Below are 60,322 nucleotides of genomic sequence, written 5' to 3'. Positions count from 1 at the left end.
CTAATTTCAGGGTTTTTTTTTTTTTAAAGGTGATTACACACAGCTAGAAAATGTAAGTACTAACTATAGTACTGGATTAATTGGATCAAACAGACCCTTTTAATTCATGGCTAAAATCCAAGTTGCATTAAAATAACGAACAATATGCCCATGATTTAACAGCCTAGCCTAATGTGCTGCCTTTCTGCCTTCGTATTTTTCACACAGCTGCCAATAAGGGAAAAACAGTGTGCAGTCCCTAAATTCTGTAGGTTCTGTATGTCAACTTAGAGTATTTGCATTTTATTATTACTGATCTGGTTACGCTACCATACCAAAATGCACTAAGAGAAGAAAGACCACAGTTTGATTAAGCTGCCTCTTATCATTTACTTCAGTATCTAGGTTATCAATAGCCAGTTCAATAAGCAGAGAGAGAAAGGACAGAGAAGCCAATAGGAACAGTAACCTACACATCCTAAGCACTGTACATACTCAAAACTTTAAATTGTTAGGAAAGCTTTAACATATAAATTTCCTCATGAAGCAGCTTAATAGGAATCACAAGAGTTTTGAGCATTTTTTTCTTATACTGTTACCTACTAAATCAAGATTCTGTTATTGACAGTAAACCTTCAAGGAAGAAGAGTATGACTTCCATAAAAAGCACAATTTTGACAAACCAGATCTATTAGAACAGATTTACTTTATAAGAGAAACAGATTTACTTTTCCCAGAGAAAACAGATTAAGGTATTTCAAATACAGACCAGTGAGGAATTCTATGATTTTATGGAAATTTGTGAGTTATTTAAAAAAAATTAGAGAATTTACAAAAAAAAAAAATCAAAGATAACACACAATAAAAATTCAGATGGAGGAAAGAGCCTCTGAGCAAAAATCAGTCGCAGGAAAACTCAACAGAAAAAGTTGAAGAAACACACTGGCACAAGAACAACGTAAAAATCAGAAATTTGGCACTGATGTAGCTGAATTCTTCTTCAGCAGGGTTCACACAGAGCTAATAGCAATTCAGATCAATTTGACATTGTATAATAGTGATGAAAAACCTTTGCTATTTTTGCCAGAGATCCATCATTAGAGTGTACACGAACAAACAGACCCAAGTCACAGAAACAAGCCTGAGGGCAAATTCTCTCTTGGTCTGCCAAGGACTCAGCCACTCACAGCCTCTCTGAAGTCAATGGAAACTAACACAGAATGATCCACTGTACCTTTTCTTCTCAAAAACTGGCATAGGTAGCAATGAACTCCTCTTTACTGCTTCAGATTTTCTAACCTTATACCTTACAGTATCAAGGTATTTGCAAGAATAGAAAACGTATATAAAAACCTGTATGAGGTTTAAGTCATAGGAATGATGGAAAATATTTTAATGGCAGGGTAAAAAGGGAAGAGCTACAAAGAAAGTGGATCAGGATAGAGGGTTTCAAATTCAAATCAGCATTAATAACCAGTTGCTATTACAGAGCTCTGTATGTTCATGCCTCTCCTCCCCATTTCATGATCATAGATGCAGAGAGGCATAAAAAAGCAGGTGCAAGGTGGTGGAAAGAGATTAACCACTCAAAGCAATTAAGTGTTGCATTAATTTAAAGAAATACTCAACTAGGAAAAAATCTTTTCCTCCCTACCACTTATTTAAAAATGAAAAATGTATTAGCTAGTCTTCCACCATCACAAAGCAGTATTCAACAGTTATTACTGTCTAACTTGGGTTCTCACAGATTAAAAAAAAAAAAAAGAAAGAAAGAGAGACAGACAGACCGACTGACCATGCCTCTAGGCAATATGCAAGAACGTCATTTTGAAACTTCCAGTAAACTTAGATGCTTTAAGAAAAATGGGATCAAATCCTAATGAAACAAAGTTGTAGGCAATGAATCATCAGAGTCCCAGTGCTAACACACAAGCGGGGAAAACAACTGATCTCAGACCTGAGCGCTTCTGACCTAGGCAAGGGACACTCCTAGTGAAAGGAGTGGATAACGTAAGGAGAAGAAAACATCCCAACCTAGATGTAAAGATAGATAGACAGAACAGGAAAAACTGTTTTCAAGCCAACGAGCCCTGTACTGCTTTAGATGAGGTAACCGTCACCCAGAACCAGGAAAGGGGAAGAACCAGCACTTGGAAGGAAGGCATGAAAGGAAAGGCACAGCATAAAGGCTGGCATTCAGCTTTGTCTTCTGACAGATAAGCGCGATGCAGGTGACAGAGGTCACCTGCTTCTACGAGGACGCGGGTCTCGAGTTACCAGATACCAGAAGCCTGGTCTAAATTCCCTTCTCCTACTGCCTCTCGGAGGGGCAGCTCAAAGATGTTCCCAGTGCCCCCACCGTTACTATGGGTGGGAGAGGAGAGAAGCTGGCAGCCGGGACAGGCTCTGGGCCGCTCACTGGGATCAGCAGGTGCCTCCGAGAAGGAAGTACGGTGAGAGGAGGTGGGGAACGACGCACCCCTTCCGACTGTGAACTCCAGATTACCGAGACAAGATGCAGGACCGGGATGCCGAATAAAACCCTAGCAAAATTTTAACTCCTGAAGAGCCTCTTTGCACTTTTCAAAGGATTAAAGGGAAGAAAAAGAAGGAGACCCAAGAACAAACGTTTAAGGTGTCTCAATTACACTTATTACACAATTACTGCATGTTTGTTATCCAAAACAGCCCAAGAAGTGCAAGAGCTCTAAAGTAACGTATTTACTACATGTTTTAATTGTGCCCGTATTTGGCATAAAAGAAATATTTTATTTCTTTGTCTCCTTCATTGTTTTAGCCGAACTAATCTAACTTGGAAATATATTTCAAAGTTAGAGGGTGGGGACAGCTTTCTCCCCAGGTAAGAAGACAAACACTCTAAAGTAATTTGTTTCTTGCAAAAAAGGCAGTTGCCACTGAGGCGGACGTACATTGTATTTGCATACACAAATTAACAGGTGAAACGCACGATGTGCTGACGGGCATCTCATCATTCAGACTGCAAGATATTACTCCCTTTAACTCACGCCTTATGTTCCCTGCTGCCCACGTTTTCTGTGTCAGGCGTCCTCCAAATTCTCACGAGAACAACGCCGATTTTGACACCAAAGACCAACCGCAGTATTTGGATGTCTGGGTTTCAACAACAGCTGTACAAAAAGGTAAACGGGGCAACCAGTTGCCAACTGCAGATAAAGACACTGCAAACGCTTTCTCGTACAACCAGTCGCCGATCTCGTCAAAACGCGTGGGCTCCAGCGAAGGCGCAGCCGGCGGTATCACTGCAACTTAGCGCTTGACCACTCAACGCGTCCAACAAAACCCCTCACGACCTCCCTGCCAGCCCGCCCTCGGCGGGTTCACCGCACAAGCCAGACAGGCAGCGGACAGAGGTTCCCCCTCATTTTGTCAGGGGGGCTCGGCTCCGGATAGTTTTCGCTCGGGGTCCCAGCCGCTGCCCCTCACCCCCGCCCTGGGGACGGGGGCGCCAGGGGAGGCCCTCAGCCTTACCGCCTGATTTTCCGTGGGGCAGGCAGCCCGCCTACGGGCCCTGCCGCCGGGACCACCCGGGGAAGAGCTCCTCACGCGTGCTGACTCCCCCCAGCCGACGCCGCAGGCCACGGGGGAGCACCGAGGGCTTTCCAGGGGGAAGCTGGCCCGGCTGGACGCGGGGTACAACCGCGACCCCCTCACCTCCGCCTCCGGCCGGATCCCGGGCGCCCCGCCCCGCCCGCAGGGGGCGCCCTGGCGCCCGCCGGCGGGAGCGGCCCGACCCCCTCCCTTGCAGGGGGTGCGCGGGGGAGAGGGGCCACGCTCGCCCCAACGGCTGCAGCCCCGGCGCACAGAGCGCTCGACCCGGGGTCCCGCGGGGAGGGGAGCCGGTTTCCCCGGGAGCGCTCTGCTCCTCCGCCTTCCCGGGAAAGCGGAGAAGGACCCACACAGGCGGCCGCGCCCCCCCGGCAGCGTGGAGCCCCCGCCCAGCCAGGGGGAGAGCCAGGGGGAGAGCCAGGGGGAGACCCGCGCGGAGCCCCCCGCGCCCCTCCCGCCGCCGCCGCTCACCTCCGCGCCCGCATTCGGGCCCGCTGCCGCCACCGCCTCCTCCTCCCATCGCGCCGCGGCCGCGCCGCCGGAGCGGGCGGGGGCGGGGCAACGCGCAGGCGCGGCGCGGGCGGGGCCGCGGCAGGTGACAGCGGTGGCGGCGGCCTCCGCCCGGCTCCTCCCGTGCTCGCTGCCCCCGGGAGGAGGGCGGCCCGCTCCCCAGCGCCCGGTGCTGCTGGTTAGAAGGAACGGGCTCTCTCCCGCCCCCTGCTCCGGCTCGCATCCCCCTTCCCGCCCAGGCACTGTCCGGCAGCTTTCCGAGCCCCTTGTCTCCGGCAGCAGCAGGCTGGCCCTCAGGCTGCCGTGCGGGCAGGGCGAGAGGGCTTCAGGCAACCCGAAGCTGTGGTCACAGCCCCGGGTGACCTGGCGGCAGACAGCTCTGGTGGCTTGTGGGCACCCAAAAGCCAAATTACCATCCACGGATGATTTTGCCAAGAGATTGAACCCTATTTCAAAAATAAAACCATTTTCCCCCAGAGAGTCAAGGTGAAGAACTTCACTGCAGTAAATAAACTGTCACAGCTGCAAGGAACAAAGAGCCCACACACCCCCTGTGCTACTTTTTACAGGAGGTCAAGGCAGAATCCTTGCCTGAGAAAGGAGAGAGGGAGAAAATAACCTCACCTCCAGGCTTACACAACCAGCTGCCAGACCTTCCCAGCTGAGCACATGAGAGAGAAAAATTACACCTTGGCACGGCCCAGGTGGGAAGGAGGGAGCAGGAGGACAAAAGCGCGTCTCATCCCGGTGCGGAGCGCCCAAGCCAGGGAGCAGGAACCAGAGGAAGAGCGGGAGAGCCAGGCAGCCGCCCCCAGACCCGGCCCTGGAGCTGGGGCCTGTGGTTGCTGAGGTTACACCATCCCGGCTTACAGCTCTGCGGCCAGAGATCGGTCCTGCTGGTCTGGCAAGACAGCCTGTCCGATTCACTGGATTGAAAAAAAAAAAAAAGTATCTATAGTATTAGAACAAAAGGAAAATTTATGGAATGCAATGTCAGAACTTGGTCATTTAAGCTCAAAATTCACAGAGTGAAACCCGTTCAAGCTGCAGTAAATGGCAAATCATCTCATGCCACACATCGCAGCTTGGCAGGGTTAGCGGCAGCTGGGGAGGACACGCTCCGCTTTGAGCCAGCGTGGACATTCCTCGAGAGTGTCAGGTCACCCCTGAGGTCGTCAGCGAGGAAGCGCATTGCTGTTTGGACTGTAGCTGCTTGTGTTGGAACCAAAGAGACTTGTTCTCATTGCTGCCAGCCATGAGCACGAATGTTCAGTCGAGAAAACGGAAAGAGCAAGCCAAACAAGGGACTTGCATAATGCATTGTATTTAAAAAAAAAAAAAAAAACAAAAAAAACCAAACCCAAAACCGAACAGGGCCGCAGAGGACCTGGGAGCCAGTCCGGATGTGAAGTTAAGTTTAACTTTTCCTCACCCTGTGGATGTTTTTTCCCCAGAACTTTTCTGAAGCACAATGTTAGCAAATTAGTTTTAAGTTTTCAGCTGATTGTTTTTTCCCCCCTAAGAGTGTGAACACTCAGCAGGCAAAGATTTTGCCCACATGGCTAAAATTCATCTGAGTTACAAACAACTGAAACCAGGTCTTTACAGTAGGAAGCATTAAGCAACTTTAATAATAGGTAGATTGAGCAGCCCCACCTGTAATAAGCAACAAATGCGCCTCCCTAGAACAGATAGCACTTTGATGGGTTGGTATACTATGAAAACAAATCCTGTTGCTAATATTTTAAGATTTCTTGTTAAAGCTAGTAAATGCTCAAGACAGTTTTCAAGATGACTGCTTCTTTTAAGGCATGCTTTTTTTTTTTTTTCTTTCTTGAGAGAAAAAAAAAATCTTTCATAAACTCTCCTTTTCTTTACAGCACAAAGAGCTTCTAATGCTTTAGGCTGAACACAAATTTAATGACCAAACAGATCTAATGGGAACAAAGCAATTTATACCACCTGAACAAAAGGTGTCGTCATCTTCATTACAAGTCCTCTTTTCTACAATGTTCGGATAAAAGCAGGAGAGAAAGTTTATTGTGACACTTCAGACACATTAAAACCAAGTTCTATTTGGTTTCAACATTAACCTCTCAAAACAAAACCCTGCAATTAATTACCACTATCACGTAAAAATAGCATGATGCATACACGTATATAAGAAAGGCAATTCAAGACTGAACAGGCAACACTAGTTTTCAGCATTATTTAATTCTTAAGCTCTTGAATTTACAGCCTTCAGTATTCTTTAAAAGGCAGCAAGGTGTATAATTATTTTTTTAATTAGCACAGTAGGACATTCCATTTGTTAAGTACCATGTACTAGGAACACATTACCGATAGCTGAACTGTTCCTGACTGAACCAAGGGATTTATGCTGGCATAAACAGTAATTACAGGGCAAACCCGAACTGAAAAATTGTTTCGGGTTTACTCTGTTCTGTATCTCATCTCTGCACTTAATTAAGAAATGTTATCATACAGCCACACTGGTACCCATCTTAAGTTCCACCAACTGATGATGCAAGGGAACTCTGTAAAAATGGTCTTGATCTCTTTTTCTGCTTCTCCTGGTATATAAAATATTTCCATTCTTCCAATAGCTCTTATCTTTAAAATAGGTTTTCATAAAGACTGAGTGTATTTGCTCAGAAAACATTTTTTTTTTCCACCTACAACAATTATAGAAAGTTGAACATACATTTTGCTGAGCATAAGGACTTAACAGAAATACATTACCAATAGCGGACACCACAGAATTGTTGCTGCTCCTGCCCCCTAAACTTTTTTTTTTAGAAAGGCAGCTGAAGTGTAAAGTAATGCTTTTGTGCCAGCACTCTCAGCCATAGGAAATAAAATATTTGCAAACCATTGATTGAGCTTTTATGTTCAAGGCCATTGCTCTGCAAGGTTCATACGCTGCTTCTCTGCATTTCACTATGGGGACTCTGATAAAACAGCAACATATGACTTCTCCTTTCCACTGCTTCTCCATCAATTTAAGCCATCCTTCTCCAAGGCAGGCACAAGCCATCCTACCTGCTACTCTTATGCTACAGGTAAGGTACTTCCTTAATTCAGTACAAACTATTGCCATGGTGGCACACCCATCCACATGGCCACTTGGTTCCCATCCAAGACTGACAAAAATTAAGAGGACTTCAGTGAAAATAGGTGCAGTGAGGTGAACGAGACTGCTGTCAGAGACACAGAAATGTGCTTTCTACAGACCACTAGTTTTAACACTACAACACCTAAAAGAACACAAAGATGTCAAAGAGCTGCTAACAACAAGTAATGAGGAAAACAAAAGAAATATAAATCAAGCAGTAATCAACTCCTCTGTGGATCTTCTAATAAGAAAATAAACCTTCAGTTTGACACAACTTAGCTGCCAGGAGTTGGATAAGTTTGCCCCCAGCCCAATCACAAAATATGAAAAGATTAATGACTAATTAAAAAATTCTGCGACTAGTAAAACCTCCACATCAAGCATATAGCATGGAAAAGATAACCAGACTAAAAAAAAAAAAACAATTAAAAAAAAAACCAAAAAAAACCCCACCCCTAAACATAACTGCAGATGAGGAATGCTAAATCATTATAATACCTTATTATTCTTGTAACACCACAATAAGCAACAAGAGCAGATAAGCAGAGAACACAAGCTGAACATGCCCCCAGTTCAGTTCAAAACAGAGTCGAAGGGAGCATTCAGCTTTCCTTTTATATTACTTTGATCATTTTTTGAAGCAGAGACAGAACAGAGATAAGGTTGCTGGGCAAACCAGTTGACAGAAGATTGAAATCAAGCTGTTTCTTTAATGATACTGGTGTGTTACTGTACTCTGCTTGCATAGATCTCTCTTCAAATGTAACTATAGATACATTTTATAACCAGAAAGGTTCTTTGTAAGGGCTTGACAAAGCATGAAGTATGCCAAAAAGCATTTTTAGAGCAGAGGAGCTGTTTGTAGAATTCATACAGACAAAATAACAGGCACCACAAGCTTCAAACAAGCCTGGAGTGCAGACAACTTACAGTGTAGTCACTGAGAAACGAAACAGCTCCCCGCGTCTCTATTTGGTAGAGCAGCTACAACAGCACATCTGAAACGCTATTAACCGCTTTAAATTATTCTTCCTGAGAAACTTCACAAAACACTAGAAGCACTAACGTGACAACTTGTAACGGAGATGAAATCTTTCAGAGACAAGACTGTACTAGGTGGGTACGGCCCCCTCTTCAAACAAAAACATCCATCATCCAACCTGTCTACCTAGATGAACACGAGCATCACAACATTAAGATATTTATACAGCTTTTTTGTTAGTATCAGAAACCCTGACAACTGTAATTACTTCCCATTAGAAACTTCAGAAACGTCTTCCTCGTATGATCTCCAGAAGCAAAAGTTTCTAGATTTGGTTAGATCTAAAGAGCTAACTTTGATTAAAAGACATGAGCTTGAATCATTTCATAAGCACATGTATCTGAATGGGGGCAAAGAAAGTTGAAGTGCTACAAAAGGCAGTCAGTTTGATATCCTGTCGTTCAGCTGAACACAGAACCCTCCTCACTGAGGCTATCAATGGCTTCTGTGAGCAAAACGGAAGTAGTCTTCCTTCCCCCTGATATTAAACACACAGACAGATTTTAGTGAGTAATCTCTTTTGTCCAACCTTTTCTTCCAGGTGAAGAGACGCTAGCAGTTTTAAGCCATTGCAAAAGTTTGAGGGTTATGCACTGCCACATGGGTCATTGCCACATAAGGTGCTTTCAGATTCAAGTTCACTCTTACCGTTTCTGACAGATTAGTTCCTTCTGGGCAGGACTATCCTCAGCAGGAGAGATGTGTGAATCTGCTACAGAAACCAATAGCACCTGCTCCATATGCATCCTTTTCCTATAGTATTCCGAAAGCTGATATTTCAATTGTAGTCAGTACATTTGCATTCTTCAACCCTGCTAAAATGCTGCTAATTGCCTTTCCTAGCTCAACTGTACAGCCTGTTTCTTGCACTGTTATACCATACGCATTCCAAGATTCAGAGACAGACACAATGGAAATTCCTCTAAAAGTTTAAGTTGAGAATTACATCTACTGAAAGATTTGTTTCACTATGAGTTTACATTCAAGTTGAACTTGCACGCTATTAAATCATCCTGAAATAAAACAGCATCAGTGTTACCACTTCACCAGAAATTCTTGGGCAGGGGTGACAACTCAGAAAAACAGGACTAAGCTTTCACTGCAGAAGCCAAGTTCTACTCTTAACCATCACAAGTCTAGGAAGTTTGACTGCAAACACCTTTAATATGAATACAAAATTCACATAGGATATACATTCTAGGGAACGTAAATGAACTATTACAAGAGATTCTGACAGAACAAAAACATAAAGAAGGCTCTGTCAGGCCAAGAATTTAATGAGGAATGATTAAAAAGTTCGATTTACAGTTACATTACATTTGTGTTAAGCACTGAAAACTTTTAAGAATGTCAGCTGAAAGGCATTTGAACATACAGTACATAAATCATACAATCCACACCGTTGTAAATAACATATTTGAAACATTTCATTTTACTTAATAGAACACAAAGCAACATAACATGTGCAAACGAGGACTCCAATATATTGAATTTAAAATGTCTATGATAAAATTGACATAGAATTTTACATTTAAGGATGACACAATCGATGGAGAAATTAAAAAAAGTGTCCTCCATGTTACTCCCATTACCAAAGTATGCCTTTCAATTAAATAGAAAAAACATGCTGGCCTGATTTCCTCTCAAAATCATACCCGTCCATGAAGGTTAACTAAAGCTTTAAGTTGCTCTAAGAGTACAATGAAACAGCATTTACACACTCTCCTTCCTCTTGCTGGGAACCAACAAACCGTTATGTGAAAGGTTTCTTGGATTATGTACACTGGTGGAAAATATTATAAGAAGGCACATATCTGTGATTTAAGGCTAGTACGGTATTTGTTTCATAGATAAAGTAAAATTTTAAATGAAATTAGTACATTGCATGGTCGGCCTCACTTGGCAAACCACTTGGTGCAAAGCAGAAATGTGTGCTTAGAAGCCTCAGACTGACTGTGATTCTTGCTTGCTTTAGTGTTTTTCTTTTCTTTTTTTTTTTTTTTGAACCTATGACGGAAAAGTACATCTTTTTAAAAGGCATTTGCTGTAATTCCCCTAGGCAGTGAGCCATCTACTACTCTTGCCTTATATGCAGGTACCACATATAGGCCTTATATTATTAATCTGCAAAATAGTCTTTTAACTCTCCCCTTTTTAAAAGTCATACGAAAATTACTAAAGATGCTTTCTATATTCATCTATAAAATACCAGATGTTGGTACAAATCATGTAAACCTTCATTTGGAAATATTTTGACTAGCCACCAAAATGACCAGAAATCACAAACATCATTTGTCAGTGCAAATTTATAATAGTTTTGTTTCCCCTCCCTCCCTCCCTCCCCATCTCAGTTACAGAAATAACTGCCAACCTTTACATACAAAAGGAGTGCTCAGTTTTTGAAATGACAGAAATTATGTTTGGTTACCTTAAAGTCACCCACTTTCCGACCAATCAGTTTTACAGTATTATAAAAGGGGGAAAAAAATTAAAGCTGTCTGTGCAAGAATCACTACAACAGTCCTTCAACCCCAACCCTTAATTATTATCAGATTTAAAGATTTTTAGATTAACATTGGGTCCTCTTCTCTGATCCGATTACTGTTCTTCAAGCCAGGATGGGGCATCTGCTCCAGGAGTTTTCAATTTGATGTGGAACTGTTTGAGTGTCTGTTCAAGCTGCTTTTGATTCCCAGCAAAGTACGCCGCAATGGCATTGTGGAACAGAACAAGCTGATTGTGCAATACCTTAACCTGCAGGCAAGCACAGAGATACATTAAGAACAGGAGGCAGATGTTAACAACATCACAGGTCAGTTATAAAAAAACAAAACAAAACAAGTGTATGAGATGCATAGACTTCATACAGGTTTATTTAACAAAAGTTTAAAACTACAAATACGAAATGCAAATACAAAAGTCTAGCATTCAAGCAATGTAGAGTTTTCCTAAAGTATGCTTAACAGTCAATACCAACTCAGTATGCATGGACCAAAAGCAATTTACTAAACAGCACAATGTTATCAAACATCAAATCCTTGATTACAAGTACTTGATTCCTTGAAATTAGGTGCCAAACCTCTGTTTAAGATACCTACCTGCAGGCCAAATTGACTTCTCTGAGACAGTACATGACAAATGCATATCTAAGTATACAGTTCATTTATTTGCCCCCCCCCTTGCAGAGAGTTGCTGTTTTCCAGCTCACGTATACCTAAGTCAAACTGGTATTTTTTTCCCAGCAATCTTTCTTGCCCATCTCCTGTAACACAGCATTATGTACAGCACTTGGTCAGTATTTGTGCAAAGTAGTCATGAAACACACAGGTCATAGCAGTAATCAAAACTTCGAGAAGAGCACAAGAGCAGCTGGAGGGCATCACTGTTTTTGTCTTCCAGTCTAGTGTATGATGACAAGCTATAGCACTGATGAACTCAAAGCTAAACAAGTGTTACATTTTCATCCTAGCACATCAGTAAACCTCAAGTTGTGAATGATGAACAGTAGTATGCTGAAAAGGCATCTGTCCAGTTTCTCCTGCAGCCAAAACCTGTCCTTTTTGTTCCTGAGTGGCTTTTTTTTTTTCAGCCTCTTGTGTCAGACCCCAGATCCCTAAGGTGGTGGCCTTGTGCCTATATTCAGCTACAAGACCTTGAGCCCAATAGCATTTAGCCAACGTAGAAGAGAATGGACGAACAGAGTGGCTGACTGAGCCCAAGGCAGGATGTGGTGGGTAGCAGATTAAACTTTCTTTACTCAAATTTTGTATCAGCACAATCTACAAGAGACAGTCTACTCCTGTCATGCTGAGAAACAAAACTGTCCTTAGGCCAGGTTTGGCCTATGCTTACAAGTTGGCCATGCCTCTTTTAACAGATTATTTAGCTAACATGCTGTGTAAAATGGTAGGTTATTCCATCAAAAGGCTCTCCAAGAAAAAAGTGTAAGAGTTGCATATGCTTAGAAAGAAAGTCACCCTGCACATCATATCTTGAGATGATATTTTTTTCATTTACAATAGACTTCACAGAATTCATCATGTAGAGATGTTTTTAATATTTAGGAGATCTAGAATTTAGCCAACTACACTTGTCCAACAAACTTAGTTCAGCTTTTCTAAGACATAAGAGATGGCCTCTTTTTCAGTTTGTGTGGGAATATATGTATACAAATACATCTATAAAATTTTTTATCCCAAAACCAAGTGGAAAGAGTCACAGCAACAGAAAGGGTTTGCTTTCAAAAGTTTAGAGAGCCAAAAATTTAGCAGGTGCAGTCTTTTTCTTGAGCAGATTTTTTCATCATTGACACAACCTAAGCTAGGAATTCCACGCAGAACTACACTCACTGTTATAGCATATTATTAAAATGCTTCAAGAGTTTAATTCATACTGTTCGTAGGAATTCAAATAAAATGGAGTAATTAACCCACCCTCCCAGTCCAAGTTCATCAATTTGAGATCAAACTTGGTACTTTTTTTAGTGTAGCTTTTAACACAAAGTTTCTGTGAACTGCCCTAAAGTCTTGTGATAATTTTATAGATTCAGTCAGGCCTAGAGGCAGATGATTTGGACTGAAAAAAAAAATGTTCTGTTCTGGTGGGGTTTTTCCAACTACCACAGCTACCTCATTGTATGAGGTTCTATCCCCAAGTCAGATCACTGTGATGTAAATTTTGATTGTTATCAAACTGGTTGCAGAGGTTCAAGGTGTTACAACTTCTGCTCTCCTCCTTCAGAAGTTGATTGCTAAGTGAATCCCAAAAGCGATGGTGGGATCTTCTTATCCATAGCTTCATTCAGGTAACTTTAAGATGAAGTTTCTAGAAAAAGCCCACTTAAGCTGTCTGAGAAAGAAGCTCTACTACGAAGCAGCAGCCAGCTAAGAGAAAAGAGAAAAAGCTGTAACATCTCAAATCACCTGATGTCCACTGCAAACACACCTGCAATCATAGCTAAGAACTGGATGACAAGTATTCACTTAAAGTCTTCAAACCTAACCAGTTTTCCCATGAAAGAATCTCAGCCTTACCCACTCCCCTATCCAGCCATTGATTCCTACATCCACACTATGTTTCACCTTAGCCCTTTGTTGGCAAAACATCCATGCAGTTATGTAGTCAGTTGGATCAGGGAACAGATCTAGATTAAAACTAACCAGACAACAATGTATTTGCTTTAACCTGGATCAGTTCCCCAATCTGATTCTCTGCACAGCTGCAAAAACACTTTTGTAAACACAAGAGAGAAGGCAAGGTAGGGGAAGGGGGATAGAGAATGAAGGGACCACTTTTTTTTTTGCAGCAGAGCTTTGAAGTGACTGTCAGACTACAGCAGTAAAGGCCAACTCTTGGGCACTAAGCTACAGCACATATTCCACTGAATGAGCATTTGAAGTTTTGCCTGCTGAAATACAGGCTCCAGCATAAGACTAGCGTGCCTGTCAAAAAGCCATCACATTATACAGTTGAACATAATTTAAAGTCATGGATCCTTGTTAATTAACTGAATACACCTATTTGTTCCTAATTACAAGCCGAGTAAGCACTCCATAGTAGACTTGACAAATCTAAGTCTCAAAACAAAAATTAACTTTGTAGATAAGCATAAAAAATGGACATGCCCTAAACAGAAGACTTACATTCCATATACAGAAGATACTCTAGTACTGTAGGTTGGATTTGAGTTTTCACATTTCCTCTGGATGCTCTTAACATTTCCATTCTTTTTAAACATTATCCTCTTCTCCTCACCTCCCTCTGAACACCGTACTTACTTTCCATAGCACAGTAAGTACAGATTTCTTTACATCCTCCTCATTCAGACTGTTTAGGCCATCTCAACGACCAAAAACCCTACCCTCATGCTCATCTTCCTGGCAATTTGTACCTCCTCACATCTATCATAATCCTTTCCCCTCGCTATCTTTATTTGAAGTTATTTGGTCTACACAGTTATGTCATCTGGGTTTCCATTAGATTGCATATTGCTTTCATTTGCAGGAGCAAGTATTTAAACATCCTAAACTCCTAAAGTACAACTCGCAGAAGTGCATTCAATTTCCTTCTGTACACAGCAAGATTTGTCATTTCTCAAGTGCATACATGAATAACAGTTTTTCCGTCCTGAAAAAGACGCCTTTTCAAAAACTTTTCAGTGGCAGAAATCTTTAAGCTAAAAACAGGCCACCATCCTTATTAAAAAATAGATGAACTCTTTGTAAGTTACAGATTTTGATTGCAGCTATTCTTAGGCTCATTACCCAACACCACAAACTTCTACAGAACTCTGCCAGCTGGGGATAGCACTAATATAACTTTACAACAACAATACAATAACAAAAAAAAAGTTTTAACTTCAAGATCAAAAGCTATAATGAAAGTAAATAGAAGTCTTGTATATCTTTGTTTCACAGATAGAAACTTGCAATCCCAGCTTTACTGTAATTCAGTTCTCTGAAACTTTGGGGACTTTTAATTGAAATATTAAGATGTGAACCCAGGAAAACAGGCACAAAGAGACTGCAACAATGTGATGCCTTTTTTTCCCCTAAACGTAGGGCGAGCAACACAGTCCAACCAGAGCCCATCAGCCAGTTAAACTGGCTTTATAGTTCCTTTGCAGTGACAACTTGAATCACTTCCCAGTTTTCCCTGCTCTTCTCATATGTCATGCTTAACCAAATATGGGACAAAACTTTAGAATGGGAATGTGAGTGCATCTAGTGGAGGTACATTTACAAAAGAACATCTACGATTCTGTTTAGACATTAATTTTTCAGGCAAAAATACACATTTTTTTTAATGTTTACTATTGGTCAGACTGTAAAAACATATTTATTAGGAGATAATAATGAACTGATTTATCTAATCTAAAATTAAACCCTAAATTGCTTAATTACTTTGCTACGGCAAGGTTTCATTACACAATTCTGTTTTCAACACAGAAGTGATGATAACCACTAAGCTTGAGACTACACTGTACTACATCCCGTATCAATATATACAAGACTTGCAGCCCAAAGGTTTGCAATCTACAATATACAAGTTATATGGCTACCATACCATTTTCTTACCTAGAAAGGCTTCTCTAATTAGACTTGGAACAAATATTAATTCACATCTGGTTTCAGCACCATGACAATATGTATTAATAAATCTGACAATTAGAGACTTAGATGTTCTAGTACATCGTAACATGAGTTTGGCAAGGCAATGCCTTGATACAGCTGCTCAAATACTAACCCTCATACAACTAACCCTTATATGCAGTAAGTCTGCAACAGCACAGGCTTTCTAAAACAGGCTACAAAAAGGCCCTTTGCGAGAGACTGGGGATAGACACACAAAATGTCAAGTTCCTGTTACTACAGCTATAGTATCAGTATAACCAGGATAATTCCCTCCCTGGGACTACTGTAACAGCTTAATAATATCAAAATTGCCCTTCCACTTGGAAGTTCAACATCATATAGGGTCTTCAGTTTAAGCTATCTCCTAAACTACTCCCACAGCTGAAGCACCTGTGTTACAGACACACTCATACAGCTGTACCCATTGTGCTCTTCCTCCTTTCTTTCTTCTCCTTCATGTTAGGCACCTGCTGTATTTACACATTTAAACTATGATGGATCATAGCAATTGTTATCATGTACCTTTGGAAAAAGTAGAACATCTGAGATTATTAAAATCTAACTGAAATTAAAGTCTAGTTCCTATACATACTGATCCTATAGTTATTGAGTTAATTATCCTTTAAAATATAAAAAGTAATTGACTTGAGAGCAGCCGCATATACTTTGTATGTGGCTAAAAATTAAAAGTAATGTTTAAAATGGTTATATAGTTGTCTGGCAAATCAATTGTGCATTCTAGTTTCTTAATACTAGCTGCAGGACAAGTATGAGGTCTAACAGGAGCTCCGCTCCATTGACATTAATAATTAAAAAAAAAAAAGTTGACACCAGAAAAAGGAATGAAGATGTCAGAATGGTAAGAACATAATCTCTCAGATAACCACTACTTCCCACTACACCCCAGGCAGCAGAAGAACAAATTCTGGGCAACAGAAGAACAAAAAGTATCAGGGACAGATGCCAGATGGAAAAAAGTGCTCCTGAAATTAAAATTTTGGATTAGGATTAAGATTACATATTGTTTACTGTGGAGAATCCTACACAATAAATAGGCAACATCAAAGTAAAGCTTACTTGAGTAAAGCTCTCAGTAGATAATTATATTTAAGCCAATATTTGACTGTAAAGGAAGTCCTTTCTACAGCCTATTTGGGACTAAAATTACATATACCCGTTAGTAAATATTTTGACATCTCTAGTGTCAAAACTGAGAAATGTTAAGCAATGATAAAAAGGCTTAAGCGTGTGAAAGTCCCCTCTGTATTAATCTAAAAGAAAAGGCAGGAAGGAAAAAACAATTTCTTTCAGAAACAAAATTTGTAGGCTGTGACTGCTAACAGGATGCTTGATCTAACTGAAGACTGTCACTAGCAAGACAACTTCACTAGTGTTCACTCAATTATCTAATTTAGTTTTTAAGAAGATCTGGAAACTTTTTTGTACAAGATGGAAGTGAAATGTTTTCACTCTTAAGCTTTCCTATCTGTATAAACATAAATTGATCAGTCTGCTATCTAGTTCACACAAATGAACAGGAAGCAGAGTAAGTACTATTTTCAACCAATTTGAACCTAAGCATCAGAATTCCTATACAGATATGAACTGGAAGGATCAAACAATTTCAACAGAAGTACAGCAAAGCAGAAACTTACAGGACAAAACTCCTACATGTAACATCAGAAGTTGCAGCTTACCTTATTTTCTTCTAAAAATTTCAGTTTGATAGATACATCATTACGCATTTTGTCATATTTCTCTTTATGCACTTGAAACAGTTGTTGTGATTGCTCAATCTTTGGCAGAGTGCTCGCATCACGAGGGCCAAGATTCAGCTCTTCTAGGTCTGTTCGATAGGCATCATATTCAATCCTGAGAAGAAAGGAGGAAAAAAAATCTAAAGGCAAAGTTTTTCAAAACAGACCTCACATATAGGGCCAAGTACAATAGAAGATGAACAAAACAGCCAAGCACAGAAAAAAAAATAAAAAACCCAGGCAAGTTTTTTTCCCCCTCCTGCTATTCATCAAGCAAAAACACCCTTAAGTACATTGTATAAAGCTGCCTCAACAAGTACCCTCCCTCTTCTGTTCCTGTCTCAGTCACATGCTCTCAACCCTCTGTTTTGTGCTGGCTTCAGTGGTCAGAGTCTTTCCTGGCCATCCTAGCTTATTAACCCAGATAAAACTAGTACTTTTTTTTTTTTTTCAGGTTATTCTGCTGTTGAATCAGTTCAGTGCAGAGTTTGAGTTGAGAGAACAAGAAGCACCAAGAGCAGGACATCGTACCCTTTAAGCAATGTTTGAGCAACAGCTCACTTCTACCAAACTCTTTTCAGCATGCTGTAGGCTTCTCTGTATGCATTAACTGGAAGAGTTTTATAGTTCTTCCACAAGTAGTTCTGCAAGAACTGGTCTGCCCTATAGATAAACAGGCTGCAAAAAGGTGATGGATTATTTATGCTCTACTGAGGGCCTATCTTATTTTCCTAGGGAAGTCAGTCTCCGGATCAATACCACCACTGAAGGAGATAAGGGAAGAGAAAGACAAAGGTAAGACTAACAGCCAGGTAAGTATTTAAGCTAACTCTGCACCAAAGGTGTATAACCCACTTCTAGATAAGACAGATGAAAAGTATTTTCTAATTTACTCTTGTTCTCTCCAAATTCTCTCTCCTGGATACTGCTAGCAAAACCAGAACTGATGTTATGCTATAAGCTCTTGCCTGCAGATACCTGACAATGTTTTAATTGAACCAGCCAGTCTTCATATACCACTACTTATTAAAAAGTTATAAATCTCCTTGATATCCTTCCACACTAGACCGTACCCTTTTATTACAGGAATAGAGATGAACCAGTCATACCTTCTTTCTCATTTTAATGAAAAAAAAAATCAAAATGTCTTTAAAGTAGTTTTTAATACAGAAGCCAGTTTGAATATTCAATTTTGTCTTCAAAAATACTAAGTATTTTTTTTCCAAGAAAGTTAGTTTAAATTAAGCTTTCTATTCATCATAGAGCATTTAGAAGTGGGAAAAGCATCTATGGAATGTTAATAGTTTAAAGATTGTATCACTAAATTAATTTTCTGCTTTCCAGTGTTACATAAAAGTCTACCAAACACTGGATCCTTGCCAGATAAACTGTTTTTATATTATAAAACATTACTGCAAGTGGATGAGACAAATCTAGTAATAGCGTCTAACTTTCTTCTTCCTCCTCTTATGCAACATGTGCTCCTTTGTTCACAGCCATCTAGCACTTGATCAGGTAAAGCAACAGACAATAGCCAGAAATCACTCCAAGGTCATGGAGGCAAGTCCTGCCCAAAGCCTTACTCTTCCTTCCGTACTTCTTTGTAGCTTTCAGATAATGGAACCTAGCGTATCAGCATGTGATAGATGCCAATTTTAACGGAACTAACCAACCTATTTCTAGCTTTTCAAATATACTTTCTCACAGACATTTCTAAAACAGAAAACAAATCAGGATTAAAAACTTGTTCTAAACACCAGACTTTCCAATTAGTATAACCACTCCAAAATAAAAACCAACATTTTCAGAAGAAAAAGAAGTAATATTCGCAGGGCTCTTCATGATTCTCATTGCCGCTAAGATTCAGGCTTTATTTAAATATTTCTGACTTACTTTCAAAAAGGAAGCAAACCAATAGAGAGCTGATAGAATAAGGGAACAGATGAACGCTGAAGTGCAACTGAGGCCAGGGAAGATGCGGCACGGAAATAAATGTGACCTATCTTCACATTGCAAAATGGTGGACTGACTATGTTAAGTGAAGAACCTTTGTAACTTCTTTGCCTTACTGAAATAGCAAAATACTTGATTTCTTTAGTGAACAGAAAGGGAAAGTAATGAAGGTATTTCAGGGGGGAAGAACCATACATTGAAAATGACTGGCAGGAACAATTGTAGCAGATATATTTTGTATACATTTTCAAGGGGACACCTGGAAAATGTGTGAAACTTTTTTCCCCACAATACTTTAATGTCAGAAATAAAGCAATATGTCATATTCATATTAATTCTGCCTTTCATACCTTTTGAAAGTTTACCTAAATATCAAAACAATAACTCACTATTTTGCTTGTAAACAAGCATTAGAACAGAACACTTTTTTAAAAAGGGGGAAAGAACTTAAAAACTGAAGCAGTTTGCAGTTTTTGACCTAAGGGAAAAAAAAAAAAAAAATTATGTGCATAAACTACATACTTTGACAAATTAAAAGAAACACACTTTATTCTATTAAGTGAAAGAAAGTCAGAATGGAACCAAGCATCAGAAAGGCCCATAAATCCAAACTCTGGCAGGAGAAGGGAACCCGGCTTTAGAGTACTATGCCACTTCCAAAAGTAACCTTCTCCAGGGCAGGAGACCCGTTATCTACTGCTAGATGTTATTCACTCACTAAGAAATTTATTTTTTATTTTCCCCTTTCTGACGAAGCCTGCAACTTCTGCACAAAAACTGAAGTGTGAATTGCACATACTGTGCATCAACAGAAGCACAAAAGTAAATGTTTTTCAAAGATTATTTTACCTATTACCATGTAGCTGGATAAAAGGGTTAATCTTGCACTGTCACACTGCTTAGAAAGCCACCTTAATCTAGCACAGAGGAAAAAAAAAAAAAAGCTAAAATTACTCCTAGAGCTAACAAGTAAAATTAAGTCTACAACAGAACATTTACAAAACATTGGACGATATGTGCAATGAGGCAGTTAATTGTAAATCCTAATTATATGAGACTTATGTTATAAGGTTTTTATCCAATAGGTTAGTCACTCAAATACAAGGACTAAGCTGATACAAAGTCTGTTTCCTGAAGATTAGTTTGTAATAAAAATAGCTAGACATAGAATAGCTACCTGGCACTTTCATACTGTTTCACAGTCAATAATGTATCCTCAATTGTTTTATTCACCAATGTATTCACACTGGCAATAAAAAAGTTAATAGCCCCGAGAAGAGTTTCTCCATTTTTAGCTAGAAGTTTCTGCGTATCTGCATTGTAGCCAAACTCCTCCTATAAACAAAGAGCAGAGAAAACAAAACTGTAGATCATTTAAAGTCATAACATTCATCAGCAACTATACAAAAAAATACAAACACACAGATGTGGCAGTTCTTTCACTTCTGTTTGGGTATGGCTATGAATAAACAGATAGGCTTTCAATACACTATGCAGTTCACAGTTCTTATGAAAACTCTCTAACATCAGTAAACCATGGTCTACAATTTTGTTACCATGCACAATGTTAAATCCTATTTTATAATGTGATTTTTCTGCACTCGGAAGTCTTGAATATTACTTAAAACTAAGTGCTAATGTAATCTTTACATCGTCATTCAGCAGGTTTTTAATCCAGCATCTCTCATGTGGTTGTCTAGGTCATGCTTTAATACCACCAGAGACACCACTACATTAAATACAGTAATGTAACTAAATTCACAAGGGCAGACAGCATTAATTAGCTATTAAGTTTTATTCTCACATTCTGGAAAAGAGCACTGCAAAAAAACCCCGACATCTATCACAGTTTAATAGGCTGTAAATAATTGAAGAGCAGAGTATTATAACAGAGAGCAAATAAAAATTATAATGTGGCTCAGTCATAAATTTTAAAGGGACAAGGATGAAATTATTTCCAAAGCATTTCTGTCACATTTGGATATATGTTTGTTCATGTCTTTTTGTTAACAGCAGTGTAAGCTCTGACCAAGGCTGCAAAGATTTTCCTAATGCATGGACGCCAAACAAGTCCAATTATTACATATATATGTCATCCATATGGCATCTTCATATTCTGCAGATGGGAGATCCCACAAAAGAGTACAATCTCTGGTTGTAATGGCTGTAAAACACACTACGTTCATACTTGGAACTTGGTCTTTTTAGGCTTGCACACTGCCAAGAACTGATTTAATGCTGTATTCTCCCAGTTTCCTTTCAGCTATCTAGAACACAAACACCAGCGCCAAATGATACGTCTTGTTAACATTAACGACTTCATGAGGGCAAGGGTAATGGGCAATGATAAAGAAAGAAGGTGCAGTGGAAGTGAGCAATTTGAAGGAGAAGAAAAAAGGAAGAGAACTTAGGTCAAGTTTTCATGAGCTAAGCCCTGTAAACACCACTAAAGATCTGTTGCCCTTGCTTTGCACAGCTGCTTGAGTGGCAAAAGCAGTCAGCCAAATCACTATACATACTGCTGAAATTTGAAAAATAGTATTTTTCAGAAGTTGGTTTACTGTAACGTCGCCTGCTACACAGTAACACAAGTGCTAGCACAGGAAAGTAGGAGCATACAGGCAGAGACAATAGCAGTAGGACTGCCCCTTTCAGCAGTGCTTGGTCCCATCTCTTTTCCCTCCTGCAGGCAAGACAGCAATTAGTTTTCATCACAGACCCAAATAAGCAACACCACCAATTCAAAGGAGGGGGGTGAGAAAGATGGGACTGCAGTGGCCTGCAGTGTGAAGAAACATGCTAGCCACCAAAACTGTCCTTCTGGTTCATACAGTTTCATAGAAGAACTTTTGAGTTTTGTCCATGATCTCTGCGGATATCTCTTATGAAACAGAGAGGAAATCCTTTCTGTATCAAGAGTTTACACTCGGTTCATACTCTATGCACAGGTCAATTAAAATTTGAATTCATCTGTCTGTATAATTAGAGGCATATGAGCCTGGAACCAGCAGTTAACTTTGTATCCAAAAGAGAAACAGAAAAACATTCACATTAAGTAATACCTCTGGAGATACCACATTAAGATCTCATTTTGTTAATATGTATGAAATAAGAAATATTACCTTAATAAGTGGTGTGGGTTTTGTTTTTGTTCTTTTAAACTTATATATTGTTATCATGTTAAACATTAAAGGCTAACTGTTCAGAAATTTTACTTTTAGCCTTGCACAAGTTTTAGAGGCAACAATGCTATCCAAGAAGAACAGGCCAGGCTACAGATAGTAATGCAGTACAGATTAAATGAAGGGGAAACACAAAGAGGAAAGAGACAAACATCAGGCAAGTCTCCAAGAGGCAAAGGTTAGATAACTTTTATTACAGCAGCAGAAACCTTTATTTGATTCACATCACCAGCCCCATCCAATAATCTACACAAGAGATGAATGACTGAAACAAATTCCAAGACCAGTACAAGATGTGGAAAGAACCTGGAAGAACAGTATTCCCATTAGAAGTTACAAGCTATTCATGGAAAAAAAACCTTGTTCATGAAACAAGAGCATGATGCCAGATTTAATCCAAGTTTCAGAAGAAACATCCAGCTTCAGCGCATAATTCATAACAATCCCTAAGTTCTGCCACAAACCACATGCTTGTATTTATGTCCAGAGTAAACTAATTATTAAAAACTTCTTTTAGCAAATTATTTAATTTCTTAGCTGCTAGAAGTGCTCTATTTTCACAGATTTTCATCTGACAGACTATAATATTAAAAATTCCTGCACTAGAGTGCAGGAGTCTCAAATTTTTTTCAGGTAGCTATCAGTTAAGGTTCCTCTGTGCAAGCATGAACTCCATCTCTTCTGTTAAAACTCAATGGGAACAGAGAATCTTAAAAAGGGAAAAATAAACACACAGAGATTTTAAGTTGAATAATCACAAAGGTAATCTGGGCTATTTCAGCAGCTATGTTTTAGGGAATCATTTTCCAAAGGACCAGTAGCAGTATCAAACTGCTTTAACTTTGGAAGCACAGAACAATCAGCAGGTCAGCTACTGTTTTGTACATAACATCTACCTTCTCTTTAGTTAGAGCAGACAGTTTTATTAGTGGCAACAAAAAGTGCCAGTGTTACAAAACTTCTATACCAAGGAATCAAAACAACCTACATGCAGATATCTAGAGATTGCCCCTCTTCCTCAAAAACTCCAAACAACATAAGAATACAGATTAGTCCTATTAATAGCAAAATTCTGATTTAAAAAGGACTTTGAGATGAAATCTCAATGCTTGAATATGTTACAGAAAAATAATTTACTCACATCCAGTGTGCAAAAGTGAAGTAATGTGCCCTATTCTACTTACTCCCAGGCATGTTCCTCAAATACATTCTGTAATTGAAATGACGTAACACTCTGAACACTTTGATGACATTTCATTAGAAGCAAAATGAACAGTAAAATGCATTTTCTATACAATGGAAAGTTGTCAGTTCTTAAGTCCAACCATTAACTAAAGCCAAACATTTAAGAAACAATAAAGAACTACAGTAATTTCAATAATTTCCTATAGTTTTAAGTGAATTACATATGCTTTGAACACAAAGGACACATAATATATTATTAACTACAATGTTTAGAAAGATAGCTGCTAACTACTATATGCCCTGCACAAATCAATTAGACTTATCTACACCTCTGTCATTTGATTTTAACACTATAAAAATCTTACATGAAGTTCCAATGATTTCAAACTCAGGTCAGCAAATGCATCTCCAAGTTGCCTTTGGGTATGTACCATCTGGAAGAGTTGTGTGGACAGCGTCTGTGCCAGTTTCAAGATATTTTCATATTTTTTTTTATTATCTCTCAATATATCTATCTGAGCTTCTAGTTCCAGATCTACTGTTCTTGAGCCACGACCCAATTTTTCAGAGATGATCTGACGGGTACACTGCGGAAAAGAAAAAATTAAATTATAAAGAATCAAATATATTCAAGACAAAACAGCATACACCCATTTTCAGCTTCAAGGGACATATAATTACACACAATTCTTTCACAATCACTCCTCCCAATATAAGTTTGCACAACAAACTGAAAAAAAACAACACACTCTTTAGAAGTTTATCAGGACTCAGCAAGAACAGTTGGACAAGTCTCAACTCCTACTAAGATGAATATTCAAGTTAGCAAATCAAGAGCATAACTAATTGTTTCTCAAGTAAAATAACTCTTATCTCTTTTTATGTTGGGTGAATCTCATTAAGTTAAAAGAAGCAATTTAGTCCACTGTATTAAAGTCAGTTAATGGGAGTCTTACTAGTTCTGCGTAAAAATACCTAGTTAACGATCTTTTGGGCTTTGTCTACCAACCATCCAATTCCAGCTCATCCATGTTATGTTTTCCAAAAGTATAATTTGGGGGGGGGGGGTTGGTGCGAGGAGTAAGGAGGTTGTGGCTTTCAGGATATTTTTTAAAGCTGACTGTGAAACTGGCAACTCCTCCTGAGAAACATGTAAAACTATTAAAACACGTTTCTCATTATTTACACATCTATAAAATGGAGCCAGTTGCCTCAGAAAGACTTACTCTTTATTTTCTGTCACAAGTCAAATTCTTAACAGATTTGCAGTTCATTAACACAGTGAGAGGAAATGCGCTCTTACAAAGCTGCAGACACTTTCACCCACCCAATGGCTGTGGCAGCTGAGGCTGCTTCCACATTCTACTTCTCTCTGACACCTTCTCTGCCAGAGTTTTGCGCCCAACGCAGCATTGAGCCTCCCAAAATGTACATTCGGGTTTCCCTTGACTGAGACACAGGAGAAGCCATTTGCAAAGCAGATGTCTAGCAAAGCCTTACAATTTCTCTACGGAAAGTAGGAATTATTCACTGCGATAGTAAGTTTTGTGGTCCCAAGAGGTGAATAGATAACCAAGCTACACATATAAAGAATTACTGCTAGGAACAGAACTACAAGGAAACTAAGTTAGTGGTAAAGGCCACAACTACTCTGAAGGGACTTAACCTAAGTGCAAAGCTGCTATTCTGTTAGGTGAAATAATGCCCAAGCCTATCTTCTATAACATTCCCTAAATACATTACATCACTGGATTTCCCAAGATTTCCAAATTCAAGGACTTATTTTAATCCTGTTCTTACTTATGTCTAAAGGAGATACACATTTAACCTGTGAGAACTTTTATGTCCTTTCTAAATTTAATAGACAAACATAGGAAAGACTCAAGAATGATCAAACAGAATGAGTTGATCATAGATTGGAAAGTACAGACTACTTGGGCTACTTCATTAGATTAAACCAATGAACAAGAAAGAGCACAGCTAACGTAGGAGACATTTGTCTCTCAAGAACAGAAAATCTGGTAGAGCATAACAAATCATATTAACACAGAATACAACCTTACTGCCAAAGTCTGCAACAGAAATTGCAAAATACAGCTTAGCAAAAGTCATTAGAGCATAAATAAGCATTTCAGTAGGAACTATGGAATTCATGGACAAATTTTGACTATTTTGCAGAAACACTGGGACACAAACACACACCTGTGGAAATGCAAGAGAAAAATCTGAGTCATGGAAGGCAAAATTTCTGGAAACAAGAAAAAATTAAAGGAAGGAATTATTTTCAAACAAGGAGTATTTGCTTCAGAAGTTATAGCAAAACATCTAAAAACCCAAACACTGTCAAGTGAGAAAAACTAATAATTTGAAAGACTTATACTGCAACATTTTGTTAAACTGAGACGTAGCTAAAGTTAAACACAGACTGAACAAGAATTATTGAGAAAGAAAATGAACCTATCTATTTTGATTTACTTTGATTCTAAGTGGACTAGTACAGACACAAATTGCTGTATATTCTCACTGGCAAACAGAAAATTCCACGCATTAATTCCATTTTGCTTTATTCTTAAAGAGTACCTATAAAGAACACTGTCCTGAAGAAGACTACACTCTTCAAAAAAAGGTCATGCAAGGTAAAGTTTACAAAAAAACCAACTCTCTCAAAGAAAAAACCCACCAAAAAAAATTTTAAATTACATATGCTAAAAGGTGAACAGAGATATTACTGGACACGTCTCAGAAATAAAATTTCCACTAGTAGCCCAGTATTGAAGAGAGGCTTGTAAAACAGGTATATTTGTGGGGTTTTTTTTCCTTAAAGTTTAAGAAGCTGTATGAAAAACAAGAAAAACTTTTTATTAGAATTGCTGAAAGTCAAGAAGAGTCACAGCTTTCTTGTGCATATGTCTTCTTACTAAACTGAAAATGTTTTATCTAAAGGGGGAGGCAGGGGAAGGGAACGAACAAAAAAGCTTTTGCCACTAGATTATGGAAAGAAGGGCAACTTCCTTTGACACTAACTTACGATTACTGGGGAGCATAAGATTGGAGAGAGTGAAGAGGAACAGTAGTTGCAAAGGCGATGTAGTAGTCTTACTAAGTTATAAGTTACAGGAAAAAGTTAAAATACAGTCTATGAAAGTTCACAGTTAGGCTAGACAGAAGAGCAGCTTTAACCTCCTGTGATATTCAGTTGGAAACAGTTTCTTAAAATAGAAATAAAATGGGGCAATAGCAAAAGCAATTGTCTCTCATTCACAGAAAAGGACACAGGACAAAAAGCAAGGTACTCCAAATATATGAAGGCATACATAATCATCTCTCCACAGATGGGTATGACTTCTGAACGTATCCAGTAGTCTGGATTTCACAACTCTGAGAGCAGAACTACTTATGTCAGATCCCTAAATGACTTCCTAAGAGCAAGTTTCACCACTTGCAGATTAATGTCTGGTACGTTGAATAGCATGGCTTTCAGCTCAGAGGAGTTCGGCTGCTGGCTTCCCTTCACTAAACCTTTACTCCTGCGCTTTATTTCTGCATTTTAGAATCATAGAATCACTTAGGTTGGAAAGGACCTTTAAGATCATTAAGTCCAACTGTTGACTGAACACTGTCAAGTCCACCACTAAACCATGTCCCTAAGCTCCATGTCTTCACAGCATTTAAATACCTCCAGGGACAGTGACTCAACCACTTCCCCAGGCAGCCTGTTCCAGTGCTTGACAACCCTTTTGGTGAAGAAATTTTTCCTAATATCCAATCTAAACCTCCTTTGGCATACCTTGAGGCCATTTCCTCTTTTCCTGTTCCTTGTTACTTGAGAGAAGAGATCAACACTCACCTCACTACAACCTCCTTTCAGGAGTTACAGAGAGCAATAAGGTCTCCCCTCAGCCTCCCTTTCTCCAGACTAAACAACACACAACCCCCATTCCCTCAGTCACTCCTCAAGAGACTTGTTCTCCAGACCCTTCACCAGCTTTGTTGCTCTTCTTTGGACACACTCCAACACCTCAATGTCTTTCTTGTAGTGAGAAGCCCCGAACTGAGCACAGTATTCAAGATGCGGCCTCACCAGTACTGAGCACAGGGGGATGATCACATCCCTACTCCTGTTGGCCACACTATTTCGGATACAAGCTAGGCTGCTGTTGGCCTTCTTGGCCACCTGGGCACACTGCCGGCTCACATTCAGCCGGCTGTCGATCAACACTCCCAGGTCCTTTTCCACTGGGCAGCTTTCCAGACACTCTTACCCAAACCTGTAGCGCTGCATGGGGTTGTTGTGACTCAGGTGCAGGACCCAGCACTTGGCCTTGCTGAAACTCAGACAACTGGTCTCAGCTCGTCGACCCAGCCTGTCCAGATCCCTCTGTAGAGCCTTCTACCCTCAAGCAGATCAACATGCTCACGCAACTTGGTGTCATCTGCAAACTTACTGAGGGTGCACTCAATCCCCTCATCCAGATCATCGATAAAGGTACTTAACAGAACTGACCCCAGTACTGAGCCCTGGAGAACACTGCTTGTGATTGGCCACCAACGGGATTTAACACCATACACCAGTACTCTTTGGGCCCAGCCATCCAGCCAGGTTTTTTTTTATCCAGCAAAGCATACATTTGTCCAAGCTATGAGCAGCCAGTTTCTCTAGGAGAATGCTGTGGGAAATTATGTCAAAGGCTTTAGCAAAGACCTAGGCAGACAGCATCCACAGCCGTTCCCTCATCCACCAAGCACATCACTGTCATAGAAGGAGATCAGGTTAGTCAAGCAGGACCTGTCTTTCATAAACCCATGCTGACTGAGCCTGGTTGTCCCACACATGTCATGAGACAGCACTCAAGATGTTCTGCTCCATAACCTTCCCCAGCACTGAGGTCAGACTGACAGGTCTGTAGCTACCCAGATCCTCCTCCTGGCCCTTCTTGTAGATGGGTGTCACACTTGCTAACCTCCAGTCAACTGGGACCTCCCCGATTAGCCAGGACTGCTGATAAATGATGGGAAGTGGTTTGGCAATCACCTCCGTCAGCTTCCTCAGTACCCTTGGGTAGATCCCATCTGGCCTCATGGACTTGCGTGTGTCTAAATGGTGTAGCAGGTCACTAACCACTTCCCCTTGGATTATGGGGACTTCATTCTGCTCCTCGTCCTCATCTTCTAGCTCAGGGGACTGGGTACCTGGAGAACAACTAGTCTTACTATTAAAGCCTGAGGCAAAGAAGGCATTAAAGTACCTCAGCCTTTTCCTCATCCTTTGTCACTATGTTTCCCCTACATCCAATAAAAGATGCAGATGCTCCTTAGACCTCCTTTTGTTGCTAATGTATTTACAGAAACATTTTTTTTATTGCCTGTTACGGCAGTAGCCAGATTAAGCTCCAATTGGGCTTTGGCCCTTCTAATTTTCTCCCTGCGTAATCTCATGACATCCTTGTAGTCCTCCTGAGTTGCCTGCCACTTCTCTGGGTTTTTTTCCTGAGTTCCAGCCAAAGCTCTCTGCTCAGCCAGGCCCCTCTTCTTCTGCACCAGCTCCTCCTTTGGCACATGGTGACGGCCTACTCCTGTGCCTTTAACATTTCTTTCTTGAAGAATATCCAGCCTTCTGGGACTCCTTTGCCCTTCAGGACTGCCTCCCAAGGGACTCTGTCAACCGTGCCCCTACATGGGCCAAAGTCTGCCCTCCAGAAGTCAAAGGTGGCAGTTCTGCTGATCCCCCTCCTTCCTTCTCCGAGTATTGGAAATTCATTTCATGATCGCTGTGCCCAAGACGGCCTCCAACCATCCCATCATCCCACAAGTCTTTCTCTGTTTGCAAACAACAGGTCCAGCAGAATGCCTTCCCTAGTTGGCTCACTCACCAGCTGTGTCAGGAAGTTGTCTTCCGCACACTCCAGGAACCTCTAGACTGTTTCCCCTCTTCTGACCTATGATCAGTTAGCTATTACGAGATAAGGAAGTGGCTTCTTCCCATGATCTTCCTAAAGGGAACCAAAGCAGGCCAGTATGTCCACAAACCAATACTATCCTTAATCAAACGAAATATGCTTTTTGTATGTAGCCTATATATGAAGTGTTTACAAATGTATGGCATCTCCAGGGACATTTGCATAATGCTCACTCAACTCAAAATAAATTCATAAGCTCTCTCTGAATAATCCTATTCCTCAAAAAAAGCTGTACAAGAAGTCAGTATGGGATTCTAGAAAGATCATAACTGACCCATCTCCCTAGGCATATTTGGGAAATAATTTCAAGCTTATAGATTTCAATAAAACAGATTCGTTTAGTTTTCTGAAACTGCTAGTCTTTGTTTGCTGTGTCATAACTGGTGGGATTCTGGATTTCATGGAGGGGGAGGTTTAAGTCAAGAAAGAAAACTAAAAATCCAGACTTCACGAAGACTGCTGGCAAAGAAAAAAATATTCTAAGCAAGGACCAGAGACCAATTTTCCCAGCATTTTTCACTAGTCCTCTGGCAACTGCTTTACATAAGTGGGTTTACAAGCACTCTGCAATTGAGACATGGGGATTTTTTTTTGTTTTGTTTTCTAAATCAAGGCACCAAAAAGAGAGAATAAGGTCAAGTCCTCTACTATTTTGCCCTAGTATAGCAGATTCAATCTCAAGAGCCAATCTTTCTTAAATAGACAGAGAATGTTAAAGAATGGCTTCAGCTGAATAGCATGTATTCTGACAGACTTCTGCAGTTGATACAAAATTTAGATTACAAGTAGAAATTCTAAAAGCCATTTAATTAGACATTAAAAGATACGAACTTCTGACTCTAACACAAAGAACAGCATAAGATGAACAGAGGGCTGGAGCACCTCTCCTATGAAGACAGGCTAAGGGAGTTGGGGCTGTTCAGCCTGGAGAAGAAAAGGCTCTGGAGAGACCTTACCGCAGCTTTTCAGTACTTAACGGGGGCTTACAAGAAAGCTGGAGGGGGACAAACTTTTCAGCAGAGCCTGTTGCAACAGGACAAGGAGTAATGGTTTTAAACTAAAGGAGGGTGGATTTATACCAGACATAAGGAACAGATTTTTTACAATGAGAGTAACTGGAACAGGTTGCCCAGAGAGGTGGTGGATGCCCCATCCCTGGCAACATTCAAGGCCAGGCTGGATGGGGCACTGAGCAACCAGATCTAGGTCAAGGTGTCCCTGCGTCTTGCAGGGGGGTTGGACTAGATGACTTCTAAAGGTCAAACCCAAACTATGATTCTATAAGCATTTACTAGTGGGTAGAGAATGTCTCCATCCCTGATTCCCATCCTCACTGGGAGGAAGTCCTTGTCTGGACATACACACGTGAATACAGGTCTGCATACCTTGTAAGTGTTTAGGCTCCACTTTCTCACCAATTCCAATTTCTCCATTGCTGGATTCTTTACTTCATCTGCTAACACAACAGGTCCACTCTTCTGCTGAGCTCTGCCCCCTATGTCAGACAAAGCAAATCTTCAAGGCCTTGGGCTTTTTTGTTTTAAGGGATCAATAGCAGATACGGAAGATTTGTGCAATTGCACATGCAAAAGCAGAGCAGGGTGACAATAAGGACTTAAGATGAATACGCAGATTTTCAAAATCAATTCCAGAAAGAAAAAATATTTTTAAACTGATATAAAGCGTGTACATATCTCAATATTTCACATAGTAATATGCTGAATAAAGCTTACCTGAGTGCACAGAGTTTGACTAAGCAACCTTAAAACAGCTTTTGAGACATGTTTATTACTTATTCTATGTTTTAAAATTCCAACAGTTGAACACCCTTGGATTTAGCCAATCTAAAAGTCTGTTTACAACCTGCAGACTATTAAATGAAAATTATCAGCATACAGAAACTGTTGTCACAGAGCACAACTAGTAAATTTCAAGACATTCAATATTTAACTTATTTCAACTTTATTAGCTGATTTTGTTTGGAATAATTAATTCTACAAACTACCAGTATAAAAAAAAAAGCAAGAAAGAAAATATTTAAAGCAACAAATTAAAATATCTAGGGCAAATCACCACACATTAATTGCCAACACGTAGCATTTTCAGGCTAGTATGGGGTATCATGTGGATTCTAAGTTCTAATTTTGCAAAAGTATTTTCTAGTGTCCTAAATAGAGCAAACCGCAAAGCACTACCACTTTTTAAGCAACAGTTTTATTTATTTGTGTACAATTTTGACTACTCCTGCTTCTAATCCCTAGTGCTACTTACAGTCACCTTAGCCTTGTCAGGTTATTTATGTAAATAAGAGTTCGGAAAAAAGTCTGTACAGATGCCTCAAGATACTCATTTAGCATCAAGCTGTACTATGTTCTTTACGTCTTCAAAATGCTGTGCAAACATTAAGTAATTAATCCTCTCAACACTCCTATGAGGTAACTGAATACGTTTTCTCCTATATAGGAGGAAATAGACAGAGATGTTAAGTAATTTGCCCATAGGCACAAAATGAGTCAAGTGGCAAAGCCTAGTTGTGAATTCCTAATGGCCACCTCATACTCTATTCTACTGGAATATGTGACCTTTTTTGGCAAAAAAACACAAAAAAAGTTTCAGCTTTAATCTGAATAAAAGATTTTGGTTACTCCCATTTTAGCTACTGTTTGTTACTATTATTATTTGGTAATTATTTTTTAAATTTCATAGAGCAAAAAGCAGCATACAGAAAGGAAAGCAGAGGTTACTTTGTGAACAGTTAAAAGTCAGAATGAGAGCCACCAAAAAACCCCAGAAGTTTTATTTCCAACTAACAGTAAATCAAATTATTAGAGACATGGAGGAGTTAGTACAGTGTCAGCAGAGACAAGGGCGTTATCCATTCAGTGTTATGATACCTGTGGGAATAATTAAATCACAACCTTGTCCAGCCAGTCTGCTAGCTGCTGCACTGCTAGGAGATATAACAGATGATTTGGGTGATGCTGAGGAACCTGAAAAGTGGACATATTTAACCATGAAAATCCATCGTCTTCTCTTAGAAGGCAACGTACACTTTTACACAGATAGGATTTTTTTTTCAAAACTAAGAAACATTTGCTTCAGCAATGCACTAAATAGAAGCATTCACAGAAAAGTTGCTGGAATTTCTGATGGAAATGCTTTTTAAGAAGTGCAGCTGTTCATGTGAACTACTCCAAGTTTTTATGATTTAATCTTTTTCTCTAGGTCATGATGCCAAACTTTTTTGCTATTTTTCTAAGAGTAATCAAAATATTAACCGACAGCTTCATCAATAAAGTATATACTATCAACAGAAAATTCCATGAAAGATTGCTAGGTACAGCTTCCACAGCTGAAACCTCCTTTTTCAAGTCTAGGTAGATTTCACTCACAGCATTAAGGGGTGAAGCAAGCTCTGAAATCTGTGCCAATTTCAGATATACTTGATTAACATCTGCTCCTAAATCTGTGTAAACATGCAGCAATAAGCTGTCCTGAAGATCATACGAGCCATTAGCTGTTAAGGTGTGTAATCTCTTTCCCAAAAGAAAGATTTTTACAGCACTTGCTTGCTCTTTTTAAAAAACAAAAACCAAAACCGAAACAAAAAAAAAAAACCAACATACCAAACTTTAAATGACCTGCACTGTGTGTATTCTCTAAGTTGTTTTAGGATTATGCTTTTAAGAGATTTGCATATCATTTTCATATCATATAAATCTGAAGTGGCATTCTTATGAAGTTTTCAAGATTTTTAAAACCAAACAAATCAGCTTTTTCTCTGTAGTGATGAGTAATCATCATATTGGGGGCTGAGCTTTTATTGCTTTGCTGAGAAACTGAGGCACGTCAGGGCTGACAGTGTGGTGGAGGAAAAGGAAATCAAACCTAAACTTTAGCAGTTTCAACAAAATTTAGTTATCAGTAACACTGAAAATATTCAGAGTAACTGAATCAACGATCAGCTTTTGCCTTTCAAACACACCATAGAGCTCTACTAACATGTGGTAAAATTAGTCCAATTATTTGGATCCAATTGCACAGAAAAGATGAGACTAAAAGATAGCACACTTGCTGTGTCCTTCTGTAGCGATACATTGCATAAGAGCTGCAACTGGATTCATCCAGGCATAGAAGTTTGACTGCAAGATCCTGCTAAAGGCCTAAAGACTGAATCACTTCAGCAAGCGAGCTAAGACAAGCAGTTTAAAAAAATCTTTATCACTTGACAAGAGTATTAATGCAGCCTTATGCACGCTTCATCATTCAACATCCCCCAAATCCTAAAAGCCCTTCCCCTCCATTATTGTCTACTTCGAATGCCCTTATTAGGGCTTCATTTCTGAATGCAAACAGAATTTTTAGAAACAAGGCAATAACTCTACTTTTGTCCATAGTTTCCTAACAAGCCTTAGTTTCTACCACTTCTCTCTCTCCCATTTACTTAAGAGCATTAGGAAAAACCTGAAGAAAACACTCTTGGAGGAAAATTGTGGTATCTAAAGTGTTAAAAATTATGTGTGCAAAGCACATAATTTGTGTACATAATTTAATACAGAATATTTGGATTTCAAACGTATCAGTGTAGCTTGAAACACATCTCAGACACTTTTTCCCTTACAGGCTAACGCACTTAATAGCTGCAACAGTTATCCTGCTAGCAGAATACAAAAAGGCAAGAATGGTGAGCAGTTTGCCATCTGCCCAGTTTTTAGCTAGATATTTTGCTAATTTCAAAGATTTAAAGAAACCACAGCATTCACTTTGTAATACATGTAAAGTACAGCATGTAAATCACTGTTTTCATAAGCACAACCTTTTACCAAACAGGAAACGAAACAAAATGTAAATTAAACCTATGCCTACAAAGAGAGACTTATTTTCACAGCTGCTCATTTGAGATAATTTCAAAACTTTCAAATTCAGAAATTGTCGAAGCTACATAACTTACTGCAATAGCCCTTTCACATATCATGGCACTCTTGTTTTTAGATAGATAGGAAACACTGACATTACTGGCTTGTTTATCACTTTTTATTTCTCATTGTTCAATACTACCTTAGATTCTCTAAAACATACATTAACACGTGCATAATGAATTAAATATTAATGAACTAAAATCCTCCTGCTATAAACAACCACAACACCGTGCTGAGAAAATATGAGAACAGAGACTCTTTCACTAGGTAGTACCTGGACAAAGAAACCCAAAGCATTATCACTCCTAACAACAATAAAATGAAGTAATACATGCATTATAAAAAAAAAAAAAAAAAAAAAAAGAAAGAAAAAGACACAAGTCTCGGGGGCAACAAAAAAGAATTCCACTCATTAATTTGCTCCAGGTAAGTGAACTGTATATCAAGAATCAAATAACTCTCCAGCTATACTTCAAATCAGAACAATACCTGCAACATTTAAAGGAAATTTCAATGCAATGTAATAGTAAAATTCTTCATTTTGACACGACTTCGAGATGTTTAAGGACTTCCCTTGCTGTAAACAGAAACCAATTTAACACTAAGTAGTTTCCACTAGTTCCTTGACATACTACAAGCGTAGCATATATTCTCTATTTTAACAACCCAGCTACCAGAAAAGATAAACATGCTGTTACTAATGCATTTCTCAATGTGTACATTTACACCAAAATGCTCAAAGCAGCTACAGAACATTGTATTCCTGACCACATGAAAATATGCCTGAAGATTTTACATTCAGAAATAAAAACAAAAAAAGAAATTACCTTTACTTGGAAATGGTCCCGCTTCAACAACTCCCTCTTTGGTGCTATCAAAACCATGAGATGTTATTTTGGTTTCAGAAAGTCCAAGTCCAACTGGTAATGAACGTTTCAAGTCCTTTAAAATAGTTGAATAAAAATGGAAAGTTAATGTTTCAAAAAAGATTAAAGTGACTCTATTATAATTCAATTTCAGCAGCTCTCAGACAGGCAATTCTGCCTTTAGCCTAGGATGTCTTCGCCAGTGTCACAGCATTCTACTGGGATGCACAAATAAAACATAAATGAATGAGAAATATTTTAAGTATAGCCTGTGTATTTATCCTAGAATTTTTATTTTATATTGATGACTAGAACACCATCTCTTAGAACAGCGATTACCAAAAATGTGGCCCACAACATCATGTTACGTGGTCTGCAGTTGGTCCAAACAATCATATCAGTTTCATCGTGTTTCCAGTTAAAAACTCTCAGGGGTACAGAATGAACTAAGAGCAGACAGTATTTTACGAACCAAAAATGTCTAAGTCACTGTAATAAAGATCTTTTAAAAATAAAATTATTTCACACAAAGCAAGAAATAGCTTTAAAATTCACAGTATTCTTAATTTCTACAAATAGCACATGAAGTCTCTCTTTAATATTTGCCATGGGGGAAGTATCCAGAAAGGCGTCACTTCAGCAGCTCCCTTCTGAGCATCCACTCTACATTACAAGTGCTCCCAGCACAAAGCTGCCATTTACTTCTGTTTGCTTTTGAAAATCGTTGACTTAAAATTGCCTGATAACACCTTGTTCAACTTCTGAGAGTTACAACAACCAACTTTCAGGCAACTGAAGTCTTCACAGAAACCCAGTGCAGGCCTATGAACTGAACTATGAATTCCTACACCATAATTCACATACCATCCTACTGCCCATTTTTGCTGTCTTACCCACCTCTACAAATACCTCCCAAAGGTTTCCCGGACTGTATTTCCAGCCACCTGACTGAAGTTCAAGAGTCCGGTGTTATGGAATATACTTAGCAGTTTAAAAAAAGTCTAGATATCCAAAGCAGTTTAAAAACACTAATTTGTAAAAGTAAAAAGTTAGTGAAAAACAACTCTGGAAGTAAATGCAGAAAGGCAAAATACACTTACAAAAACTTAAGCATCAAGAAATCGGAAAACTGGCAGTTTCTGGAGTCCAGTACTCTTTTGCATCCCCTCTGCTTCCATGCAGAAGCAAAAGAGATTAAAAAGTACAGAGGACCAATAGTGAAATATGCAGAGAAAAACTATACATAGGTTTAAGACGTCAGTGCCTGGACATGTGCAGTAACTATTTAAGATATATACAATGCTTCTAATTACAAAGAAAACACAACCTTAAAAATCCAATCCATGTTTGACATGTAACTGTAGTTGCTCGATCCACAAACCAGAAGCAAGCTAGCGCATAGGAATGATACTGCCTAGAGGCTTGCACTGTCAAGAAATGACTTTGGATCACGTCTCCACAGACTTAGTTAGTTGTCTTTAGTTTAAGACATCTCCTGGGACGAGGAAAAAAAAAAAGGAAGAACTACAAACATACGAATTCCAGCAGAAAATAAATCTTGTTGACACTGAAAACCCAGGATGTTATTGCAATAAGAGTAACCAGTTTCTATAGCCATACTTTCACTCACATGAACTGGCTATTTAATAATAGAGTATGCTATATTTGGGTATCTGATGCATTATTAAAAAAAAAAAAAAGGGAAAAATAAGCAGCATGAACAACAAATACTAGTGATTTGCAGAACCTAATCTCACAAATTAAGCATATCACAGCACTGGATATATACCCTTTTCACAACTGACTTAACACTAGTGCTTCCATTTAAGTACTCACAGTTGGTGATATGCTGGAAAGACTTCACTTCAACTTCGTTTAGCTAATAAACAGAGTCCATTTAACTCAAAATGTAACAAGTCACTAGGAACTGAAAAAGCAGAGAGACTTGAAGAAGAATAACGAGACTGAAGATGCACTGATTTAACAAAAAGGACATGGCATCAACTTCTTTTCCTGAAGGCATGTTGTATAGTTTTCAGAAATATCTAAATCTGTAGCCAAAGAAATGTAGACAGCTAACCTGCTTAAGCATGTTTGCAATAGGAATCTAAGCAATAATCTGTATTTAAGGTTAAAATGCAGAACAGTTGCTTTGTAAAGACAAAAGTTTATACCTAAACTTAAGCAATTGTACTACTTCTGTACATTTAACGTAATTCTAATTTGAAGCCAAACATAGGCTGAACAAACTACAGAGTTAAATAAATCAGAATATTACAACACATCTTCCTCTTAAACAAAAACTTCGTATTTGGATCATGAAAAATAGTAAGATCTATGATAGTGTACATATACACATCAGGGTAAAAACCCTGATAAATGTGTGTTTATGGACACAAACATGTATTTGTTTGAAGATATCTACACCTTTTTTCATTGGCAAAAAGTCAATGTTCAATGTAAAGAACTGCATTAAAATCTGTGTTTAAATACCTATATTAACTAGTTGAAATATACCCTACTGAAGAAAGGTATCCTTGCATGTAAATTGAAAAGAAATATTTATTTATTTATTTTATTTATTTGTTGATTTATACATGAACAGAATTGTCATCAAATTGTCATCAAAAAGTTAGTGATCATCAATACACTACCTCTTTGTTGTTTACAAACATGCAAGTTACTGTTCAGTGGAGACATGCTTCTGCATGTAAACTTCAATTTTTAACATGTTATTCTTGGAACTGATTGTGCTTGGCCCCCCTTCCTCCCTAGTGTAGGTAAACCAAAAAGCTACCCAAAAATCTGTACTCATTCTGATAAAGCAACTTATCCCTTCAGTAATTTACGAAGAAGGATAATTTAGAAACAGCCTTAGAGTCAGAAAAGATGTGCATAGAACTTCACATTTAAGAGAAGGTATTACAGTACTTAAGGAGATATTAGAGTAGTAAGAAAGAAATGTAAATAACTTTTATTCCCAAATGTAGGTTTGCTGTAACAACATGGGAAGCAAGGACAGACTTCCCTACTACAGTAAGGTGATTATACTTTGAGTACATATTGCTCTTCTAGCTAAAATAAAGATCGACAATCACAAGATCTGCTTTCAAACTTGCGGCGATTTTCCACCATTTTCCTTTGTAAAAGGGAAATCAAGTCTTTAGAATTCATAAAAATTTGCTGATACATTTCAAAACTATAAATCTGTTACGAGATCATCATCACAAAAAAAAAAAAGATGATTCATTCATAATTTTCAATTGCATCAGGCTGAAAACCATTGCATGTTTATGCAATTATCATCTAGCAGAAATATTTTAATACTGTAACTTCACCGAGACCGAGCTAGAGGTGTAAAACCCCTGCAACTCAGAAGACTCCTAAAAAGTCGAAAGGCTGGATTACCTATCCCATTCTCAGTCATTTAGCATGCTAACTGCTCAAAGAAGCACAAGCATGAAATATAGGTACACGAAACAGTTGCACTAGCTTAATTTGGTCTAGTCAAAACAGTGCAAACCTATATTGTATGGAGCATTTAAACCACTTTATCCCTTTGTTAAAATTCCATTTTAATTAGTTCAAACCACCATATTAAACTATACATATTTTAGTAAGGTTAGCCTTATTTACATGACTAACAGGGAAATTAATCAATTTATTAAATTTATTTAAGATCATCTAGATGAACCAGTATGAGTTTTTGATATATCGAGAGAGTTGAGATAATATGCATAGCAAAGAAGTTGCTCAGAATGCATGTTCATGAAGGAATGCTGGCTGACGTACAAGAATATTTCCAAAAAAACATACTTCCCATCCATACTCTCCATAATAATCTGAAGAGGGGAAAGATACCAGAACTGTATTGTTTCTCCACCAGTAGAAACTTACCTAGTCCCAACTTAGTAGAACTAAGAAGCAAGTACGTAAACAACAAAAAATTTCTTAGTTATGTTAGTCTATTATTAATGCACAACTAAGCATGATCTTTTGCTTAATACCAATAGTAAGTTTAAAAGATATGGTTTTACTTGCCTTTACTATCTTGAATAATGGTATTTTAAAAATCTCACATCATTAGCTAGTTCAAGGAATCTATTAAAAGTGGAGTAATTAAACTGGGGACAATCATATGCTATTTTTTTTTTTATGACGAATGACATTTTAAAAAAACTACTCAAGTTACCTTTAGGAAAAATTTACAACACATCTTACTGTAAAGATCACAGTTTAAAGTTTTCAAGTTTACAAGTCCCATGAAACAAAATGCTATGTAGATAGACATAACATCTATCCCCTAAGATAACTGGCTCTGAACTTTGATTTCTTACCCTAATTTGTGTGCAAGTGGAGCTCCTCGTACATATTCATCATTTTCTTCTTTGCCCTATTATGTCACTCAGTTCCTATTTTACATCAGTTAAGCCACTAGATCCTCACATCGATATAAATCCAAGAAAAAAAAAAAATGGGAGGAGAGCTGAAGGCTTTATTCTAGGCTGAAGTGGCACACAACATCGACTGACATTTCTTCTACTCTCCAATACACAGCTCTTCACTCAGAAGACTTCTTTTTTCTACTACATCCCTTTTGACATAACAAAAGTCAAATAATCCAGTTTTAAATTAGTTTCCCTTCTACTCTCATCATTAGCATTCATATTTTTGGTTTTTAAGACTATGAAGCAGACTACTTGGCAACAAAAAGACTGGGCTCTTTGTTTCATCTCCTAAAACGTGTATTCTGACACACAAAAATTACTTTTTATAAGTCTACATTAATTGAAATACAATTGCTCAAAGCCAAATCTAACTGTGCCAGTCAACATAGCAAAATCTACGAGATGAACTCAGATGTTTCAGGCAGAATGTGAGTGACAAGGATGGCACTTTTTTTCCAGAAGGCAAAAGGCAAAAACGAATTGACCATATCCATTTGTGCAGTCTGGAAATAAAATTACAGAGTAAGATACCAAACACATGCACTCAAGATTCATCAGATCCCAGATCTTATTTTGTAATTCTAATAAGATAAATTGAAGACTCACAACAAAGTTAATTTATGTTTTGCAGCCTAAAGTTTATTAGTGGTATTATACAAATTTAATAACGGTTTTGTCCCCACAAGAGTACAAAAAGAGCCAGGAAAAGAGAGTCTATACTGACAATGAAAGCAAACAATTAGAACAACAATTTCAGAGACTCAGACTGATAAGAACTTCATATAGATTTTGTACAGTAGTTTAAGCATAACAAATAGCTTGCAGGTGCCTGAATACCTTCACAGGCAAACCAAACAGGTTTTTGACTAATTTAATTTATTCCTATGCAGTTTTCACACTCTATGGCATGTTACTCAATTAGGAATATACTTCCACACTCCTTCCCACAGTCCTCAGCTCCTCATCCCATCAGTGACATTAAACACACTCTTCTAATCATATAATTGTACCAGCATGGCAGGAAAACTGTGTCCTCAGAGTCAGGGATAAGCGAAATAAACTAGTGAAGAATATAAACTAACAAGACTTTTTGTTGTTGTTGAGTTTTCTTGTGCAAAGTAGTAAGAAAAACATGTTTGATTAGGCAGTGCTGAAGTCCTCTGTTATTAAGACAAACAAACATCCAAATATTGGCAAATAGTTCTACACACCAAGTTTTTAAAGCTTAAGTGAGTTCCAACAGAGCCTGCAGAGCTGAAAAGCACTGGGTCAAGCTGTTCTGTAATGAGAGGACATGAGACATTTCATCCAGTGACAGGCTTTTTTGAGTTAAAAAAGTTTCCATCTACCATACAGGCAGGACAAAACTTGTCAGAATTCCACAGGCATCTCTTATTATCACAAACAAGAGAGTATTAGAATGTAACAGCGTATTTCTGAATGAGACCCTATAGTCAGGCAAATACTTATTTAAGTTACCTTATAAATATGATTTGATTCTTTTTCTTAAACATAAGGAACCAAGAAGGTGCATCAAGTTGTGTTCTATCACATTCCCACAAGACTGGAACTAATATACTTCCTTCTGAAATGACATTGCAGCAATCTACACTGTCTGATGTTCTGCACAACTAACAGCATTTTTTTTCAAAGTAGGAGCAATTCTTCTGGCCATTTCCAGGTAAATACATTGGCATTGCATTGCCTTGCAAAATGAAATACTTCTCATGCTTGAGTACATACCAATACTGCATTTGGTGGAAAATAAATGTGCATTTTCATGCCTGAGCAGCTTATGGATGAGGTCTGATGGAATTGCTAAATAGAACATGAGTCTAGAGGAAAATTTAGTTTTGTAATTAAATAACCCTGAAGAAAAGGTTGTACAACTACCTCTTTACTCAGTCTATCAAAAACATACAATCAAAGCTGCTTGAGTGTTTGTCGCAAAATAGTTGTAGAAGACCAAATAAAATACAGAATAAATTATGTTTTATTGTTTACATCTGAATTGTATAACATCTAGATGAAGAGCTTCCTGATCATAACAATAAGAAAACAACAAAGTAAAATAACTTTGTTCCCAAGCTTTCCAAGAAGGTGTAATTGAAATCAGTATGTTTGAATTTGACTGCTCTAAACTCTACTGTGGTCACAGTAGAGTTGTAACAGTACAACTTCAAGTGGTAATAGTTTCTTGCTTCTCTCTTAAGTGACCTTCTTAAAAAAAAAAAAAATATCAGTACTCTGCTTATCATTTCCCTAACTTGATAGGAAAAAAGACCCCTGAAAACTCGGCATAGAAATTTTGGGGTGCACTGCATATTGCTTTAGGTTAGAACAAAAAAATTACCTGGCAAGGAAAAAGAGAAAACATAGCATTATGCATTAGAAATAACAAACAAAGCAAGATGAATAGAAGCTAAATATTAGAATTTGATACTAACAGATTAGTAAACAAACCTACATGTTAATTCCAAGAAGTTTGTTTTGTTTTGTTTGTAAGGAGCCCCCATTATTACATATTCCGAGTTTAGGTCACACATGCAGGTCTTAACTTGTACAAGACAGTTAAAAAGAGTACTTGAAGTGCACTTCATCTTCATTGATCTCAGAATAAGCACTATGAAAATAATTACAGCAGCAAATGCAAACATGCTTGCATAGTATACATTTTCTGCAACTCAACCAAATATTTGACCCATTTTTGTGGAAGTTTCAGAATATAGTTAACTCCAAGCCAGCAAAATAACAAGCATGCCGGCAAAAACCTTCACTTTTATATGTGGCCATAGACAAAAACTACCTTTACATTTCAACTTTCCATAGAAAATGGTGATTATATTTTGACTGAACAAAGGCTCTAACCCAGTCAACAAGAGTGCAAGTTCCATTTACTCTAACTAATAAATAAGTATTGGATGCACTACACTGAAGAAGTAATTATTACATAAGGAAAAGATAACTTAGCAGGCAAGTCACAGCAGCATCAAGGTCATCAGACTTAAAAATAGTAAATCTGTTTCTCTACTTACAGGTGAGCCCAAATTAATTACTACTTCAAGGTGTATTTTCTTGCCCCCCCCAACATAAGTACATCTTTATAAAAATTTAGTTTTAACTTTATTTCATTAAACATCATCCTAACTTTTAAATTATGTTACTGGTGGATCTCAGTTGAATGACAAATCCCGAGAAACATAAGCCTTCCCTCATTGCAGTGCTATTCATACAAAAATCATGGCCCATTCAGCAGAAGTAAAAAAATGCCCAGTAATAAGTGCAGTATTTTTTAATAAGAGCGCTAATGTGGATGCATTTCCATCTCATTAAGTTTTATACTTTTTTTACAACCATGCTCACTATGCAGCCACCCTGCAATCACAGTCAAATGGTCTCAGATGTTTTTTTCAAGATGCATGTTATCCTTAAAATGTTTTTTTTTAAATATGTAAAAGTATGTATTTTAAATAACATTTTTATTTCTAAAGATTATATAATAAATACATATTTAAAACTATACTTTTAATATATATTTAAATGCTTGTTTTTTCCTCTGTTACAAATAAAATTGCTGGATCAAAAGATCTGTATCATCAAGGCTTAGAGTCAAAAATTAGAAATGTATGCACTTGGTCGTGCATTACAGATTACCTAATACGCTACTTAACATTCATTAAAATATACTACTAATATATGTTTTATACAAAGAAGTTATTGCAGAGTGCAGTAGCTGCTTTGGTTTTCAAGTCAACTTTAAACATAGTTTATCATATTTGAAGGAGTTTTTCCATTAAAGCTAAAACCAGAAGAAAAAAAAAATTAGGCAGATGCTTATTTTACCAAAATTTAGGATGTATATGTAGTTTGTTTTTAAACTTATGAAGGTCTCTCCTCTAATCAGCATTTTAGTAGGACAGAATAAAATGGTGAAGTTCTGCTCAGTATTTCTTTTAGAAATAATCCTGCACTGCAACTCAGCATGGGACTGCTAAAGCTTAGATATTTCCTTAAGATCTAAGTCTCAACAGATATCAAATAAATGTGGATAATTAACTAGTCTTCATTTTTCCAGCTGAAAAGGAAAATAAGAATAGAAGTAAAGAACACCAACCCCAAATTCCATAAACTATACCGTAGCACCCTCTGCTGGACAGCCAAACAAGCAGGACTGAGCAAAATACATCAAGGCTAAGGGAAAGAACTAAAAATTGCATACAGATGATTATGAAAGTATAACTTTTTTTCAACATACAATGAATCTCGTCTACATAGCATACAGAAATACAGTAGTTTCAGTAGTATTTTTCAGTTTCAACATAAGAAAAGTTACTTCTCTCTTTTTCACAGCATGACTATTTTGACTTTCAGGGATGTTGCCTCCAAACTTAATACCACTTACAAGTAGCTTGCCTTGGACAATTTGATACTTCACAAAAAATTTAGAATTTGGTAGCCTGAATTCACAGAACCTGTTAAGACTCATTTTAAAAGGCGCTTATTTTCCCATTTTATGAATAACATTGTCAGATTACAAATCAGTTATCCTCAAGGATCAGAGACGAGAATGTAGAATATAGTTCACTGCGCATTACAAAGCGCCCAATCTTTACATTATTTCAAGTTCAGAAATATCTGCCACTACTAACATGGCTTTTATACAAAAGGTTATTGCAATTATTGCACATTATGTTATATCAACTTTAACAATAATTTATGAGCTTCAAAGGGTTTTTCCATTCAAATTCTATAAAACTATGTCAAGTGAATCTGCTATGCACTGCACTTCTGACAATGGTACCTTTTTAGAGAGCAAAGAAAATTCTTACCCTGTTAAAGCTGCGCTCGTGAGAATCTTCCAGTTGCCCATTGCTAGTCACAGGAATTTCTGCCGCTGAATTTTTGGGAGACTCTTGAGCCATTGCACCTTCCTACAGTATAAGAAGAAATAGGTTAGCATTTATCTTAAATTCCCAAGGAGTGACCTATATGAAAATATTTGATGTACAGGTTTTGTAACAGTTGCTTTTATTTCAAACTCCTATTGGTAATATTCTGATATACTACGTCTGTACACATGCATTTAATCACATACTCAAATCACATTAATATTCTAGCATAGCTCAGACAGAAGTAATTTAAAGCTTCAAGATCTAAAAGAAAAGAAACACTAAGATTTAATCCATAGATGGGGGAGAGGGGGGTTGTCAGACACAAAAGAGACACGTGGGGCCAGATAAGTATTTTCTATGCACACTTGACACTTAGGAGTAGTTTATGTACGTCAAACTATAAAAAACGTGAGCTTGGCAAAAAAAAAAAAGTAGTATCTAATGATAAGCAAGAAGTACTAGAGAAGTGCAATCATGTTACAAAAAGAAAACTAATGATTTCAAACTTTAAAATAGTTTAAACTTGCTTCTTGTTTTATCATAATACAGTGCCATCTTCTGACTAAACTGTTGGTATGCAACTCTCAGTCAACATCAGTAAATCTAAAGTGAAATGCAGAAATAAGAACTTAAAAGTACCAATGTAATTCAAGAATCAAAACTGATTTCAAAATGCACCTGCATTATGAACAGTAGTAGTAGCCGTGAAATCCCTGCTTTCAAAAATGACCTGTGGTATAACCTAGAAGAGACATTGCCACAAGAAACGCACACTGTTTACAACACCTGAAGAGGGAATGGCACCCTAACACTCTCCAAAACTAAGAGAAACTGAAAATTGCCACCTTCTCAAAAAGCTACCTCTAACTCTGCAAGACAGCTTTATTAGTCAACTAATGTGTAAAGAGTAGAAAAATCAACATACAACTGAAGCAGTGTTTGTTCAGTTACTCACATAAAAGTTGTCTGAAGTCTTCACACCAGCATTTGCACCTGTACAAGGCTGGCAAGACATGGTACACCATCAACGTGTACTTGATAATAGGTGCTTTCTTTCCTTACAGCTCCTAAATTAAAAGGAACCAGGTCTTTCCAGTTAAGGGATCAGGAAGAAGCCCAGGCTGAAATCAGGCTGAAGTACCAGCAGCTTCTCCAACCACATGTGAAGCTTTTACAGGATATCCATACAACACAAGGTTTTTACTGGTACGTACTCAGGATCACCTGCATCATTCTTAATTGGCAACATCTCCTGTCATACCCCATTACCAATATTTCCTCCACTTTCGCCTATCTCCATGTCATTTACATTACTAAGTTTGATTTCCTTAGTAACCTCTGAGGCCTCCTGAGCTTTTTTTTTTTTAAACTAGTCACTGTCTGCAGGCTCCAATAAACATACTTCTCTAACTCCAGATCGCTTTCAAAGATGTGTTACCATAACTTGTTCTGAAGACTGTAAATTACTGAGACTTCACCACTGTTGCTCTTTTGAAGCAGAGCTCACTACTCAAACTTTATTTGGTATCTACAAAATCTGATTTACATTTCTGAAAGTGCAGTGAGCTTCTTCAATTAGCAGCATAAAATACCATCATCACAAAAAAAAAAAACCCCAAACCGACAATAAGGAGACTGAAGTCCATAGAGTTCTGAGTAAATGCTGTCTCTTACCCATACAGAGAAGAGAAAGGACAAGGACAAGCCACTCTAAGAACCATAGATACAAACTACAGTCCATGGATGCACACCCATAAAATACCATGTGAGGTGATACATTTTCCCCTTTTGACAATCAAGACTTTCTCTAGAACTAACTTAGCAAAACTGAATTGAAAGGTACTCTTTCAAAAATAGTGCTTTATGAAACACTTCCCTAAAATGAGAAGCTAAACATTTAGGCACAGCTTTTGAAAAAATTCTAACAACATAGAGAACAGATTTCAAATCATTTAAGAAAAAGTCAGTGTGCTATAAGTTAAAGAAAAAGTAACTTTGTAACACACTAACTTACCCCATCAGTCTCTCTCATTTAGGATCCAGTGCCTTCTTTCAGCACTGGGAAGGAATAGCTTGCATGCTGTATATTCACATTGGCCTACCATACCAAATTCTCCATATAGTCCAGTCTTCACCCACAACTAGAACACAGAACAGCTGGGTTTTGGGTCATTCTCCATACAACAGAACAAACTCAAAACTCATAGAGTTTAAGTAAATGAAAACACTCAAGCACACCAAAAGCTCATGCTTATTTTATGAGTTCTTTTAAAACAGTAATTTGTTTCATTTCATAGACTAGAGAATATCTCAAGTTGGAAGAGACCCATAAGGATCATAGAGTCCAACTCCCTGCTTTTCACAGGGAGTTGCTGTAGAACACGGTTAGATCAAATGTTCTAGTTACTTGACATATTAGATTTTAATTTAGGATATCTGTCCAATAGCTCAAGCTTCTTAAGATCGCTCTAAATCTCACATCTGCTTAAACTCCAGGATTGCTACTTCTACTTGACACGGTAAAGTGAGGTATTTTTCAAAACAATTGTCCTGTCACAGCTACCTGCACAATACTGAAACATTAGCTCTTTTTGTTCCTCTTTCTGCAAATTGTCAGAAAACACAGTGTCAAGGGGAAGTCCTGTACTGTCAGGGGATACATTTCATTTGTCAAGGATCACAAACAAAATTGCATCTCCAAATTTAATTAAAAGCAAAACCAATACTGGCCTTGGGTGCCTGTCATCAAGAGTCTCAAATAATTTTTGCTAATACAGTACATGTTTATGCATTTACTCAGAGATATACACGCTCATGCGTATGCATGCATGTCTCAAATACATACATTAGAAAACAAAAATTCATCAGCTCTTCTGGACAACTTATGAAATCTAAAAAGGCCTAGAAGCAATTCGTAGCTGTTTTTCAGGTGTTTGTACTTGAGGCAAACTTACATATCAACTCCAGAGAAGGCAAATAAATTACTTGCTAACTTCAGTTTCATGTTGTGTCTGAACTAAAACACCATCTTCCATTGCTCACAACTCCCCTTTTCTAGTCCCCACTAATGAGCCACACAGTGCCCCATCTCCCAACCACCACACATGCCTGCCACTCACCTGACTACACAGTAAACAGACTCAACTCACTAGCCTGACAATAGACCTTTTCACCAGGTTCATTTTCTGTAGTTTCAGTGAGTGGAATCAGTTTGCATTGAGGTCAGACAAGCACCAAAGACATAAAGTGCATAGCTGAAAAAGGAGAGTGAGATAAACCATTCATTTGTTTTATGGCTCAGCCATAACCATAAGAAATGGCCATCTGCATTTTAGTCAGTCTATGCTAGCACTGCTGCCAAGAACCGCAAGTCTTTACGCTTTTATTTGTGCCCTTTACCTCTAACTCTTCCCTTCAGCAGCTTTCCCCATTCCCCCACCTCTTCTGTGGCCCAGAACAACATATTTGGACAGCAAACAAGACTGTGGAAACACCGCACATTAAAAGAAGGTGACCTACGCCCAAAAAGGGCATGGGTAATTTTTCCACTCAAATTGGTTCTCCAAAACAGTTCATCACACAGCTCCAACACTTGCACCTACAAAACAGAGGGAGCGATAATGCAATAAAACACTACTAAGAATGAAGGACTGCTCTTGGCCACAGCACCAGCTTACCTCAGCAGTGCAGTATCTCAAAACACTTTAACTGGAGACTACTGCCAAAACCAGAGGCCATTTATCTTTACTTCTGGATGCATGCTCCTCCAACTTCACACAAGTAAGTTGGTAAGCTTACTGATTCGAGAGAAAACTGAACCACCAAATCACAACAGTATTTCTGTTAAAACAGCGAGTATGATTGCTGTATGAAGTGCCCCTTTGGCAACTGCAGCCCACAACTTATTTAAACTAAGTATATAAAGAACCTACATTCTCAGAAGAAAATGTATCACATGTAGGAAGAGTCTGAAGTAAATATCAAGAAGTTTCTAAATTTGCATTGATGTATTAGCCATGAATGAAATAAGCACTATGGAAAATCATTAAGTTTGAGTTGGATATTTTATTTAGAAAAATATATTAATCCTTTAGCAACTTCTTTCTTAGAACATCTCTTTGAAAATATCAGATTTGGAGATATACTAAATATCTGTGTAATCATTATTCTGTTTTTATAAAAAAGTTTTAAAACAATTCACTGGCATTGAAACTCTAACAGTGATAAAGTCAGCATCACCTTTTTTAATTCTCACTCTAGAGCAGCCACGGAAATGTTTACTCTTTACTTTTCTGAGACAGCCTCCCAAACACATCTGCTTGGCTACATATCACTGAGAACTTTAGGAATTTGTTCATTATTCTAAAAAGCCAGACTTCTCCACAATGAAGGTGCAAGCTGTATCTGCTACCAGGAAAAAAAAGATTCACCACTCCAGCAGCTGCCAGAGTGCTTTGTTATAGTGAGGTTACACAAAGATTGCTGTCTTAAGCACCAACCCTTTCTTCCTACAGCACCTACACATTTCAGACTCTACCCCACCTAAATCTATCCAGCTTACAAAACAAATACCGCAGCACAGCAAAAGACTACTGGTTGAAGTAACCCTTTGTTATGAATTAATCAGGTTGTCCTCAATGGTGTCTCAAAACCAAACCCACCCATTCAAGATGATGTGCATGAACTCGTATCCCCATAAGTAACTTCACTGTGTATATCAGCATTTTTGGCAGTCTGAAACTGTTGCTGGGATTGGCTGATTTTACACTAATATAACTATCACCCAATCACCTCAGAGTCAGACTGGACCTCTTCTGCAGCTGGATGAGATTCATCAAGTGTTGTGGATTCATTGCTGTGTTCTGACATACCTGAAAATAAAATAGGTTTGGCATGCATTAATTGATGTGAATGGAGCTGGATGTTGCACCTTACAGAAACCAAAGCAGGCTTTCTGAAAACATTTTTACAGATTCTGGTAAAGCAAAGAGAAACCTCCTCCCTCTTCTCATGACGATCATGTCTTTAGCTCTCCAAAATCTAATGAAGACTAGGAATGTCGTCTAGCATAAGCTCCCATTGCCACAGCAACGTTTCCCACCCAGATGGCTAAGCTTCCAACTTAAAACCCAGAAAGTCAAACAAGGTTCTTCAGCTGATATTGACTGTCATCTGCAACAACACTGACTGTATCCTACCATTGCAAAAATTGCAATTTTCTTAAGACAGGAGATTTATCCAAATGTTGCAAGTTTATATGGATGCTAAGCCATTGGAACATAGTAAGCTGTTCAGTCTGTTACGCCGTACCAGAAACGGAATCCCTTTCATTTTATTAGCAAAAAAAAAAAAAAAGAAAAAAAAAATCTCCTCTGTAGAGGCAAAGAAAGTCGATAACACTGAGCACACACACAAGAAATCAAATCCGTGAGTAAAGTGATCATGAAAGATAAGTTACATACTTTTCTTATTTAAGCTATATTAGGTACCTAAATTTTATTACAGCTGACACTGCAATTCACTCAGCTGTTTGAGAGGAGGAGACAACCAATCATTAAAAATTAAACAGAGTTTGTCAGTATTGAGTATAATCACACATGACTTCAGTTCATCATCTTGCACCATTTTATACATGTTCAGCCACATACCAGATTAATTATAAAGGGATCATTATTTATATTTATATTGTACCTCAATTTCCCAAGCTATAAAACATTTTAATTGAAGAAATAATTAATAAGATAAGCAGCTCGCATAACTGGGAAATAAAATGAGTCAAAGGCTGAGAAACTGAACTATGTAGATTATCCAGATCACATTACACTGGATAACCTATTACTTTATTTTGGAAAACCAAAAACGTAAAGTAAGATATTTTCTTCAGAAAAACAATTCATTCAGGGCTATCACTGAATGAAGTTGGATTTTTTTTCTCCAATTAATAGAAAATTCCTTTCAAAGTAATTAAGTAATAAAATATAACTTCTCTATATATCTTTCTTAATTTTCTATAATTCTTTTGAATATGAAAGACCATACACAGCAGAGGGGCTGCTTTCCCACACAGTTCTGTCCAAACTCTGCTTGTGGTTGAAAACAATCTCCATGCTTAACAGCTTATTTCCGAGTCTGTTATAGACTAGAAAAGTGCAATTTTTGTTGGTTGAGACAAGAAGCTCAATTCACTTTGTAGTGCAGTCTTGGTTAAGACAATCTGTACCTCAGTTTTACCACATTAGCGATCCTGGAGTTATGTTTGTACCTGACACACAAACTTAAATACCATGCTAACGCTAACTAATAGCTAACTATTAAATGCTATAAGCAGCAAAAATATTTTCTTGACAGCCTCAGACGCGCATCAGATTATAACCTCAGTCATTTTAAGTTCTGCTCACCATAAATAAAAACGCACAACTTTTAAGTTCTGGGGATTTATGTACCATTTCTTCAGCTAGCAAAGTAAAAAGCAAAGCAAAAACATACAAACAAAATACTAAGCTTCCACTAGGATGAAGACTTACGAGACATTTAACCAATTATAATTTGTGGTTATAAGAGCACACTTACGGACTTTTAATAGAAAACGCAAATTCCTATTTGTTTATTCATGTAAATATGAATTAAACATCACCAACAATTAATTTGTTTTGAATAAGAGGCTTATTTTTAACATAGTTACATTACTTAAGTAAATGACTTACTGTCTCAGAAACAAGAACCATGGGATTCTCAACAATTACATCTGCTTTTCTAAGCAGGATGCACTGGCTCCTTCACTTAAGTTTTTACCTTAAATTAATTGGCAATAAGGTAAAACTAAGATCTGTTCCGTGCAAATAAAGTTTATTACACGCTTGTGTTTTCTTATTACTCCACTGCATAGACAAGCAAAAGTTTTTGTAACACTACAGAAAATGCAAGTGGTAGGGAAAAAAAATATTTATTTCATACTTTCTTAATTTTAATTTCTGACTAAGAATACCATCACTATTTCCTGCCAAGGTCAAGATCAATTGCTTTTTAAAAAGAATTTAGAGAACTACATTAAACACTTTCTGCTGCAATCACACCATAGTTTCCTCTTTAGGCTCTTTAATTACCCGGTTGCTCTACTTGCAAGATCTAATGATGCTTGAAAGTTACAAGGCACAATGGAGATAAGGACTGGAGAACAGGGCTGCCACTAACTTCCACACTCCCTACTCTAAGTCAACCTGCCCCTAAGCGCTTTAATGCTCTGCTCATCTCCAGATTAGCTAAGGCATGGGCTCTCATTATGGCTTCAACTTCTATCAAAACAGAAAGCAGCAGCTGATCAAGACATCAATGGACCTGTTGGAGCGAGTCCAGAGGAGGGCCACAAAGATGATCTGAGAGCCGAAGCACCTCTCCTATGAAGACAGGCTGAGAGAGTTGAGGCTGTTCAGCCTGGAGAAGAGAATGCTGAGACCTTATAGCAGCCTTCCAGTATCTAAAGGGGGCTTCTAAGAAATATGGGGAAAAACTCTTTAGAAGGGCCTGTTGCAATAGGACAAGGGGTAGTGGTTTTAAACTAGAAGGAGATAGATTTAGACTAGATATAAGGAGGGAATTCTTTACTGTGAGGGTGGTGAGGCACTGGAACAGGTTGCCCAGAGAAGCTGTGGAAGCCCCAGCCCTAGAAACATTCAAGGCCAGGTTGGATGGGGCTTTGAGCAACCTGGTCTAGTGGAAGGTGCAACCGTCCCCCCATGGCAGGGGCGCTGGAGCTAGATTATCTTTAAGGTCCCTTCCAACCAAAACCACTCTATGATTCTAAGATAATACTGCCTCAGCTTCTAATTTTTCCAATCGAATGTTCTTTTGTATTACTTATTCCTTACATTTTAACTGCCTACATACATACATAAATATATATATATATGATTCACACAGCCATGATTTTGGAGTTGCACTGATCAGATGACATCCTTCTCCAGGCCTGCAAAAGAACACTTCCGTTATCTTTTCTAGAGAATAAACACTTAGATAACAAAGCCACTGACTGCAAGTCCTAACTCCTTGTGCTACCAGTTCCAGTACACATAAACAGCATATGTTCATTACTGAAACTACATCCGCTTCAGGGGATGCAAGACGAAAGAAAGGCTATGAATGGGTTTCAGTTAAAATGACATATCAGAGAGGTACTATAAGCAACGCTAAAGAATTGCTTATAGTTTGCAAACAATACCAGATGCAACACCTGCTTGTCACACAACAGGACAGTGTTTCCATGTTTTAAGAACAGTAAGCCAGCTGCAAAAAATAAATTGAAACACTTAAAACAATAATTGTCAGGGTGTGTGGAATAAGGCCCAGGGGCATGAAATTTATGCAGCATCTAGTTTTCTTCCTCCACCAACAATCAGGTTCCCTTTCTCCCTCGTGAAACCCACCTTCTACCGGCTCAGGCTCTGCCCGCCCTCTCCGGCTGCCCCCAACCCCAGGAGCGGGGACCCCGCCGACAGGCGAGGAGACCCCAAGCAGCACCGCACTCCCGACCCCTACGACAAGGGCACCTGCCCAGCCGCCGGCACCCGGGGCGGCGGGCAAGATGAAGCGGGCGCTGGCAGGGGCAGCCCCCGGGTGGGCCTCGTCAGGGGTTGCGGGGCCCCCCCACGCCGCCGCTACACCCAGCCGCCCGCACCCACGGGCTACCAGGGAGGCCGAGGAAGCGGAGAGCGATCCCGCCGTGCGACATGAAGGACGGGACAGAAGGGGAGGGCAGGTAGGGTGCGGCCCTTCCCGCCCCGCTGCAGTGACCCCCGCGCCGGGCTGGGCCGGGCCGGGCCGGGCCCGACCCAACCCGGGGCCCAATGGGCCGCCCTGGCCTCACCTGGGCCCGTCCCTCACCTGCCGGCGGCGCTGCTGCCGTCCCGGCGGCGTCGTGCTGAGTGGGGAGGGAGAACGGGACGGAGGAAAGGGAGGGGGGAAGGAGGAAGCCGGGCGACGCAGCGCCGGTGCCCCCTCTCCAGTTTTATTTTCTTCCTCCTCCGGTACCCGCAGGAGCCGGAAGCGCCTGGCCGGAAAGGCGGCTGACGGCGGCCTCGCCGGGGAAGCGAGGCGGGCGGCGGCCTCTCTAGGCTGCGGCGCGCGTCTCTATGGTCGCTGCCCGGCTGAGCCGTTGCCATAGCAACCAGAGCCGGGGCCGCCGCTCCTCATCCGCCCGCATCGGTACTGGCGCCCGGCGCTGCCCGGCCCGGCCTGCCCGGCCCGCTCCTCCTCTCCTGCCGGCCCTTGTATTTTACTATTGCCGGGCGGAGGCCTCTGGAAGGGCGGCCCGGCTCTGAGGATGGCGAGGGGGTGCCTGGAGGCGGGGAGGCGGCGGCTCCTCAGAGGGGAGGCCTCGGTGAGGGTGGGGTGTGGGCACCCACGGGTGACTGCGGCGCTGGCGGCCGCCTCCAGCCCTCAGCCTGCGCCTGTGTGCGTGCGGGCCCTCTCCTGGCCAGGCCTGCGGTGCGGGCCTGCTGCCCGGCGCTGGGCCTGCTCCCCAGCCCAGGGCGTTCGCAGAATTAAACCGAGCGGCGCGGGGCTTGTGCCTGTGTGCCAACTGGGAGGGCGAGGCTGCTCCCGCCTCTGCCGAGTGCCATGCCCCTGAGATCAGAGCCCCGTCTTGAAAACCGCCCAGCTGGAAGGGCCCCGCTGCCCGCTGCGGCAGAGCGGGAGCGAGCCTGCCCGGGTGCGGGTCTGCGCGCCTGGGAGGCGGCCCTCGGTACCATGGCAGAGGCTTCGGGCAGTCCTCTGCCCCAACCCATAGTGAGGAGGAAAAAAAGCATATCTATTGAGGAGAAAATTGACATCATTAGTGCCGTGGAGAGTGGCAAGAAAAAGGCAGACATTGCTGCCAAGTATGGCATAAAGAAGAATTCCTTGTCTTCGATTATGAAGAATAAAGAAAAAGTTTTGGAAGCCTTTGAATCTTTACGATTTGATCCTAAAAGAAAAAGACTAAGGACTGCTTTTTATACCGACCTGGAGGAGGCATTGATAAAGTGGTACAGAATTGCTCAGTGCTTGAATCTGCCGGTAAACGGCCCTATGTTGCGCCTCAAGGTTAATGATTTTGCCCAGAAGCTTGGACATAGTGATTTTAAATGCAGTAATGGCTGGCTCGATCGTTTCAAGTCAAGGTACGGTTTAGTTTTCAGAGCTCAGCCTGAAGAAGCTGCTGCTACTACTACAGTGGCTGCTCCAACTCTTTGGTACCAAAATGTTCTTCCTTATTATTTAAGTGATTATCAGCCAAAAAACATTTTTTATATACAGGAGACGGTATTGTTGTATCAGGTGTTACCACATAACACATTTGCATTTAAAGGGGAAACTTGTTCTGTAGGTAAAACAAGCAAAGAGAGAATAACCATCGCGGTGGGCACAAATATGGATGGCTCCGAGAAACTTCCTTTGCTTGTTATAGGAAAAAACAAAAGTCCATGCTCTTTCAAAGATGTGAAGTTGCTACCTGTGGATTATGAAGCAAATGATATGGCATGGATGACTTCAGAGGTGTTTGAACAGTGGATGCATAAACTTGATGACAGATTTCAAGCACAGCAGCGACGAGTAGTCCTTCTTGTTGATTCTCTTCCAGCTCACACAGAAGTGAAGAACCTGAAGTCTGTCAAATTAGTGTTCTCTCCTCTGGACTCTTCTTCATGTATAGCTACGAAACAAGGGGTTATCAGAAGTCTGAAGATTAAGTACAGGTGCTGCCTTATCAAAAGGTTTGTGGACTGTGTAGAAGGTAATAAAGAGTTTATGCTGACTCTTCTTGATGCAATTGAGATGTTGCATCTGTGCTGGAGGAAAATAACACCAGAGACTATTGTAAGAAGTTATAGTGAAGCAGGATTCAAATTAGAAACCAAGGCAAATTGTAATGACACAGAGGTTGAAAGTGATTTTGATGTGATTGCATACGCACAAGCAGCTGGAGTGCAGTTTCCAGAAGGTTTCTCTTTGGAGGAATATGCAGCTCTAGATGATAGCTTGGTAACTTGTGAAATGCCCACAAATAATGAAAGGATGAGTGACAAAGAAAGCACATCAGACAAAGCTGGGGCATTTGTTGGTGGTGAAGACGAGGATGAAAGCGAGCAATTTCAGGGAGCTGAACAGTCTTTGCCATCAAAAAATGAGGCTTTGAGTGCTTTAGATACACTTCGAAAGTTTCTCAGAAGTCAAGACATGAATGATTCTCTTCACGATTCCCTAGCTGACTTGGAGAATTTTATTCAACATGTAGCATGTGAATAAATAGTAAAGTGTGAAAGCATGTAATTGAAAAAAAATGAGTTATATAAGTAAACAAAAATACGCAGTTTACTATCAAGTGTTGCTGCAATGTTCTGTAGCTTGTCTTGCTGAGGAAATAACACAAAATTTGGGGTGGAGAGAGGAAATAAGTTGAACTTTAAAAACAATAACTGTGAGGGCAAAAGCAGTTCTTTGAGCAGTTCAGTGCACTCAGGATGAACTGGTGCCCACATGGAATTTGTTCTTCAGGAAGAGATTAGCACTTCTTCACATCAATAATTTCACCGGTGTCTTTAATATTGTTAACAGTGGAACAGTAAATATCAGCTTGGTGCTTTTAATACTTAAAAAAAAAATGGAGTAACACAGAATGTGCATGCTTAAGTTTTGAAAACTAAGAGTTTTTTAATATAATTTTTTTTTGGCCTTGTTCAGGCATTTTGGACATAGTTTATTCTTGCAGCAGATGATGAACAGCAGAAAGTCAGCAGCTTTGGATGTGTTTTGTTTTCTTAAAGCTGCTCATGTGTGGATACACACAAATGGCATAGTCATTTATCTGAGAGTCAAAAGACAAACAAACCTTTACTTGGGCTTTGAAGACGTCAAAAAGGAAAGTCATTCTCTCTTTTTCAGCCTTTTTGGTACTTGGATTTTATGTAGGTCCTTCTGTGCAACTCCATATATTTCTACAGTAAATGCAGTAAAAAAATCAGCTTATGCAGTACCTGCACTCAAAAAGTTACTGAACAAGAGTTTTTTATTTACTGTACTTGAAGTAAATACTGTTTATTATACTTGAAGGCTTTGCCGTAGGAGTCAATGCACCAGTGCAGTCCACGATTATAGGTGCCGTTAACAGGGGTGCTGTTTGCATGAATGCAGTGTGAAGCTGAGTAAATCACAGTACATTTACACATCTTCATCAAGCAATGTAATCATACCAGAGCCAAAAATCTCAATTTGTTTGAGACATACTGTTTTTGGGTTTTTTTCAAAACATATTTTAAATATTTTCCTTATCTACCAACTTTAATTTTTTCAAAAGTTAGAGATAATATTTTTTTTTCTGTTTTAGAGGAAGAATAGAATACTTTATGGAAGCCCTTTAGGAAACCTGTGTAATAAAGAATCTATTATGGCACCTATAATTAAAACATGAGAAACAATCTCTTGCTTACTTGAATCTTCAATTTCCAATAAATAGTTTGGCTAAAGCCTTGTTTACTGTTCTTTCTGGTGGACTGTATCAAATTGTTGAAGACAGTGAAAATATGGGGGGAGGGGGTGAGAAAATAGCCAGACAGGCTAAACTGTATGGGTGTTTTACCAGAACTCCTTCAAAGAACCTCCATAATCTTCTGGTTTCTTATTATGCAATATCTGATGTGAATTCCATGCAAAGGATATTCTGATGAAATAAGAAATTTCTGTTGAAATGCCAGTAAATCTCCACATGGAGATTTATAGGCTGTGAAAGCAGTACCAATCCACATTATCTCTGTTAACTATTTATTTTGTTAAAATACAGATGCAAAGTCTTCTAAATTCAGAAGCTGTGTCCAAAAAATCAACACATTTTGCTTGCTTAAATACTTTAGAAAAAGCTTATGAAAAGTACTTTTTATTTTGGCTAAGCTTATTTGAAGTTCATCTAAATCCCACAGACCCCAGGGATAATTTTCCTGTAGTAATCTTTTGATTTAAAACCCATTATTTTCTGCACAACAGTTTCTCTTGCTAACGGCAAATTTAGGAAAAAGTGTTTATTATCCATATAGTAAATTTGTATATTCTTTAAAATTCAACTCCATGTGGACCTCATCAGCCCAGGATCCAGTAAGGAGACTCTGTGTTTCCTTCTAAGAGAATTTTGAGTGTGGAAGTACTGCATCAGAGTGAGAAAGACTTGCATAAGTAAGCAGCAAATCTTGGTTAAACAAAGTTTTGACCTACAAGAATTGTAATCTTTGCAAGATGAGGCTTAGAAAACCAGGACGTAGGAAATAACGTCATTGGCTGGTAAAGAAGGAAGTAAATTACTGAGCGCTGTCATATTCCCTCATGAAAACAACAGGAAGGATTTACTAATTTTGCCTGGACTTGGAAGGTGAATTGTGGAACTTGCTTTAAAAAACATGCAGCCCATCAAAATCCTGTATCTTTAGAGAATATGCGACTTTTTCCTAGTTCATTCTGAGAAACTAAGCTAAAATGCTCTCACTTAAACTGCTTTTTTATATTCTAACACTACAGCTTTCAAAATTATTTAGGAGCCCAAATATTTATTTTCACTTGGATTTTGGTCACATTCATAGTCAGAGAACGTGAAATCCACTGTGAAGCTTGTTGCTATTTCAGGTATTTGTTCATGAGGAAACGCAGACTCCTCAGACCCGAAACGCTAGCAGTGAAAAAGGAAGCGGTACGCTGTGTAAGTGTGAGTCATTTCAGCCGGCGTGCACAGTTTGAGCTAGACATTCTTTCACATTGTCTAGGTAAACCACCAGGACGCTGGCTTTTTATGTTTGGGGTGGTATCTACTGGAGGGAGAGGAAGACTATTGCTTTAGACTTTAAAAAGAAGACCCTTTTCTACCAAAGGCAGGTTACTAAGGCTGTCATTTGCTTTCATACTTCAGCTGTGAGTGTGGACAACTATGTGCTTTTTCCTGTTTTTACACATAGCTTTTCTATTGGTAAAGCAGTGTTGCATAGACATGCAATTCCCTTTTATCGATATAACTGCAGTGTGGTATAACCACAACATTGTTTTATAGGATTAGTAATTGAAGTGTAGCTCATTGCTTGTCCTGCTAGTACAGTTACTCCATTTGAATTTTATTTTCTCTCTTACAGCTGTTTAACTGCACTGGTCTACTTAAAACCATCCAACTTCTGGGTTAAGGCAGAAGTGGGAAAAACAGTAGTATCTTGCTAACTTTTTCATAGCTGAGTCACCTCTGCTCCTTCAGCGGGAAGGCAAAGTGTAAATTACAAATTACCGTGATCAGTAAAGTGAACGAATACCACACTGAATTACCGTATCTGCTGAGTGAGAAGATGCCATATTTGCAACAATTTAAAAAATGCCTTGCTGTGTTTTACAATATTTCAGCTGAAAGCAACGTTCTTCCTAAGCTTTCATGCCATCCTACCTCTGGCGCAACTTTCCAGCCTCGTATGTGAATAGCACCAAGGGGAACAGGTCAATCCCCTCACCGCACACGTAGCTACAATCTGTGCAAATTGTCAGCCTGCACACCGGTCATTGGCCACGTCATCAGAGAAGTGAGCTTCAGAGCTGGTTTGCATCCTCTACTTCTCTCGCGTTTGTGTTGCTTTGTGTGTGCCTGTGCGAGCACTTGGTTGTAATCACCAGGGTAGTGATTCATCTGTCTGAGAAAGTTGTGGTCCGATGGGATGGTGCAACCTCACCCCAGGTGCCAAATGAAACACCACTCATAATATTTTGATCGGTTGTTTGAAAACTCTGTGGGACCTGGGATTGCCAAGAGGGACATCCCAGGAGAGTGGTAAGAGGTATCAGCTCCTGCTGAGAGGCCCCTGCTCAGCAGGAAAGCTGAAGAGCTCTACTCTTTGGAGAAGTTCTTGCCACTCGCTGTTTAAGAAGAATCACTTCGACGTGTGAGAACTAGTTGCTGGATTTCTCATCTGAAGTCATCCACGTGTGCTGTGGGGCTGCCGCCATATTGTGCATACAAGGAGACAACTTCCTGAAACCACTGCTTTTCTTCTAGCAGTGTTCGTGCCTTATACTTCTAAGCTCTATAAATGATGCAGTATGATCTTTTGCTGTCCAAAATTGTATTTCTTTCCTCTTCCACCCTTTTCATCCATTGCCTTCTATCATTTTATAGTCACTGATATCCTGCTAATTCTAGTGTTAAAGTTAGGATCATTGGCACAACCTTCTGGCAAGCTGCTTTTCTCCTTACTCTCCCTATTTCTAATATTATCTTTTGCAAGTGGTATTTTTGAATCATCTCATGTATCAGCTAGTATCACCCTCTTGGTACACATGCTCGTGATCTCAGGCCCTAATTTCTCCATTGCTGTATTTAGTGGCCTTCCCAAATCCTCACTTCATTTAGCCAAGAATATTTAATAGGTCTATATTCCTTTTTGTAACGGAGGGTAAGCAGGGCTTTTTGCAGCAATCGCTCGGGATGTCTGAGACAATTGGTAATAAAACATGTGATCTTTCTCTCCTTTCAGGTGTGTCCTTTTTTCCTTCTGTCAGTGGTCCCTTCTGATCTGTACTTTTGAGATTCTCAATTTGACATTTAGGATCTTCGTCTAAACCATTCCTTTTTCTCTTTCATCTCTTGCCCTATCTGCCTGGATAGCATTCTTGGCACAGTTCACTGTTACATTTCCATTTTTAAATATCATACTTCTAACCTCAGCTCTTTGGATCTTTCTTCCCTTTTCTTTTCCTGGCGCCATCTAATGTTTAAACTACATTTCAAACTCCTTTTTTCCTCCTTTGCATG

At 39.1% G+C, this 60,322-nt stretch overlaps 2 protein-coding genes across 10 annotated transcripts; one reads left to right on the top strand and one right to left on the bottom strand.

Annotated features, from left to right (window-relative positions):
- Window positions 1-9,378: 9,378 nt before the first annotated feature.
- On the bottom strand, window positions 9,379-53,554 carry ARFIP1 (ARF interacting protein 1). 9 transcript variants are annotated; one of them, XM_086747136.1, is made up of 10 exons: window positions 53,404-53,554; window positions 49,318-49,397; window positions 44,464-44,565; window positions 35,148-35,262; window positions 32,296-32,391; window positions 30,787-30,896; window positions 23,810-24,031; window positions 20,255-20,412; window positions 17,065-17,239; window positions 9,379-10,988 (listed from the first exon to the last, which is right to left on the bottom strand). In XM_086747136.1, exons 2-10 carry the CDS (start codon window positions 49,393-49,395, stop codon window positions 10,833-10,835), a joined length of 1,212 nt encoding a protein of 403 aa, XP_086603262.1. In that variant the 5' UTR covers window positions 49,396-49,397; window positions 53,404-53,554; the 3' UTR covers window positions 9,379-10,832. The 9 variants fall into 9 exon arrangements, with proteins under 9 accessions (XP_086603262.1, XP_086603265.1, XP_086603263.1 ...); XM_086747139.1 differs by having other exon boundaries at window positions 32,320-32,391; XM_086747137.1 differs by having other exon boundaries at window positions 53,387-53,546.
- A 713-nt stretch (window positions 53,555-54,267) lies between these two features.
- Window positions 54,268-55,806, top strand: TIGD4 (tigger transposable element derived 4). Its single transcript, XM_010118414.2, has one exon. The coding sequence runs from the start codon at window positions 54,268-54,270 to the stop codon at window positions 55,804-55,806; it is 1,539 nt and encodes a 512-aa protein (XP_010116716.2).
- Window positions 55,807-60,322: the final 4,516 nt, after the last annotated feature.

This window comes from Chlamydotis macqueenii, chromosome 4 (assembly GCF_036417535.1).
Source record: "Chlamydotis macqueenii isolate bChlMac1 chromosome 4, bChlMac1.mat, whole genome shotgun sequence".
In the NCBI taxonomy this organism is placed as follows: domain Eukaryota; kingdom Metazoa; phylum Chordata; class Aves; order Otidiformes; family Otididae; genus Chlamydotis; species Chlamydotis macqueenii.
This window is presented reverse-complemented; position numbering and strand designations above follow the sequence as displayed.

Bases quoted from the DNA above. Each gene is read 5' to 3' on its own strand.
- ARFIP1 (XM_086747136.1), bottom strand. From the start codon at position 49,395: ATGTCAGAACACAGCAATGAATCCACAACACTTGATGAATCTCATCCA. The intron at 35,263-44,463 runs GTAAGAATTTTC...ACTATTTTAAAG, and splicing joins ACGAGCGCAGCTTTAACAGG to GACTTGAAACGTTCATTACC. The intron at 17,240-20,254 runs GTAGCTATTCTA...CTTTCTTCTCAG, and splicing joins AAACAGTATGAAAGTGCCAG to GATTGAATATGATGCCTATC.
- TIGD4 (XM_010118414.2), top strand. From the start codon at position 54,268: ATGGCAGAGGCTTCGGGCAGTCCTCTGCCCCAACCCATAGTGAGGAGG.